This window comes from Cygnus atratus, chromosome 7 (genome assembly GCF_013377495.2).
Source record: "Cygnus atratus isolate AKBS03 ecotype Queensland, Australia chromosome 7, CAtr_DNAZoo_HiC_assembly, whole genome shotgun sequence".
Taxonomy (NCBI): Eukaryota; Metazoa; Chordata; class Aves; order Anseriformes; family Anatidae; genus Cygnus; species Cygnus atratus.
In genome coordinates, this window is record NC_066368.1 from 32832600 (window position 1) to 32904381 (window position 71782).

General features: G+C 38.9%; 4 protein-coding genes across 4 annotated transcripts in view; 1 reads left to right on the top strand and 3 right to left on the bottom strand.

Moving 5' to 3' along the window:
* Positions 1-220: 220 nt before the first annotated feature.
* MAT1A (methionine adenosyltransferase 1A) lies at positions 221-18162 on the top strand. Its single transcript, XM_035537026.1, has 9 exons — positions 221-794; positions 8390-8467; positions 9294-9416; positions 11104-11216; positions 12753-12896; positions 13609-13827; positions 16004-16186; positions 16703-16836; positions 17415-18162. The coding sequence occupies exons 1-9, from the start codon at positions 701-703 to the stop codon at positions 17515-17517; spliced, it is 1191 nt and encodes a 396-aa protein (XP_035392919.1). The 5' UTR covers positions 221-700; the 3' UTR covers positions 17518-18162.
* Positions 18163-40318: 22156 nt separating this feature from the next.
* Positions 40319-42204, bottom strand: LOC118246069 (pulmonary surfactant-associated protein A-like). The gene is made up of 3 exons (XM_035542878.1): positions 42057-42204; positions 41344-41421; positions 40319-40695 (listed from the first exon to the last, which is right to left on the bottom strand). Exons 1-3 carry the CDS (start codon positions 42202-42204, stop codon positions 40319-40321), a joined length of 603 nt encoding a protein of 200 aa, XP_035398771.1.
* Positions 42205-49683: 7479 nt separating this feature from the next.
* Positions 49684-62319, bottom strand: LOC118246062 (pulmonary surfactant-associated protein A2-like). The gene is made up of 8 exons (XM_050712054.1): positions 62254-62319; positions 61911-61977; positions 60601-60725; positions 55617-55692; positions 53304-53448; positions 52405-52479; positions 51406-51483; positions 49684-50243 (listed from the first exon to the last, which is right to left on the bottom strand). Exons 4-8 carry the CDS (start codon positions 55638-55640, stop codon positions 49867-49869), a joined length of 699 nt encoding a protein of 232 aa, XP_050568011.1. The 5' UTR covers positions 55641-55692; positions 60601-60725; positions 61911-61977; positions 62254-62319; the 3' UTR covers positions 49684-49866.
* Positions 62320-70192: 7873 nt separating this feature from the next.
* The window catches only part of SFTPD (surfactant protein D), a 5316-nt gene continuing 3726 nt past the window's right edge, over positions 70193-71782 (bottom strand). The window contains exon 4 of the mRNA XM_035542850.2: positions 70193-70831. Coding sequence (XP_035398743.1) covers positions 70452-70831 — 380 coding nt within the window. The 3' untranslated portion in view covers positions 70193-70451. The remainder of the gene's footprint in view (positions 70832-71782) is intronic.

A 71782-nucleotide genomic window follows, 5' to 3' on the forward strand; every position in this document is an offset into this window, starting at 1 on the left:
TGTGCAAGAGTAATGAATGAAAATGAAAAAAATATTTCAGGAGAGAATGCTACGTTTCAAGAGATGAAAAGGGAAAAGTAAAATCTAGTTGCATAATGCAGAACAAACTTCTCCCAGTCTTTTGCTACAAAAGACGTGCATTTGCAGATCTTTTATCTATCCCTGTAAAACCACAACACACGGTTGGAAACACAACACAGATCCCAGAATAAGGGGAGACACAAACTGAAGAAGCAGCTAAACTGAACTGTCAACAGTACTCCTGGATTACTTCATTCTCATTAGAGTTCCTATGGTATCCAATCTTGCATGGGTTGAATCTAGCATGTTGCCAAGAACAAAGTTAATTAGTGAAATATCCCCAAATTAACTAACTCCCCTACCAAGAAATGGGCTCTTCCATTTTCCTCACATGATTATCTGGGCACTTTCACTTTTCCATATATAGGAGCAGCCCAGGGACTGACAGATCAGGCTAGGTAGGGATACAGACTTCAGGCACATGCATACTCCTTGCATGCATGCACAGATACAAGCCCATGCTGAATTCACACGCTGAAATTTAAGTTAGTGTTACAGGTAGTAAGTGAAGACGGTGACAGTCCTGCTAATAAAGAACCTTCACCTTTAACAGAAGGCACTAAAAGTAGAACTCTTCAACCACATTTTAAAATAATCCACCTGGAAAAGCATCACAACCATGAATGGGCCAGTGGATGGTTTATGTGATTACACGCTGGATGATGAAGGGGCTTTCATGTTCACATCGGAGTCAGTAGGAGAAGGACATCCAGGTAAGAAGCCCACTGTGGCAAATACATAAAAAGTATTTACATTTTAAACATTTTAAAAGCCTGAAGAAGTCTTAAAAAGAAGTTTTAGAAGCCTGAGGAAGTTTTAAAAGCTTGTTGTTAATCTTATAGAAAGTCTTTGTAACAGTGATTTTTACATTATTTCCATTGGACCTTTTCTACATAGTGTATAGAACTGCTATAGCTAGCAGTAACTGCCATAACTAGAGAACTGCTACAACTAGGGTGCTTCCAACAGGACTTCATGTGCCTTTGCTGGGTGTGTGTTACAGTGGGGAGGGCAGTGGGTTTCATGGTTGCTACTCCTTCCTTATCACCTGATTTTTTTTTTCAGTAATACTGTGGAGACACTACTGTATCTGACAGTTCTGTATCTCTGATAGACTAGAATTTCACATATGGATAAGAGTGCATAGCTTGCTTCTCAAGTTCCATATCCTTAGGGGTCCTGTGAAACTGCCTTATATATATGCTATGGTCTAAAACTGTCACCTATGACAGGAATATCTATGAGCAGGCTATTTGAAAGCATTTAAAGATCAGTGGTCCTACCAGTTGCATGTGGCAAAGTCACTGATAGATTTTCCCCCATTTCATCATCTGTGTATAAATGCAACGTATGGAATTGCTTAAGCAAATAGCAGACAGTTATTTGCTAAAATTTATGTATGGTCAGCAGAGCTGAGTTTGATTTTATAGAAAACAAATATTCATCTACCCTAAGCATGTACCTTTTGTCAACAAGTGTTCCCCCAAATGAATCCAAGGGACAATAAACTCTTTGATGTCCTGAAAAGCGTATTTATTTTAGAACGCAATTTGGCATCCTGTACTTTGTGCAAGGTTTTTTTTCAGATATGTACTCATGCAATGTAAGTAAAGCATAAATGGTGGATGGCATAGAGAACAAAAAGATCAGAAGTGAGAATTTTATGTCGATAATTCTGGTACTCCTCTATAATATTAATTATTAGTGCAAGTCAAATCCATGGCTGATGCAATTGAGTCCATTGCTGTCAATTTCAAGGCAGCTACATCAGGTTAAGCCAGTCGGGGTTCTTTCTGATGTAACACCATCAGAAAATGACAACCATATTCAGTCCTTGGGACATAGGTTCCGTCTCAAATTTGTGTATAATTACATCCAGCAGCTGTAGAACAACTTAGTTTCATGGAAAAAATAACATTATCCCATAGGGTGATTTTAAATTGAACAATGATATTTCTGAAGATGACAGGTCACAACTGATACTACTTTCATCGTTTTCTAATCCCCTTGGGGCAACAATAGATAAGTCTCAGAACAGGAAGAGATGTAATCCAACTTAGTCCCCAGTTTTAGCTTTGTCCCTTAGTTTCCTTTTCTTAACCAGTTCTCTTTTTTGTTTCTGGTTTTAGAATTTGACCTACTTTTCAGTTGTTATTCACATTGCCTTCTTTATTTCCAAAAACCCTATTGGCTCTCGGTAAGCCTTCTTTTAAGTCCTGTTAGCATTATCCATCTCTGAAATGGATGTACATTTGAGAAAATGTTGTCACTTGTTAGATTTGTATGCAGTATCTCATCTGTCAGAGCATGCCAGATCTCCGGGTATTTTGAGATTTATAGACCCAAGAGATTTGTTGAAGGAGTGGAAAGTTGAAATTTATTGGACTTTTTCAATTCTGTGATGCTTGTATTTTTCTAAGCAACATAGGTCTTTATATAGAATACTGAAAACCCAAGCACCCATGACAAAAGAAAGAACCAAATGAAGTGAGAACAGGATGACAGTAAATAACTCTGGGTGGTCCTGCAAATTCTTTTTCCTGAACACAATCCGGCAATAGGTCTTAATGGTCTCAGAGACGTGTCTAGTTTCTGACAGCAAATTGTCCTTTACTTTCTGGCCAAACCACCTTTTTCCTGGCTATGGTTTTACTCTAGAGGTGTAGACATGCCATTAGCTTTTTATCACCCAGGAAAATCTTGGCTGTTTCTTAAAACTGGGGCCAGTGTCTGAGGCTTGGGCTAGTTGGGCTTTTGATGTTATCAGTAGCGCTAAACTTCTATTGTGAGTTTTGAGCTCCTCTGTTTCATATCAAATGGATAATTTGCGTGTTCTTGATTACTTCCCTTCTGTATGTGATAGTATAATTTTGCTAGAGGGCATTATATGAAGTAAAGATCCTGAACCAGATCCTTGTCTGGTGGAAATTTGAATTGTTCTGATTATATTAGTTGAGGATTGAATGCACTCGTGTAGTCTTCCTTCATAATAAACAAAGCAGGGGAAATTACTTACTTATTTATTTGAGTATATAGAAAGCTGCCTTATATCTGTGCAGTGCTTTAAAGCTTTGTGTAATTAAGAAGCTCAGATTCCATAGAAGCAAGTAATAGCTGGCAATAATTATCATATAGGCGTTACCTATGCTCTCCAAAGAAACCCAGAGAACCAGAGAACTCTGTTTATCCCATCTTCTCAGTCCCACTTCTTCAAAACAATGTGGGTGTAAAGTTTTGGACTCCCTTCCAGAAGGTCTTTAAACTTGGCATTTAGTAGGGTGAATTCCAAACTCTCGGAAGACTTACATATAACCTCCTTCTTTTTAATATAATAAAAACACATGAATAACACGTTTTTTTTCTTAGCTTTTTTTTTTTTTTTGTCATTGTTCCATTTTGCTTCATCCAGAAATGTCTGTCCATGCTGCACAGTGGTTTCATTGTGCTTTGAAAGACATTGTGTGTTACTCTGACCCACAATGTCTTACAGGTGCCAAACTGCTTAGAATTAATTCCTTCCCCTTTCTGGTGTGGCATCAGGTGGACTTCCCTGCAAACCGAATGTCATTCAGTTTTCCAGTAAGTATCAAGGAATCTCTGTTAAAATATGGGAAAAAAACATCTGCTAAAAGCACCTTCAGACTTTCAACTATGTTAAAAACATGCTTATCTTCTGGACGTCCACAGAAGAAAAATTACACCCACACACCCCCAAGAAAACAAACCAGAACAAAAACCAAAAACAGAATATGCAGATCTTTCCAGCCGGTTGATGCTTGCATGTCTGATGTCTAACATTATATACACTTAATATATGTAATTGTTCTGTAAACTGCACAAAGAGAACATGTAAGATAAGCTCTTTAAACAGTGCAGTGTTAACACTGAAGTACCACTGCCATTAGCACTCCTGAAGAGTGCTTTTAAATAGCACTCACTCCTTTTAAATAGGAAAAATGTAATACAGCACAATTCAGCTATATGAAGTCCTTCCAGTGAAACTTTTTTTGGTTGGAATGTTTGTTTTTTGATGAAGTGTTCAAGATAAGTATCTATGTTTATTAACGGTTCATTTTTCGTAAGAAAACTGAGAATTGCTCAGTTTCTCGTATTTTGAATGCATAATTTCACCTCCAAGTGCTGTTAACATAAATAAGGTATCCTTAAAAATAGTGCTACCCAAAGTGATTTTGATCACAAGTTTTTAAGAAAATAAACTTTACCTTTTGAAATGTTTAATGTTTATTATATTTACTGCATGATCAAAGCCAGAAGTGTGGTAGTACCTGTTTGCGGTTTCAAAGGGTGGAGCTTTTTGAATTAAATTTTTGGTTGCTACTGTTGTTCATAGATTTTATTTTTGATGAATGTGTGGGGAGATCCCAAGAACTTGCAGATATAACTGATTTTAGTTACAGAACATATAATTTTTAAGGATATAGCACTACTAACTGTTATGCTCTTAATGTAGTCTAGATTCACATAATAAACCTACAACCAACTACGCAGAAAGATGCTTGAAGATCCTCCTAATTTGTGGAGATCACCTTTGTTGTTGAATACCTCCTTTACTTCATAATTTGACAACTGGGCATTTTAGTAGGGTTTATCATCAGCTCTCCTAAACTCATTCATTCCTTTTATAGTTAGCAGGAGCAAGTTTTATGGCCAGTTGGCATCTCTGCCATAAGGCTAGCTCTGTGGCATGGTTGGATTTCTTAATAAGAATTGGTGGTTTTCTAATACTTCCCTGTTCGTTCAAGAAATCCTTAAACTAGACATTGCTTTTTCAATATTTATCTTACTGGATAGTAATTCACTTTGTAAGGGTATGCATGAACTGCATTCTTACCTATGATAATCAATGTTTTAGATGATAATGCCTCACCAGAAGTTATCCCTTATGCCTTCCCTGTGTTTGTTTGTTTGTTTTTTTTTTAAGATAATAATAGACAGACATATTCTGTCATATGTAGCAGCTATGAGAGAAATGGGACAGTTGAGATGAGGAATTTAAATAACAGAATGAAAGGCGCACAAAGCCTGCTAAGTATTGCTAAATATAGAAATGCCTGGTTTTATTTTCTATTAGAGACCTTTCGTAATAGAGAGACCTTCAATATGATGCATTAAGCAGCTGATCATCCTTCTAGATTTCTCTTTCTGGTTTTGATATTTGTGTCCGTATTTGTCAACAAAGGTGTCTAGTTGCACCAGGATTCAGATCTTGCACCAGCAATCAGATCATGCATGAATTATCAAACTCATTTGTCTGAGCCTATTTTAATCCAAATTGGTTATTTTCAGTGATTGAAATTGTCACATAGATTTTAAAGACCAGAAGGTCTTCTGATACATAATCCAGTCTGAACTTTATACGCAAGTAATGAAATTTCATGCAAGAATTCTTCAAACATGTTATTAAACTATGGCTGAGTTTCATTCTTACTTTTAAAAAGATTTCAAAAGTAAGTTTTGAAGGAATAAGGGATCCTGCAGAATTCTAGATGGATTTGACTTTTTGAATCTTCATCTTTCTCTCTTTATTTTCAAGCTATCAAGTGTAGTTACATTATTGCCCATCAGACAGAAACTTTTCCCTCAGTATACTATCTTTCAGGTTTTTAGAGACTGTGACCCAGTACTGTTATTTCCTCAAGTAGGTTACCTTTCCTTCAGCCTTTCAAAACTAGATTGATCTTGATTAATTTCATCCTTTAAAGCACACTTTTCTGATTTTGAGATGTTTTTCTCAGTCTGTCCTAAAAACCTCCCAATAGCTTCTTATAAGTCCCCTTCAAATAAGGGGGCTTATAAAAAAGGTGGGAAGCAACTCTTTGCTCAATCGAATAATGACAGGATGAAGGGGAAAGGTTTCAAACTAAAAGAGGGGGGATTTAGATTGGAGATTAGGAGGGAATTCTTCACTCACAGGGTGGTGAGGCACTGGAACAGGTTGCCCATAGAGGTTGTGGATGCCCCATCCCTGGAAGTGTTCAAGACCAGAGGTTAGGTGAGGCCCTGAGCAACATGATCTAGTGGGTGGCATCCCTGCCTATGGCAGGGGCGCTGGAACTAGATGATCATTGAGGTCCCTTCCAACCCAAGCCATTCTATGATTCCATGATCTTTAAATACCACCACCAAAATCGAGTATTCCTGGAGCAGTCTCGCTGATGCTATTATATGAAGATAATTCCATTTTTGTGGCTGATTCCTCATCTGGCTTACTATCATGAGCTTTTCAGAGTAACACTTCGCTGAGATAAGAGTCTCCAATTCTGTGAAAGTAGACTATATTCTTTGTTCTCAAATGTTTGATGTGCTATTTCGTTGTGAGGGAAACAGAAGAGCTGCTTTTTTTTTTTTTTAACCAATAACATGAAGTAGTGTAGATACTAATGATGTACTTCATGAAAAAAAAAAGCATGAAAACATCTTGCTACATGCACTTGCTGATTTTACTGCCTACTAATGCTCCCTTGAAACATTTTCAGGGAAGTTTTAGTTAAGAAATTAATTTCAACCTGCAAAATCTACGTAAGGTTCTTTGTACTGGATAGGCGCCATAAAGAAGAATGGGGACAAATTAGTAATGGGATTACTTGTGTTCCTCTTGAGTGTTTTGGAAAGTCTGCATATAATAAATGATATATTACATACAGGCAACTTTTACTAGTATGGGACATTGACATCTAATGCAGATGAGACATGCTTCATGTAGGACAAGAACAGGATAAATTTTTTTATGCCATAGAAACTTTGCATGATGAAAAAAGACTGTACAGCAGTCTTAATCACTTGGAGTTTACTGCAGGGCATTGGACATGCACTAAGAAGGTCATCCTGTCCCAGTTGCTCTGCTGTCCCACCCAGGTAATCAAAAATTATGTATTTTCATCTTTTTTTTTTTTTTGCTCTTCTGCTTGAAAATATGGCGTTATTGTCTAGTACAAAATTGAAAATGTGAAGAGAGCAAGCAGAGATACATTTTAATCAAAGTCCTGCTACCTTTGTCCCCAGTCTTGCTAAACAAGGTTCGTTTGGAATTCCAACTAAATTGCAAGAATGGTATCTGATTCCTGTTTGGTAATAATTGTCCCAAATTTAGTAATCCACATACAGTCCTTGTGAGGCTGAATGTTCCACTGCAGGCTACATTTGCTAAACATATTTTGTGTTCATTTTTTTCATATCAAAGTGGTTAATATAGGAGATGAGTGTCATAGTCAGATTAGTTATCTAGTTTCTGATTTTGTCCCTCTTATCTAAATGTACCCCTTCCTCATGAGATAAAAAAGAATTTATTTTGACTTGAGATTAAATGTAGAAAAACTCAAATGCCATAAACATGGCTTTCCGATAGATTGGGTTGCAAATGGCAAAGAAGAAGATGTTTATTTTGCCACACAGCATGTTATGGCAACACCTAAACATTGTATGCAATAATAGACTTTTTTTTTTTAAAAGAACAAAATCAAAATATATAAGAAATATTACAATTTTTAGGTGATATGCATTGTTATGGATGCTGCTCTTTTGTGTTCATTAGATTAGCTACATTATTTGATAAAGATTCATTATTCATTAAAAAGGTAAGAAGAAGAAAAAAAAAAAGAAACAGAAAAGATAAACCTGAGATGAAACCTTTGTAGTTGGAATGTCACTGAGGATATACTCAACATTTACCTCAGGCAGACATTAGTTGGTAGCCCCTTCTTGTTTCCATATTTGCTCCTCACTCACCCATCTCAAGTGGGATGCAGAGATTAAGAGCAGATGACGTTGCAGGATGGTGGGAAGCAGTGAGAAGAAGCAAACCTGAAATAGGTGCTTGACACTGAGCTGTGCATTATGTGTAGTGATTTAAACTATTAATCAGGCTTTATCAGCTGTGTAACTCAGGTACAGTCTAACTTTCTGCTGGGGAGATGGAAGTTAGTGGTGGAATATTACCTTCTTGTTAGCATACTGCTGTGGCAGACAAGGAGAAGGCAAGGAGTAGAACGTTACCTCAGCCTCTCAGGTAATTCTGTGCATAACATACTTGTTTCACACTGATGTGCAGAAAACTACAGGTGAGGTTGTAGTCAGTATTAGTTTACACCAATAAGTAAAAGTTTCATCTATCTATTAGTTTTGCTTGCAGGATGTTGCATGTGACTTTTTTATCTATTTTGTTTAAATGCTTCAGTAGTAAGCAATAAAAGAATTCCTTACTAAAGCACTTACCTACTCAAATGGATGCAAACAGTCTACATTTTGTATTAAGTACCCTGGTTTGAATAACAGCTTTGATGTCTTGCAGATAAAATCTGTGATCAAATCAGTGATGCTGTGCTAGATGCCCATCTCAAGCAGGACCCAAATGCCAAGGTTGCTTGTGGTAAGTTGTTTGCTCCTTTGCTTTAAGTCATTACCCAGTCACTGTTCTTTTATTTTTGATATATGTGCAAAGAGCATGAAGGTGTCACGTGCTAACTCATTTTACTCTCAAAAAATATGTAAAAATTAATAGTCTTCAAGAGAAGGAGAGACAAGAAGGAACAGAAGTTTTTACAAAGGCTGAAGCCTGAGCAGGTAGCAGAAGGATAGAATACTACAGAAGGACAGACAAGATTGTTAATTTTGTGTGTTGACTGAATATTCTGAGAAACAGATTGTATTTCATCATGGTGGATTTTTAAGGAGTATTTGTATGTTGTTAAAAAGTACATTCTGTATGTTGTTGAAAAGTACATTTACTATATTTATTAAAGTCCTCATTTTTCAGTGTTAGACCCTGTAACTGCTTGTTTTCTTGATACCTCTTCAGACAGAGTTGTACCATCAACCCTCAGCTCATTTTTCTAGTTCATTTAACTAAACCCCATCCTCAAATTCTTCCTCCTTGGACTGGAGGCACGTTTTCAAAATAGATAATCACTGGAGAATTATTTAGCCTCAGAATATATCTTAGAGTGATTAAAGATTAAGTGGATTTAAAAATCACAGTTTAATACTACATTTCCCTAAACGACTCTGTATATCACTGAATCATGAAAGGAATTGGTTGTGGAAGGAGCTAGTATTGCCAAAGATATGACTAAAAAGTACTAAGACTGTATATATCCAGTATATTTCTCTAAATCACCATCATCACAAACGTAGTTGTTTGTCTTAGCGGGCTGGTTATTCTGCTACTTTAATCCTATTTCCATCTCCCTTTTCAGAGACAGTATGTAAAACAGGGATGGTGTTGCTCTGTGGGGAGATCACATCTCTTGCTATTGTGGATTATCAACGAGTTGTCCGAGATGCAATTAGACACATTGGCTATGATGATTCAGCTAAAGGTTGGTGGAAAATCTTATGAACTCCTTGAAGAGCAAGCAATAGGCAACTGCAGACCAGGTCTGTCAGCACTTCCATAAGTGGGCTTTAGCAAGCCTGATAAAAACTGAATATCCTGTGTGAAAGCTGCTTACGTGGTGCTACGCGATACACTTTCTGGCTTTATCCCTGTAAGTAGAAAAAAAAACCACATCATATATTAGTTAAAACTGAAAAGGAGAAGGCAGAATCCACTTTTATCCATGAACCTGAGCCACAGAATCTACCACTAACCCGAACTTGGGAGAACGTGAATCTGTTATTTGGCAAGCTGATTAATGCATTTTGGTCAGAAAGAGAGGGACGAAGAAACTTAGTTCATTTTGTTTTATCATTACGTATTTGCACTGCTTTCAGGCGGAGAGCAGGTATTCACTGTACAAGGTGCTCTATTAGCTCTGAACAAACTCCTAGGCTGAGCAGTCCAGGTCAGGTTTGTGTGTTGTATAAATGACAGAAAAGACAAAATGATTTATATATCAGACACATTCCACCATCTGATTTGCCATGTATCTCTTTATACACTATGGGTGTTCCAAAGATGCTGTTAACAATAATTACATCTTTTAAGGGCTTTTATTTAAAAACAGTTTTTTCCTGCAATCCTTCAATAGCTATCAAATTTCCAGGGAGAATGTAGTGGAAGAATATTACAGCAACACATCTGCAAGTTACCTCTATTATGACATAGCAGCAGGGCTTTCAGAATATACTGTCAAATCCATTAGTTTGTAAATCTGATTTTTACCTTAACAGCCTAATGATAAGGGCAGATGCAGTGACCCAGTAAAAAACACCTGCTATGCAGAAGTACACAAAAGGGTAAACCAATTGCACACAGACATTGTTTACTTCTCTATTTAGCCTAGTTAAAAGAGGGTGATGAGGATTCTTCAAATGGATCATATGCATATGGATGTGTATGTATGTTTTATTGGATGAACATGAGTTTGGTTAGCAGTTAGCAGTAGCTACAGTTTTAGAAAATGCTGGATTTGGAGAGATACAAATTACTCTTAATATACCTAGTGAAAGGTGGAAAATTTTGCCACAATCATATGCAAGTCTTTGAATTTATTTTTTAAATCTTCCTTTTGGTCTTTGAAATTAATGTGAAGTCATTTCCTACTTCCAGATTTTCTGTGAGACTCAAATCTTTTTTTTTTTTCTCTGTCTATGGCTCTCACACAAATTCCCATAAGAGATTTAGGTGCTTACTCTACATGTATTACAAATAATGTACCAGGGAGCAGATCCTACAATTGCTGTAAACATCAGCTCATAAGAATTTATAAAAAAAAAAAAGGTTTTCAACATTGTTTATTTAGGACAGGCTCCCAAATAGTCAATTTTCTTAAAAACTAGTTTTCTCCAGTTAGCATTTCCTAACCTGAGTTGGTTTGGCAATAGGGTTCCAATGCAAGAGAAAACAAAACAGTAACAATCAATAAAGGCGACCCTGTATACCCTGTCACCTCCTCAAAAGAATGAAAGTGTTGTATTGACAACAATTTAACAAGAAATAGTAGTTAGGTTGTGAATTCTGGATGTGGTATCCTTCAGAATGAAAAATATGTTGTGTGGTTACATATTACTTTCCTTAATTGTAACAGAAGAAAATAATTTGCCACTGTTCTTTTTTCTAAATAGGCTTTGACTACAAGACTTGTAATGTTTTAGTGGCACTGGAACAGCAGTCACCTGATATTGCCCAGGGTGTTCATCTACACAGGGATGAAGAAGATGTTGGTGCTGGAGATCAGGTACACATGACATCACACCTGAAACATTAAAGCTGTTTGAATGGAAAGAGCTTACCCCATCTCATTGCCCAGTTTTCTAAAACAAAGTCCATCTGAAGATTTGCACACTTCCATCTTGGGCTAGCCCAGAATAAAAAACATATCTTTATTAAAACAGTTGGAAGTTGTTTGAGGGCAGGCTTTTAAGTGGTGTTTGTCATGGTACTCCACAGAAGTCAGGAGAGCTCTGTCAGTTTGTACTAGCTTGGAATGTGTCCTTCAGAAATTAACAATTTCTTTTTTTTGCTTATGTTTTTCATGTTTTTGTTAAGGAGTTTTAGATTCCTCAGACCATTCATCTTGCAGCCCGATTTGTTTTGTACAATGGAATAAACAAAAGATCTTACCACTTTCACAAAGCTCTTGAGATTTTACACAGCAAAAAATTAGGCGGTGCTTCAACTGTCTGCAGCATTAGTACAATGAAGGCAAATATGCCAGAGTACTTTTAATTCTCCTTTATTTCCCAGAGGCAGAGATCTGTTTTATTATAGTAGGTGTTCCACATAATTAAGGCTGTCCAAGCTGTGTTTCTGTGAGCTAAATAACACATGTAGATAATTACTGTGTTCCCAAGAGAAAGATGCTAACATAAAAACTCCATAATCTGACTGATGCCTGTATGAATGAGTTTAACATTTACAGTAGTTATCATTAGTAGTAATATCTAGTTTATAACAATGCTTTTGAGAACCATAAATGGAGATATCAGAGTCCAGGAGCCAAGCTAATATTGTTCAAATAAACATTGAGGACTAAATTAAAATGTTTTTATGCTGTCATGGAGACATAATACTACATAAGATGAAAAGATACCTGACTTTCTTTGGCACTTTCATGATCTCCCTTACTGTTGAATATCTGCCTCTCTTTATTATTTTTACATCACAACATATGCTGGGTGAGGAGAAAGAAAATCCTACTAACTGCTTAACAGATGATAATGTGATGCAGGGAATGTGACTGCATAATAGTAGAAGCTGTGACTAGAAGCATGCGGTATTGCAAATCTCAGGCAGGTACCTTAACTGTTGAATAGTACTTCTTTTATGCAACATTGAAATTCCATTCCACTGAGATGTCAGATGTGAGCTGTAGTAGAAGTTAGTGGCAGTATTCATACATAAAAGCCTCTACAACCTTTCCAGACCAGGAAGAACACCTTTTGTATGACAGAATAGCCCTGATATTGTTTTGCTCAGACAGATCTTTTCTTGATGAAACTTTTTTCAGAGAAACTTCTCAGTCTTTGTCCACATTTCTAGCCCAACATGGAAATTTTCAGGCCCTCAGTAAAAAATTCTTGGAATGCGGTTTGTTTCTCATTACACTGTAGCATGTTGGAGCCTGATCCCAGTTTAGGCTTCTTGGACTGTAATGTAAAAAGCAGAAAGTAAACCTGAGGGTACTGTTTACTTTTTGTTTCAGATGAAATCTCATAGCCTTTGGTTGTGGTGCTTTTTAACAGTAATTGAAGTATCTCTTCTCCTCCTATAGGGTTTGATGTTTGGTTATGCAACGGATGAGACAGAGGAATGTATGCCTCTAACAATTATTCTTGCTCATAAACTGAATGCCAGGTTAGCAGAGCTGAGGCGCAATGGAGAGCTTCCTTGGCTGAGGCCTGACTCTAAGACACAGGTAAATATTGCTGTCATGCTGGTTTCTCTCTTTTACCAACAGAGTAGAAATCCAGTCACTTGTGGATAGTCCAGGTCATTGAAAACTATCACTTTTTACTTTTGCAAAATGTTATATGTTTTTAAAGAAAAAATCAATGGTGTTTAGAGTATCAGGATTGCTACTGTATAAGCTACAAGTAGCAGATAAAGAACTTGCAGACTTATGATAGTCTCTTTGACTGTTGGAAAATGGTTAACCTGTATCAGAGTGCTAGATGCATTAACCATATATGGGTGATGGAACATTTAACCCTTTAGATCTAAATGCTCGGTGCTGGTTGAAAAAGTGACAGGAAATTTGAAGGATTTATTTGTATTTAGGGATTTAGACTGGCCTTTTTTGAAGATGCACTGAGAATGTAAATTTTTGAGGCTTGGGAGTTTAGCTAGAAATCCCAACCGAAAGGCGCATTGTGGACAGTTTCATAGAAAACCAAATTGTCAATATTGGGTCTTTTTTTCCTCACCACTGCATAAATGAAGAATGAAGAAGTAGGGTTCATCCCATGGCAACAAGGTGAGCAGTGATCATTATAATATCAACATTGACATTCTGCTGCAGTTTTTATCTTGGAATAGCGTAGCATGAGGTTTGATGTATATGTAGCTACAATTTATGGTAACTTTGGATTGCTTTTTTTTTTTTCCCCCCTTCTCCCTGCTCTATTCAGGTCACTGTTCAGTATATCCAGGAGAATGGAGCAGTCATCCCAGTGCGTGTTCATACCATTGTGATATCCGTACAACATGATGAAACCATTTCTCTGGAGAATATGCGCAAAACCCTGAAGGATCGTGTAATTCAAGCTGTTGTCCCTGCAAAATACTTGGATGAGAGAACTATTTATCACCTTCAGCCTAGTGGACGTTTTGTTATTGGAGGACCTCAGGTTTGTATCACATTATTTTGTTGTTTTTATCAGCTTGTCATTGTCAGTGGGTGCGTGCCTTAACAGAAATGCTCAGCTCGTCTGGCACATCAGTCCTAAGTTGTGAGAAGCAACCAGCTTATCACTATAATTTTGTGTGTCATTGGTATTCTAGACTATGGACAAATGGAAAGCCAAACTTGAGCTGTAACTTCTAGAAAATCAACCTGTGGCAATCATGGCTGCATGCCAAGCAGAAGGCTACACATACGAAATTCTTCAGCTGTGCACTGAATTGCACCCATTAAAAAATGCAAGGCTTTGAGGTGTGCACTAAACTGCACAAATTTTAAAATATAGTATAATTACCTGTAAGTCAACCAGCAATACCTTTCCTACTCTTGTGGTGGAACTGTATTGCTTATGTTTGCATGCACAAACATAGGCATGTTGCAGCATATGTTTGCAGCTTTTTAAGCCTGGGATAAGTTTCCTTAGTGTGGGTCAATCTGCTTGTGTGTCCATGGCCTTACAGCCGCTATCATCACCGGACTTGCACAATTTACGATGTGTTGCAGCAACCAGAAAATTACTGTTTCTTTCCTTGTCTGTTATGTCTTGAACTTTCTGAGTACCACTAAGTTTTATTTTCAATAAAGCAAGCTATGGAAGGCTGTCTTAAACTGCAGCTCCATTCATCTAAGGAAGACGTGTACCTCACTTGGGGATTTTCACCTTATGTTTCCAAGCATAGCAGCCCCTTGAATTGTGGCTGTGCCATAGTCAGTCATTTTGCGGCTATCACCGTTTTCCCAAAAGCAACACCTGCTGGTAGTATAAGGACGTCACAACTCATTGCAGAAGTGACTTCCACACAATTTATTTGTGCTCTTCAGCCCCTTTAAAAAGAAATGTGCTTTTTTTCTTTTCACCTGTCCATTTCTCTTCCTCTCACTCACTTCTGCTGTCAAGTCATAAGGGCCCACAAGGTGTTCCCACTGCACCTGTCTGTGTCATAGTCAGAAATTAAGGTTTGAGTCAAACAGAAGAAGCCCAGGAGGACAGGGTCTTTTAGGCAAGCTCAGCTATCTGCAATTCAGATTTTCATCTCGCTGTTTTCTTAACAGAATGGGACAAACAGTGCCAAAGGTTTTATTCCGTGTATATGCTCAGTCTTTCTAAGGAAAACTTTGGCTTTCCACTTGTGTTTGCCATGCAAACATTCTAGCAGTCAAATTTTACTGGCGTGATATTCTATAGAAAAAGAATTTTAAACCTGCCCACACAGGTGGGAACTGAATGTCAAATTTGACTAGGTTTCCATTCACACCAGAACACTTAAAAAATTATTAAATAAGGGGTCAGACAATTAGTCAGGTAGTGATCAGCTAACCAAGATCGAATTAAAATATCAAATACTTATAAGGAGCAATCAAGATAGCTGCGCAGGTGGCTAGAAGGTTGTCTGTGTTTCGTTATTTAATATCTTACAATTTTTGTATATAAGTATCTGTTCTAATGTTTCCTTCTCAGTTACGTTTAACGGCATTTACTCCATACGTGTTCTGTATCGTTTGCATAAGAGTGTAAATATTTTGAAGCTGGAAATGTGTTTTTAGCATATACTTGTATGACAGTCTCTGTAATGATACTGCACCAGAAGTGCTGAGTGCTAGCCTCCATGTAGTGGTGTATAAGGTAGCACTGGCATACCTTAAATTAAAGAAAAAGACTTAATATACACACAACTTCAGATTTTGGCCAAAAGATATGAAAGCCTCGTCTATTTTTTTTAACCCAACATAAAATCTCTCAGTGGTTCATATATGGCATGTATTTTGTTAGCAATATTCTGTATTCGGTTTGGTTGTGGTAGATAGATTGCATTTAAACCAAGGCTCCCATATTGTTCCCATATTTTTGAAGCAGGCATTGAATGCTCTAGCTATCTAGGTGTAAAGCTTTTTGGTTGGCTACCAAACACTAGTCATGAATGGCTTATTTTACGAATCTGACTTTAAAGAGCATTTATAGCCACTGTTGCAGCTCAGTGAGACGAGTTAATTCCTTCAGCTATCCCACAACAATCCGTAAGTGGAGAACTTATATATGCATTGTCTTCTGAGGGCTGCATAGTCTTGTTTGAGAGTTATAATAAAGTGGATTGTAAAATGGCCCAATTCTTTTACTGATTCAGGGTGACGCTGGTGTTACTGGTCGAAAGATCATTGTGGATACTTACGGTGGCTGGGGAGCCCATGGAGGCGGTGCCTTTTCTGGAAAAGACTATACAAAGGTGGACCGATCAGCAGCATATGCAGCCCGTTGGGTGGCCAAGTCCCTTGTGAAAGCTGGGCTCTGTCGCCGTGTTCTGGTTCAGGTATGTTTTGTTCTGAATGTTGCTTTTCTCCAAAAGATAGTTCATTTTCAGCTTTACCTTGAACAAATGTCATACAAGACACTGTACTAGAAGCTGTCTTGCTGTTGGATTTGGGGCTGAAGAAAGAAAGATGTTGATGTGCTTGGTTCAAGACCTCTGTAATGTGGCTAATAGCGCATCGGCTTCTTGAAGCTGGAACATTTTACTTAGCTTTCATTTTATCGGCTGTTTTTCCAGACATTTCCTGAGCCCTTAACCCTCTGACACTTACTGTCATGAACATGGGATGACTAGATAATGAAGAGGAAATTTGTCCAGAGACATCAGTATTTTCAAAGGTTTCTTTTTTCTTTTCTTTTTTTTTTTTTTCCTACAAATACAGATTATACAATTACAGGACATGAAGCAGAGGCCTTCAGTTTCCTTAGAAGGACCGGGAATGAGTGCTTTGGTCTCTTGCATTCTCTTGCCCAGCAAAATGCCATACTTGATAATTGCATTGTATTTTTGCTGTAGGTGTCTTATGCCATTGGAGTAGCTCAACCACTGTCCATTTCACTATTCACGTACGGAACTTCACAAAGAACAGAGAAAGAACTGCTGGACATTGTGCACAAAAACTTTGATCTTCGGCCTGGAGTCATTGTCAGGTATGGAAACACATATATATGTAAATATCTTGGCGATCACATCTTAGAACTGATTACTTGAAAAACCATTAGATGTTACAATTTAATAATTAGCCTCTTAAGCTAGCATGGAATTGTTCTATGCGCTACAAAAGAGACTTTTTGTCAGACTTCATAGTTGATAGTTTTTATGGATCCACCAGCGTGCCATATCTTTAAAGATGACAGCTGTTTTCCAGTTTCATACACTTTCAGCCTTTGGCCTTATATAGTCTACAGAATTGAAATGAATAATTTTTTTATTCCAAGAATTTTAACTTTGCTGTGAAAAAGAAATATGTTTTGTTTTATGAAAGGAAATAAAGATACTTCTTTTCCATTAAAATTCATAATTCTTGTAGCCCTAAAGTACTTCATGTTTAAGTTCTGTTGTCAGTTTTATAAATTCCTGTTTGAACATGTTCACCAGTGTGTTTGCATCTCCAGAAAATGCCTCCTAGATTAAGGGCGTGAAATGGGTATCAACATCAGGATTTTATTGATAAATACCATGATTATCATAATGTGAAGAATTTTCTCATCTTTTTTATTATTCACAGGGATTTAGACCTAAAAAAACCCATTTACCAGAAAACTGCATGTTATGGTCACTTTGGAAGAAATGAATTCCCATGGGAAGTGCCTAAAAAACTTGTGTTTTGACACTTGCTCTCTATGTTTAAAAACACCAAGGAAGAGAAGTCCACTAATGTGAGGATGCTTCCAAAAATCAAATCCGACAACTTTGTATTCAAGAAATGGAATTTTAGATTTTAAATGGAGAGAAAGAAAAGGATATTTTCTTGGAAATTGATTTTTTTAACCCTCAGTGTCTTTCATTATCTAAGATATAAAAGACAGAGTCTTTTTTAATCAGCATAAGACAACAAAATGCTGTTTACTTTTTATTGCTGCTCTGTTGGTTCTTTTGATAAAGTCAAAGTATAACTCAGGTACTCAAACCAATGGCTGAACCTCAAACCTTTCATGGGCAAAGGAAAGGATGACTTTCCCAACTCTGACTAATGGTCAGCAGATCTCTTGCTTCTAATTAGACAATGGGAAATTCTGGGGTCCAATTTCCTTACTGGAGTTAGCATTGCATGCAACTGGGGGTTGCTTTGATGGGAGAAGGCTGGATATCACATAACTGTATCTTGGCCTCGTCTGTAGAAGATGTTAACATATACATAATATTTAAATCTTCTTCACTGGGTATGTGCTGTTACTGTTGTGTTTCAATTACCTGTGTTTTTGAAACGTGTTCTCCTATAAAACAATCATACAATAAAATGCTCTTTCCTACCATGTATGCCTCTTTTTTTCTGTTTTTAATGTTACAGTATAATGGTTGGCTCCACTTAGCCTCTTTTACTCTTGTAGGATTGTAGTTTATTAACAAAATTGAATTTTAGTATATTTTGGAATTGTGATATAAAGTTATTTTTCACTACACGTGATAATTGGTTAGTCCTTCTGATTAATAGAAACTTGGTGAAAATGTATTAGATTTTTAACTCGTATGTTTGCGCTTGACAGTATTCTCTCCCTTACTTTTTACTCCCAAATATTAGGTTATGTTTACTGTATTGCTTACTAGGTTTTATGTGATTTTGAAATAAAATAAAGTGAATAGAAATAATTGCAAAAAAACATAAAAAAAAAATATATTGTGAGGTTAAAATTTGGACCACTGCCCTGTCCAGCAGTCTCTCACCGAAGAACTAGCCGCTAGATGGCTGTGTGTCCCTCTACAGCTGTGGGAGCAAGTCTGTGCAGAAGGTATGTCCCCATTTGTGCCCGTGCTCGGCTGCTCGGTCCTGGTACCAGTACACTTACTCCTGCTGGAGACGGTGATGCCTCACCTCTTACCAGCTTTAGATAACCAGTGTATATGGTGGGTTAGTTAGGTCACTTAACCTTAGCTTTATGGTTTAAGCAGAAGCCTGTTAGTTCTTCTACACTGAAGCCCTGCCACCCCACGTTTCTCTCCAAATTCACTGTCTTTGTATAGTGTCACCAAAACAGATGTTGAGGTGGAGAGTGCCTGACTGATGATCATTAAAGAAAAGCTGCCATTTTCTTCTTTCAGTCCATCACAAACATAACTTTGTCTGATCAAGCCAGAAGTTTTTCCACTTTATTAATTATACTAATGTACTATATGAACTGTGAGTTGAGCAGAACAAGTAATAGGTTTATGTGTAGCATCTGATCTCGTTGGGACTTAGAACATTAATCAGACCTGTGGACACATTTTGGCAGAAAAATATGTTAATGTACAGCTGCACCTTAAATAATGGTCAAAAATTTCCCAGGAACTATTTCCCAGCTGCGTATTGTTCATCATGCAAGGAAAAAGATTGTTGTGTGTGTCAGCCTCAAAAATATAAATTGTTTGGGTCCAGGTCCGATCAGTCTGCCTAGAAACATAAACTTTGGCCTTCAGTATTAAAAAGTTGTTTTGCTAATGAACTTTTACCTATCAGTAATGTATACAGGGACTTTTTACTAATTAATGAGGAAATCCCTATTCATGCTGCCACAGAACTATTTTGTGGAAGCGTGTTATGGTTCAACTTACAACCCTTTATCAAGACTTCCCTGAGATGAAAGGAAAACCTATCTTTGTCAGGGCAATGGAGGCCCTGCTGTTGGCTTCGCTGGGCCAGGATCTCCTGATCATAACAGGTTATACTACAACTAGCAGAAGCAAGCAAACAAACACAAAAAGACACCTGAAAGAGTGCTGTATAAATAAATGTGTTGTGTAACATGACATGAAAGCAGAACATCCCCGTCTCAACAAAAACAAACACCTGCAGACAAAATGAACAGTTCTACTCTGACAGCAACAAGAACAACCATTAATGAATTTGGTGCGTTTCTTAAATGTGCATGCATTCCTAGGATAGGTGATGTAAAGCATAAAACATATGAACCATAGGTTCAATATATGCTATAGGAGTCCCAAGAACAGACTCCTTGTCTGGGGGCTGGGATGTGTGGGCGGGCTGGCCTGGTGGCCCCGCAAGGCCAGACAGTGGGGTGATGGTGCATGTGACAGGTGGCCTTTCAGGCGTGACACCAGAACCTGCATTTTACAAATGGAGTCAGTCACATCTCCAGCATGTGAGCAGTGTCCAGATACTGAGTTATCCACTAGTAAAGGATAGAAATGGTCAAACTTGTGTGGCAATTTTGCTAGCTATTCAGCTTGTCCTATGACTAGATTGTGTGAAGTTCCTGGTCCCCTTAAAAAGTACAAACTACAAATGGATATACCATGCTACTGATGATAGGATATACACAGGGAGTAGGTTCATGTTCTCAGGACTTTTTTTCTTTTTTCTTTTTTTTTTTTTTCCTGCCACAGTTGCTGCTTTGTTTAATTTGTGTTTAATAACCTAGAAACTGGAAAACATAACTTGTCCTCTTTACTAAGTAGCTGAACTCTGGATGTTACAGGATAATAGTGTGCATCCCCTTGATCCAAATATATGTAGCCATTATCTATTGTTCTGAGCTTTCTCTTGGAGACTAAGATACAGGTTCGGGCCCTTTCAGCCTACCAACATTGTCTATATGAATGTGCACGTGTGTGTGACAGACAAACACGGATAGATAGCGTGAGAGAGAAGGAGAGTGAGAGCAAGAGCATGCAAGAGAGTGCATGCAGTAAATCTGTTTACAATACAACATTAATTAATCTGAACATTTCCCAATGGGGCTGGCAGCAGCCACAGGGAAGCCAGCCCAGCCCAGCAGTAAGGAGCACCTCCCCTTGCCCTCCCCAGCCTCCTCTGGCAGACTGTCCAGTGGCTTCCCAGCAAGTTAGACAATACCTGCGTCCCCCATCCCATCATAGTGTCCTATCACACCACTGCCTGGTGCCCGGCGTGGTGCAAACTGGCTGCCCAGCCAAACGCAGCCCCGTGCCTGGCACCAGCACTTCAGCTTCTAGGCTCCACAAGCAACGGGTAGCCAGGCCCTGATCTACCACAGCAAAAATGCGGTTCGGCTCCTGCCTGCTCTGGGGAACGCTGCTTTTTGTAAGTTTAGCAGAGTTTCTTACAGGTAAGATAATGCTGTTCTTAAATACGAATTGCAATTACCTAAAAAACGACTATCTCAATGAAATGAGGCATCCCACTTGGGAACCCAGGCCTGGGTAGCCACACATAGGCAATCAAATTGTAAACTGTTTAGGGTAAATCAATACTTGCAGGGTTTATTCACATTTGAGCCCTGATTGCTACAGACATACAAGGTAGCACTAGCACTGCGGCACAGTGGCACAATTCCCATAAACAAGTACTGGTTTTTGAGCTTTGGGGTTTGTGTGTGTGTGTGTGTCTGTGTGTGTGTGTGTGCGCGCACCAGAAGGGATCATTAACCATGTACATGCTTCTCTGTTTGTCTTTTAGATTTTTCTGGAATTGGAGTTTTTGCCAGTCCAAGTGACTGCAAAAGTGCAACCATCGATGACGTGAATAAGTGTCTTGAGGTAAGAGGCTGGCTGTACTGTCCAAACCTGGAGAGGTAGCACACACCTTTTGCTGGTAGTGGGAACAGCAGGGCCCTGCCGGGAATGCACGCACAGTGGGACACGAGCATGCTTGCTTTGGCACTCCTGTCCCGCTTTGTACATGGTGGGAGGGGAGGGAGAATACAGGCATTTGACCTGCTGTGTCTTTGATCCTGTTACTGCTAGTCAAAATCCTTATAGATGTATTTTGCAGTTTTGCTTTGCTTCACATATACAAAGGTGCTTGCACCATCTCTTTTACCTCACATGTATAAAGTTTTCAACTCCACCTTCAAATATAACATTAAATATTTTAAATATAAGTAAAGCTAGTTAACTGAAAGCCTCTGCTTTATGACTTTTTGCCCCTACCTTCTATGGACTAGGTATACCATAAGGGAGTGACCAGGCAGCAACCCTAGAATACGGTAGAAATGGTATTTCTTTGCCACATATGTGTGATTGATGTCCATCGCTTTCACCAATGTCTCTTAAAGTTTCAAGACTAAGAACCAGAGTTACCTATTGCTGATGAGTGCTTCAGCATCTGGTAGTGAGAATTGCACTGTCCCTTTTTCCTGTGTCTGAGTTCAAAGTAATTGGTATCTGTCATAGTGATGGCAGACACTTGTGTTTTGGTTGTGGAGTTTACCACAGTCTTTAACTATCCACATGTGCGCGTAGGCATATACATATGGAAAGGAAATATATATTCATATCCATGTAGAGCAACTGCTAGATAAAAATACAGAAACTTATTTGTTTACACACATTCACAAATATCTACATTTACACACATGCACACACACAGAAAGTCTGTGAGATGCCAGCATTCACAGACAAGAATGGCAAACCAACGTTTTATACAGAAAGAAGACACACACAGCTGTTTACAATTATGTATTTTCGCACATAGAAGAAAAACATCCATACCAGTCCTCTCTTTCAAGCCCAGTAAAATGGAAAAACCCTCTCCCTCTTTTCCTAAATCAATTCCCAGGCTTTTCCTCCTCAGCTTATCCTTTTTTCCTCCCTATCTCCATAGAAATATTCAGAATGCTTCCCTGAAATGGTCAAAAAAGGTGGACGTGATTCCCTCAATCGCCTCATCTGGGTGCTGCAAGAAAGTCTTGATATTCTGCGACCTAGTCAAGACAAATGTGAGACCCCTACAGCAGCCATGTTCCTCTTTGTTGGGTGTTGAACAAAGCAGCAGTGGAGAAGCCACAAGATTATTTTTTTAACCTGCAGTCAGAATGAGCTAAGTGCCCGCACTTCCTGAGGGACCAAAAAAAAAAAAAAGTTAAAAAAAAATAAATCTCAACAAGAAGCCAGCAAGTAAGGTTGCTCAGCCACTGCTCTGGCAGACAGCTGGGAGGCACGGCAGTGTCTGTGCACAGCCCAGCTGAGCTGCTGAGCTGCTGAGCTGCCTCGCAGAGGTGGTGGGGCCTTGGGGTGGGCTTTTCAGTCATATTTTCCCAGGAAATACTTGGATAGTTTTACCCACAACAGTACTGAATGTCGGTTCTGTGATGACTGCCACTTTGATTCACTTTTAAGGCATAACTGGGGCTGGCAGGGACTTTGATGTCACAGTGACAAGTGATGGAAAAATTGGGTGTTGCAAAAAGAAAAAAAATAGCGCTTTAAGCAAACAAAAATGCTTACTTTGCCGGAGTCAGGTAGAGGGGAAGTTGCTACCCAGCAAAGGTCAATGATCGTGCATATAGTTTGCTTGGGAAGAGACTGTTATACTCATTTTCACTTGAATGTGTGTTTCTTCTTTCTTTTTTCTTACTCCATCTGAAAGTTTGCAAGCATTCACCCCAATGCCCACAGCCTCTGGCCCCTAAGAACGGTGGGCTGGTGTGTGTCACCATCCACAGTGTTGAGTACTGCAAACCCATGTGCAACAAGGTAATAGTCACGGTTCACTGCTACTAGGTTGCTGGCTTTATTCATTAATTTACAAGTGTTTATTGTGTAATGCATGATTTTTCCTGGTACACTTTTTCTGCCCTTGGACAGGGAGAGGGTGTAGTGTTTGTATTGATCTTCACTGGCTGAATGTTTCTTCATTTACGGTTACTGTGATGTATCCTAAGACACACCTGTTTTTCCCATCCTTGTTTCCCAAGGGTTATGACTTCCAGTTCCTCAGAAGAAGCAGGCTGTATGAAACCTGTGGCAACATCACTGGGTTTTCCTGGACGACTCAGATGGTTGGGGGGCAAACACTGGCTGTTTGCAGGCGTGAGTAGTTCTCAAACATCTGGGCAGAGGGATGGAGGATCAGCCTGTTTTGTTTTAAAAAGGGTGGCAAGAAAAACAGCCTTGGCACACATGAGACTGTGAGGGCTGATGCTGGGCCAGCAAACTGCTGCACCAGAAAGCAAGTTAGTTTTAACACTACCACAAAGGCCTGTGCTGATGAGCACTGCTATTTCGGGTTGGCTTAGCAAATAGGACTTGCATGGCTTAGGTTTGTGGGATGGTGCACTTTTTTTAACTGAAAGCATTTATCGTCTCGATACAAAACCTACACTGCCCAGTGGCTGTGTGACCAGCTGGATTGGCAGTGGCAGCACACAGCTGCAGTTTATCTTGCAAGTGTACTCGAAGAGCCTCAGTAAAACTGGCCAGCACCTGCAGTATTCACTGTATGTGCACACAATAAAACCCAGCAGCTGTCCCTCAGCCAGCAACGCCACCATTTCATGTGGCAGCCCAAGGGTTTTAAGAATGCTCCCATTGCTTCCAGCAAGCAGTGTGTGACCATCTGAATCCGTCATTATTTCCTTAATTTAAAAATAAACGTGAATGCACATACACAAAAATATGAACCTCTCTCTCCCCTATGGTTAATGAAAAATACTTGACTGTTGACTGTGTCTTGTAGCTAGAGCAGTTGGGTTTCCCAAGGCTTAACAAAACAATCATACAGTCACTTTATGCCAGGTTGAAGACTTCAGTCTGGAAAATGGGAATGCTGGAGCTTGTTTAAAGATTGGGACAAATATGCCTGGGTTTAGCTATGTAATTCAGCTGCTTCTTTTGTTGTTGGCTTTGATCTTTCCAGCCTCGGAGACGGCCGTGAGTGGAGCTGATTCTGCCTATTTCCCTGCCAACAGCAGCTGCCTGCACACATTAGCCTTCTCTGAGCCCGAGCAGCTGAACATTTTCCTCAAAGAACTTGCTGAGCAAGGTGTAGACATCTCCAACCATGACAAGCAGGCGGACTGTCTAATGTGTGGTTACTAGCACCGAGGATGGCAGGCCCAAAACGCTTGTGCCACCAGCCAAGTGGCTGTCTATGGTCGGACATGGGTATTTTGATGACAGAAGCAGAGCAGTGAAATCCCTGCTAAGACCTGCAAACATACAGCTTGTATTTCATTAGAAGGTTAGCAATCATAGTCACCATTTGACCTCAGCTCTTGCGTAGAGGCTACATAGGCTAAAACTAATCACATAGCTCACAGTGGGGGCATTTCAAAGAAAGAAGATCACTTTTTTAAGCCTTAAATTTGTCTAAGCGGAATTATAAAAGAATTACAGTTGCTTAATGGATGTGGTCAGTAGTTAAACACAGTAATTGTTTTCAGAAATCACTTTCGGTCAAGGTCCATCTTTATGATGAAAGGGCCATACAGTGAATTACTTTCACCATTGCCAATCAATCACTGTTGTTGCTCTGGTGACCATTAAAGCAATGCAAGTCACAACAGCTGTGTCTGTAGGGTAACTCTTTATTCACACACCTGTGTACTTGGAGGTGAAATCAGACCTTGCATACAAGTGCTCAGGGTGCTGTGGTTCACATGAGCTACAAACCAAAGCTCTGCAGTTTGTTGGGGGACAGTTCAAATGTCTCTCACTTTGTACTTATGAGCTTATGGATGTCCCACAGAAGTACATACCCTTAGGTAGAGTTCAGTGCACGTCTAGCATTCCAAAAGTGCCCTGTGTGCTTGCTGTAACTAGATAAAACAGCAAAAAAATCGTAGCGTTTCAAGCCAGCACAAAATGTGAGAAATGGGATTGCCCTAAACTGATGAGCATTGATTGCCATAAACTATCTGATATTTTCATCATATCTTCTTAGGCAGAGGTTGTGGTTTCTGCAAGTTGTGGCTTAACTTCAGAGGAGGAATACAAAAGCAGATGAGGTCTGGCTGATAATATGGTTGGGACAGGCTGTATATAGGGTAGAGCTCTAGGGCTTTGGACTGAGTGCAGGGCTGACCGGCTAAGATGCTCTGGTGTCAGCACAGTAGTGCTGGGGCAGCTCCTGGCCCTAGCCCAAGATTTCCAGAGCTTCTGACTAGCCACCCTCCCCAGTATCCCCCCTCTTGATGAACAAAGAGCCAAATGATATTTTTTTGTCATTGATTCTTTCCAAGAAATATAAAACCTCTTGTTCTTTCTCCTATCCCTGTCCTTCTATGAGCGCTCCCTCTTTTACACCGCCTCATATACCCCCTGTGCTCGTGTGTACACTGGAAACCCAAAGCCAGAGAGTAAGAAGCATAAAGAGCAGCAAACTCTGGTTGTTGGCTGCCTGGCATGTAGTGTGAGTGAAGGCCAAGACAACACAGCACTGGCAATCCAGTTTATTTGTGGAGCTGTTGCTACAGAACAGACGTGTATGTGAATTATGATGAAATCTAAACAGAAAGCTTAGTTATTGCTTGCTTGGTTTGCAGTGGAATCCAAGCTTGGGGTTTTGTTTTAATTTTCTTCTGTTGAGCAAACACTGAAGCCATGGATCTGAAGACAGCCAGCTCATCTGTTTGTGTTTTCTTTCTCTTCTTTACCTTTTCCCTATTCTTGTGAATCTCTCAGATACAGTGGTTACACTGTACATGATGTGTAATTGACCTTTACCTCATTAATCAGTTAAATGACTCAGATATATAACATTATTTAAGAAAAATTACACACTACCTTTCAGGTTTAGAATCTAGTCATTACAAGCAAAGAAAAAAAAATCAGTTGCCTTTGGGCCTAGAACCAGCCAGTCATATGACTATTTGTTAACATAGCAATTACACCAATGAAGGGATGACTTGGCTGCTTTGCCTGCATATGAACTATAAGGCAGTAACTTAAGTAGTCACTGTGTTGGTGAGAAAAATGCTGTAGTCTTAAAGAAAAGCAAATGTTTTTCAATCATGGGTGAGTTTGTTTATTTTTGGCAAAGAAATCATGAACAAAAATGAAGTTATAATGTCCTTGAGTCTTTTATTTCCAGCCAATTCATTATCAGCTGATACTCAAATGCAATATCTATCTGAAGCACTGAGTGCCTTCCATTATCGTTTTTCTATTGGTACTAAAAATATTTTTCTCTGAGTTATATTGAGCTATTCTAGTGATTTTCCAAACCATCTGACAAAAGAAAAGAAACACAGCATCGGATTTTATGAGGAAATCAAGCCCATTGCTCTTGTAAAGTAACAGAAACTGTTAAACCTGTGCATCAGAAATCCTACTAATGGGCTTCACATAATGTGGAAGAAATAGGCTGGAAGGCTTTAATTTGATATTGCATGAATTTGATATTAAGCTGAAAATTATTTTTGTTATAAACTTGCAAAGAAGCTGTTTTGTTCTATTCCCACTGTCCAAGTTACTATTTATATATGAGAAAGGGCAGTTGAACCAATAAGCCTATATGACACAGTTAAAAACTAAAGTAAATTTAATCATGTTATTTCCCAGAGTAAATTTGCATAATGTAATTCAGGCAAATAGTTGCTTTTTGTTTGCATTAACTTCAAGTTGCCGTCTGGCCAGGCATGTCCGAGCATTGGGCTATGCCTCCTGCTCCTGCCCCAGCCCCTGGATGGGGAGGGCTTTGTGTTCTGACACAGGATTTAGGAAAGAGAAGAAAATTCATATAGAAGAAAAGAAACAAGCCAAAAAAAAAAAAAAGAAAAAAAAAAAGTAAGTTTTCAGATCAGACAAAAGAAGCACAAGATACTTATTTATTGCACCATTGTCTGTTTCTTAGGTTTCACAGTACAAACAAACTACAAAACCTGCTCCCCAGACTACACTGCTTGCTCTTGATATGTCCACAACTTGTCAGTCATCTCAGTCAAAGGCTTTGGCAATATTTACCATGTAACTATAGAGAGGCAGGCTTTACTGGTATTAGTTAAGGGAATACAGTTCTGAACTGTGCTTTCTTCTCTTTCAGTCCTGTTTTCGGTCCATTATAATGCAAGAGAAGTTAATCTAGGAACCGAGTGACCGATAGTGATTACAATGTAGACCAGAAAATGGAAGGCAAAGTGCTGAAAACTGTAGTAAGGAAGACAAATTTCTACACATCCTCTTTTTACAGGAACTTAGCAGCAACAGAGTGGGAAAAGCGTCACTTTGGGATAGATCCTAGGCAGTAACTGGTTCTGTGAAATCTCATAGTTTTGAAGCATCCTATAAAGTGATGCCTGGCTGGCTCACACAGAGCCTTGCAGCGAGATCAGAGGCACACGCTTCATTCTCCAGATCACCACTGCTGCGGGGGGCAGGACCATAAGGAAGCTCATGATCAGTACTGTAGCAAAAATGACCAGCAGTATTTCCCATGGTGCCAGGATTGTTTCCACCACCATTTCCTCCATGTCAAGAGTTGGAAGCTGTAAAGCAAAAAGCACACCACATTACTTTCTTGCAAATATGACTGTATAGATGTGTTTGTTTTACCTAGCAAAGGGATAGGAAACAGAGGTGTGAAGTCAGATTCATGATGTGTCAGGCGGTCAAACAATGCCTGTGCTGGATGGCATTATCGAAATGGCAGCTCTAGCACTTTTCAATCTAGTTCTTAATTTCATTTCTCAGAGTGGAGCACTGGCTTTGTTTTGTGTGTTTTCCCATCAGCATGTGATGGGAAAGTTAAAGTGTGTCACTGGGGGTCATCTTCCACACATGGGACCACAGTTAGCAGATTAAAGACGTTACTGCTTTAGAAATGAATATTGCTAGTCACTTTTTGATATTTATCTAACAAACACATTGCTCACCAAGTAGGCAAATCAACCTGATGTTAGTGAGTAGAGCTGATAAAGTGTCTGAGGAGAAGGAGAGGGAGAGGAGGTGGGAGACAAATTGTGTTTCTGTGTGTTAAAGACTGGCTCACACGAGGACTGGTTCCAACTGGCATCAACATGACACACCACCAGGAAGTACTTTTCTAGAAACCTTTTCTCAGGACCTGTCTGTTGCCAGCTGTCCAGCAAAGTGTTCTCTTGGGAAGGAATTTCAAATGGCTTTCCAGCATTTTAAGGTTTTGTTTTCCTGGTTTAGTTTAGTCCAACTTTAGATAAAACCCAACTGACTAGCTGGACCACGCTTTTTTGCACATCAGGTAGAGTAATATGTGAGTCAGCACAATTGACCTGCTAAACAAAATGGAGGCCCTCTCGGTCTTGGGGAGTTGGGGAGTTTCACCTCACAGAGACGTTCACCTCTGTCACTTGCTAAGCCTTGTCTTGAGGAATAAGCCCACTTTCCCTGGCTGCAGGCCCCAGAAGAGTGCTCGCTCTCTCTTACTCTTGTCACCCTTTGTTCCCTCAAGAGCCACTGTGGAGGATCAGCCTGCCCTTCCCTTGTGTCTCAGTGGCAGTGGCTGACTTTGGTGTAAGACACCATACCGACACACGCCCCCCACAAGGCCGCGCCTGACCCTAGTGCAAGCCTTTGCCAATGGCCTGTTCAAATGGTGTCAGTAAGGCCTCACCCCCCCACACCTGGAGCAACGCCACACAAAGTTATGCTGACATCTACCAAAGCTAAAGCTGAGGATAAGAGGATATGATGGAAGGAAGGGTGCTCTGTGAGTCATTTGCCATCAGGTATTTTATTTTATATAATTTTTTATAATTTATATAATTTTATATATTTTTTATTTTTATTTTATTATTATTTTTTCTTTTCCTACAAAGTAGGCTTTAGAAACTGTGTTTGTCAGAGAACTGCAATGGATGCTCAGTAAAGAATTATGTGTTTTATGAATGACTGCAGATATATTTTAATGAAACCGTTAAATCTGTATAAAATTAATTTCTGTTTGAAATGCTTTTTATTGAACACATGTGAAGAGGTTTAGCAGTCAGGCCGCGGCATGTACTTGCAGAGCAGAAGCAGAGCTAATGTCTCACAACTTTAGTACCATAAAGTAGAAGTAAAAGCAGAGCAGTTAGGAAGGGGTTAGATCACATTTGTTTTGAGGCAAGGAGAAAGGGCTGTTTACAGGTGTGCCCTAGTTCATCAAGGGCTGCCTGCAGCGCCTCAGCACAGGCCCACACACCTGAATGCCATGATGCATATAAAAGGGGTGGTTGGGGGTGGCAGGGCTTTCCCAGAGCCCCTTGCTAGTGTTGGCTGGGAGGAGGTTTCCTGAGGGATGGTGGTGCAGCCTGGGCTTCTCTGGAGGACGTCCAAGGTTTGTCTTTAGCTATTCAAAGTGGGGATATAGGGGGGTTCAGTCATTGAATCCTGATCCTTACAAGAAGAATAAGATGTAAGCAGGACTGAAGAAATATATTTATTTGGAAGAAGTAGAAAAAAATGTGTATTTGGAAATTAACAAGCTGCCAACAATTTTGTACCTGGCTTAAAAGCATTAAAATCATGCACAGTTAGGAGCATTGTACTGAGGTCTGTAAGGAGAAGCATCAGATATCTAATACCAAACCCTGCAGGGTTTGTTTGCGTGATGATGTTCCTTAACAAAGGCTAGCAGCCTGTTAGGCAGACTCTAGCTGGAGCTTTGCTGGGCTGCTAAACGTGCAGGACTCTGTTACTTTGAGTCAAGCCTTTGCTCTCTGGTGTCAATGTTTTTGTACCTATGCTCTCTCCATTTGAGGTACCAGCTCAATCTTTTTTTGAGGGAAAGAGAGAGGCTTAGCAGAAAACCTGTTCTCCTTCCAGACTCAGCTGTGTCTGTGCCTGCCCTGCAGCAGTGCTGAGACCTTTCCAGAAACTTGAACCCTTTGAAAGCTCATGTTAGGTTTTACACTTCAGATTAATGCCCACTCCTACAAACTAGAGAATGAGATGGAGGGTATGAGTGAAGCTCCCCTAGCTCAGTGCCTGAGGCATGTGTGAGGCCTCCCCACCAGCCAAGCACATACCTGTGGCAGGATGGCTCTGGAATGCCACTTGCCAGGCCTGTTCCCCGTGACACTCTCACCTTTCTTAAGGCATGAGATTTTTTCTTCTACCCTCTGTGGGTGTGTGAAGGTAAGTGTGTTTGAGACCACTTACTCCAGGGGAGGCAGCTGTGGGAGAAGGGCTGCTTGGGGAGCTGCCCTGTACTGCTTTGTTGCTGACACACAGCTGCATGGGTAGTATCAGAGGTGGGCCTTCTGTCCTCTGTCCAGTTGTCCTTGTCCATTGATGAATTCTTTAAATACCTTAATTTCTGACCTTATGCTCTCTCTTTTTCTCCCTCAGACATTTTCTGTCAATGTCTTGCTGCTTCTGTCTCTAGGTTTCGTTTTGATTCCTGCTGTTTATTTCACTCTCTTCCTCATTCCCCTCTTTCAGTTCTTCTGTTTAGACAGGCTATTATTCAGTTGTTGTCTGCATAGGAAACCCCTGTCCCCGTTTTCTGTGATGCTGATCCCTCATCAGCAGATGGTGAAGGGAGAACATCCACTTAGAGTACCCAGCAGCCCTCACACAACAGGCTTGAGGTGATGAGAGTGGAGAGACCACCCCTTTCTATAAATGCTGGCTGTTTGAGGAGGTCACACCAGTTAAACTGGCAAAAAAACAACTTTCAGTAATCTTCAGTTGGATTATATCACATTGTGTGGGAAAGAGATGGCATCCTGGATGCTGGGAATGAAGGTAGGCTCTGCTCTCTTCCTCTACTGAGAAAATAAGATGAGGTGTACTTCGGCACATGGGCAGTAGAAGCACCAGAGGAAGGCACCCTCTGCTTAGTCCCTTGCTGAAGATGACCTTGTTATGCTTGGATAAGTTGCTTGAATATGGTTGCTGTGTTGCAGTATTGCCCCGGCAGTAATGCAAAGGTCAGACAAAACCCTATGCAAGTCTGTGGGAGAAAACACTCACTGGGAGGAGTCAGCTTTAGTTGGCCCTTCTGAGGAATGGAAATGCTCTACAGGCAGAAAACTGTGGTGAGGATGATATAGCAGAGGCAACTGCACATGCACCCCTTTGGTCTTTTGGGGACTGAATAGGTCAGGAACTGTTCCTGACTCCCACTATATGATGAGTGGGACATGCCATACATCAGTATTACTCTTTTACATACCTTTCAGTAAGAAGCCTTATAAATAAGTTAATTTTATGACTGGAACATGTCCCAAATGCAAATAGTCTGAAAAATAAGTCTGTTAGACTGCATTGCTGAGCAATTAGCAGGCACTGAGGCTGGAGGCCATGACCTTCCTAAATGTTGCCTATCAGTGTCAGCTGGCCTGTTTCATTCAGTGCAGCTGCATAAGATCTGGAGCTGCTGCTGAGATAATGAGGTGTTTGTCACATTGTCAGTACTTGATGCACACAAGCTGTGTGGTTAAATCTTCCCAAACAGCCAGTAACCCTACTAACTTTCTAAACCTCTCAGGTTTGATTATAGGAGGGTATGAATGAAGAAAAATCAAAATAATGGTCAACCAAGACATTGCTCTAGAAATGTATAAACACTGCTGAGTTTCTTTCAGAATAAATACACAGCCACTGGAGCTCTGCAAGCTCTTTATCAACTAAAATCCTCATCAGTAAACATATCAAATCTGGTGTCTAAACCACAAAATATTTTGCAGTGAAGGATGCTCTAGATTATCCCCTAAATTTAACAGCTCTCCAGAAGAGCAAAGGCCTTTGTGAGGGCTGGAGATAAATGCAATAAATGGAATGTAATAAATGACTTCTTTGGAGAAGCATACAATGATGAGGACATTTGAGAAAGAAAAATAATTAATATTAATAAAAAGTGGGGGTTTCTGGTTGCACCCTCCATTGCCAGCATTTCACTTAAGATTTATCTGAAGCTATGTACTAAAGATTTTTCTTCTGAGCTACAAATGATGGAAGACCTCTCTGGACACTAAAGAAGGGGTTTTCTTAGTGCAGTTGACAGACTTCTTTCTTAAAAAAATCACAATTCTATTCTTACACCCTTACACCCAAAACAGAATTATAACCTTGTGACACAAGTCTGGAAATGAAGCTGGTATGCTTCATTAATTGTTTAATGCAATCTAAAGTAGGTCTTGTAAAACACATCTTAATTAGCGGATTGCTTTGCTGCTGCCCTTATCTTAACACAGATCTGTTTATGAATGGTAATGTCTTTAAGATGATGGCACACAACTCTTGCAGAGGACTACAGAAGCAGGAAACAAAGACTTGCATTATGGTACGTTTAGGTGATGCACTTGTCTGCCAGTCTACAGCCTGCTACAACACAAAAGCCAGAAACTATTTTGTCTGCTTGATTTGAAGCTTTTACTTATGATTCTTGGGGGGGGGGGGGGGGGGGGGGGTGGGCGGGGAATCCATGTAATCTATTCTTTGACAAAGGCTGCTCTCTTCCAGTGAGGTGGATGGGCAGAGTCTGCCGAGACAGCTGTCTGGTGGCTTCTGCCCTGCAACTAATCTGCAGTCTTTCCCCACCAGCTGAAACTATTCAAGAGTGCTTGTCCTGCCTGCTGCAGGCATTGCTGTAATGAGTGTTATCTTTGATTTCAGCTGCAATGAACCTGTGTTTAAATACAGCTATTTTTCCTCTGCTGATCTTGCATTTTCTCCAAGTTACTCATGAATATCTTTCCTAGTCTTAGTTCTCAAAAAAATGAAAAACCTGATGAAAATCCAAATGTACTTATCTGCCTATCACAACTGGGGTGGTGTGGGGAGTTACTCTTCCTCAGTGTGATGAGGCCAAATGGTGAAGATTTCAACACAGTTATACAAAAAAGGCTGATTTACTAACTACAGAACTAGTGTTAAAGCTTTCACATAGCCTTCATAAGCTCATGGGGTCACTGTAACATAAGAATGTCCCTGAGCGAGATGCTTGTGGGAGGTGGTGGCCTCCCAGTCTGTTACTTGCTCTCAGTTGTGGGTCCTCTGAAGATGCTTTGCATGGGGTGGAAAGATGATCTGGTATCTGAATTGGCATCAGAAATATCTATTTATATAACTCATCCTCCTCCAAACTTCAGAATACTTGACTATCTTGTAATTTTTCTCTCTACTTGGAAAGGTCACAAATCTAGTACTGCTGACCAACCTCTATGTACAGAGAAAGCAAGTTTTAAACTCTTAGTGGCTGCACTTACAACTTTACAAGGCTCCCAAAAAGGCAGAATGGATCAAAGCCTACAGGGCCTGTTTTGTATTATCAAATTGAGTTATATTCTCTTGTTTCTATCGGGCTATTCTCTTCAGTAACTACAGCTTTCAGTGTCAACCAAAAAGCATCTGAGTAAAAGACAGTTGGAGATGAAGAAGAATGTGGACAAAGGCTGTTTGCCTTTCCTCATCTTGAATTCTAACAGAAAAGCTGCAGTTTCTCATCTTCCCTAACACAGTATTTCAGGTTTAAGCACATATTTACAGGGTTTTAGAAAGAACCAATTCTCTGTAAATCCTGTGACTTGCCATGATTGCTGGAGGTAAATAACCTCAGGCAGGGGGGAACCTCAGTGCTTGCAACAACAGAAATTCCCGACTGGTGAGCTACTCAGTGCTCCTTTTACAGAGTAAAACCCTTGTTGCTAAATATTTGTAAAGCAAGCATAAACATGCCTCAAGCTGACACTTGCTTAGAGGCTTATGTGACCGAGTATTTATGGAAGCACATCAAGGAAATTAGACCCTTGACTAATGTCCAAACAGGTGAATTCAGTGTTTAATTTTGTGCTGGGTGGCCTGCTCTAAGATTCCTCTTTCTAATGTTACTGGAAACTCTTGGCAGCAGCACTGGGGTTCTACCCCAATGTCATTTGTGAAGACCTGGCTGCATCAAAGAATGTGGCCTTCAGAAAGACCTATCAGCCAGAAGTTTTCTATAAAGACTCTAGGCCACTATTGCACTGTTCACTAATACCTGAGGATCAGTCATTCCCTTTTTCTTCCCCATCCCAATGGGCATAGTCCTATGGTGTATAAGCTTGGATTTTCATTGTTATGGAAACACACTAAAACTAGAGCAGACAGTAAAAAAAAAACTATGAAGTGTAGTTGTATGACAGCTTTTGTGAATACCTTGGTCACGCTCCACTTTGTGTAAGTAAACAGGGCAAGCCCTACTTCTGCAGTGCTTGATTTCTAGTCTGCCTTCCTGGCAGAGATAAATACTATCAAACTGAATGAAAAAACAGGACTGACAGTACTTAGCAAAAAGACAGATGAAATGTTAAAGACCGAATATTAGTTATTTCCTTACACCTACATTTGTTATTTTAGCATGTTGGAAGTCCTGCTAAAATACACCAGTTCAGAATATCAGATAAAACCAGATATGTGGTATTGTGTTTCCGGTTTCATGTGTAACAGGGCCTGCAGCTCTTTGTGGGAGGGGTTTTACAACTTAGATGTGAGAGCTACCTAGATAGATGCATGGACTAACTGTTGCTTTAGCACAGCTGGAGCTGCAGAAGGCTTCCTGTTTTGCAGATGTGAACACCTCTTCTAAGCAAGTACTTGTTTTAATGGAAAAACAAGTCAAAAGGGCTAAACCTGCAACAATGAACTTGTTCTGCTTGCTGCTCTTCCTCACTCACTGATCAAAATCTTTAGACTTCAAGTGGAGCAAATGAGTATTACCGTGTGCTGATTCTTGAACATAGCTGCCAGCTCCCTAACAGCATTTAAAGATTAGACATGTCTACACAATTTTTTGGAGAGGCCATCACTGCTGCAGTGTCCCTAGTCTGCCTTGTAACAGTGTGTGGCAGCAGAAAGGTGAATCTCTGTGCTACTTTTCTGACCTGAAGTCAGAGGTAGCAAAGAGTAGGAATGTGAAAAGTTCTGAAACCTGGGGTTCTTGCACACTGATAAACTAGAAATGAGGGTGATGGTCAAGAAAACTATCACTGCAAAAGTGTCGCTTAAAGCTCCTGTAAAACCCAGAAATCAAATCCATCGATTTAGTAGCTTAGAGAAAAGGCCGTATTTCAACTGTATAAAACCTCAAAGATCAAACTGCACTCATCCCTAAAGGTCCTACGCTTTCAAACGAAGAGTGTTCTGAAAATGTACTGAATCATAAAATTAAAAGAAATCTCCCTGAATTGGCTTGTATTACAGATTTGCCTCTACAAGTAACAACTGAATGAAGTGCTAATTATAACAAATACTTAGGCATTCATTTTAAAAAGGATTTCAACCTTTCCACAGCATGCTGTAATTTAGTCTGATTAAAGTAAAACCAATCTAGCATTGTGAGTAAAGTCACTAAATACAAATTTAGTTGAAAAAAATCTTAAAATGAGATTTGGCTACCAAAATCTAATCTAACTTCTAAAATCTTAGACATGATGAAGACAGAGCTTATTTAATAACACAAAAGCAGCTCAGAACACTGGGATTTGGCTGATGGTGCCTTTAGTTGCAGTACATTTCACCTTATTTTTCTAGAAAGCAGGTAACTAAAATGAAAGTTAAAATAAAACAGAAGACTGTCTTTTAAAATATGCATGAATTGCTTTGGACATGCAAGTTCTATTTTTTTCTATATTTCACCTAGCAAGGTGTTTTTTATCTTAGTTCCTGGCATGTTTGTTAGTTTTTTCACTCTTAAAAGTACAGTGGAGGGCTATATACACCTGTATGCCAAACAGACATTGCCTATCCTCAAATGTTTAAATGCTTTTGGAGGGACTCATACAAGCTCAAGGTCTGCTAACTTTAAAAGGAAAATAAAGCATTGCCTTATGCAGTGCACTTGCTGACATCATAAACTATTTAGCAAACTGACTCTTTTGATATTAGCGAGCTTAATATTAAATACATGAATAGAAACTTTACATTTTGACTACGTGAAATAAGTTCTAACTTTGCCTGAGGTGTGATGCAGATGAAGCAACAAATTTGAGTGATCCTGTAGGAATTTAGCTCTTTTCCATCCACTCTTACCTTGTTAGTGTCCCCAAGGTGTGTTGCAAGTCTTGCTGATGAAACTGAGTAGGTTTGTCTGGGCATCCATCCTCCGTCCAGCAGCCTGAGCGTGCACTGGAGCTGTGCTAAACCTGCTGGGGATCGTGAGGGCAGCGGGCCCCTGAGCTGAGGTGCGCAGCGGTGCACAGGTACTTGTTTGTACAGTGGTGCCTGCACCACCTCCCACTTGCTGGTTCTTAAAGTGGCACAATCCTTTTCAAAGCGAGGGTGAAGCAGTTCTGCCTTGACCACGGTTTGCTCGGGACCAGTAAAACAACACCCTGCTTGTTCACTTGTGCTCGAGCTGCTTTAGGAGACAGTCGCTTGCAATAAGTGATGGCTCTTTTTCTGCCTGGAAACCACTTGAGCTTTCTCTGTAAAAATCGTATTTACTCATAGTCAATATTCTGATAATAACCAGTCAGAAGCTGAGTTATTAAGTGAGAGCACAGGAAACCTTCAGAGTATGAAGGCTGACAGCCCCTAAGGTTGTTGCAGATTCAGGGGGTTCAGCCACCCAACTCCCAACAATGTAGTTTGGTTCAACACTTGCTACTTGTGAGCTTAACTTTAAGTATTTGAAAAATCATGGCTGTGTTATCTATTACGGGGAGTAAGAAGCACATAGAAACCCCTTCAGGGGTTTCGCTGTGCAATTCAGGCTCTACTCCACACTGGTGTGGAGGTGGCCTTGCATAGCCCCTAAGAACTGACCCTCTTACCTGTACGCAGTGCCCCAGAGTCATGACCATCACCTTTGGAAGTGGTGCTCTCCACTGGCTGAGATATTTGAAGCACATCGGTTTGGCTTGTCAGCATGCTGGGCGGTGTTGTTGTACGCCCACAAGCGCTGGTACATTCACATAAGGCACAGCTGGTGTTCAAGGTTAGAATTGAGCAGATTAGGTTTTTAAAATATTTTCACAAAGGTTTCAGAAAATAACATTGAAGTAATCATTAATGATTGTTCTAGCCTTGGGCATTTTCTGTCCTTCTACAAATCAAAGGATTCTGTGCTGCCCTCTCAGTCAGATTTTGGAAATGAATGAAATAGGTGTCCAAATGCTGTACGGATTGGGCGTTCAGGTCGGGACCGCCGGTTCCAGACTTGTCTGCTGTTGGCAGGGTTGCTGGAGGGACTGAAATGAAGCAGAGTAAGAAGTATTTGCTTTGGCTGAGGTTTTACGTCCTCATCTGGTACCACAAGTAGAGTGACTGGACAGGGTTAGCATCTGTAGCTGCAGGGTAACACTAAGTACCTTACCCTCTCCCTGGTGAGTCCATGGGGGAAAATGCCCAAATATCGGGCAAACATTTCTGCAATGGCACATGTTTGCTAGACACCCATTTTCTTTTACGTACTTGCAATTTTTTCTGATTTTGAAATGGTTCTGTAACCCCTGTAGATAAGCAAGGAGATGTTCTGATACTGAAGCTTAAGTTTCCAAGATAGGAGACATAAAATAAAAACTTACCATGTCTTTAAATGTTGGTGGGGTCAAACTTCATTCTTAGGCTGATGTTAATTGTTGTAAGCTTCCTAAACCGTATTGAAATACGATGAGTGGAAAACTACCGCACGAGGTGATGCCTGTGCTCCTGTTTCCTTGTGCTTGTGGCAGAGGTAGTTTCACAACAGGAGTCACGCAAGGCTGAAGGCTGTGGGCGGGTGAGCTGGTGGGTGCAGACATTTACTGGTAAACTGTAAAACATTTCTGAGTAAGAATATAGTTTGAAAGTGAAACAGTGCCTGCGAACTCTTTATTCCCCATTTTCCCTCGGCATACCTGTTTCAAACTGGGTTAGCATAGCAACATAATAGTCTACCTAGACCTAATATGAAAGGATTCAATGTTTTACGTTGTGATTGTGATGTCCAGAAACAGTGCTCTAGTTAACAGCTTGTGGATCTTATCGCATGCTAAACAGATGTGTTGGATAAATGGAGGACTTTGCTCTAAAAACATTTCTTTTTATAGGTTTGGATAACTTTACCATTCCAGGAACAGGGAAGCAGTCCTATTTCATATGCATTGTTGTGATGAAGAATCTGAATATTACCAGAGTGAATAATTAGGTACCTTGTGGAAGCAAACCACCTGCAGACACCAAATCGTTCAAGCAGAAAGGTGTCTTGGTCTTATGTTGGTCCTGTAGCGTTAATCTACTGAAGTAAATACCTGTAAGATAAATTGCTTGGTTTGCAGAGAATAACAGCAAGAGTGATTCGCAGGCCATGACAACAAGCAAAGAGCTGAACAGAGGCCAGGAAGATTGGTATCTTTCCATAGAGCAGGTGGTGAGAATGTGTACCCAAATATTCCAGTAATTGAATTTAAGCCAGCTCAGCAATGCCATGCACAGCCAGTTGCTGCTCTGGAATTGCAGGGATGTGCATGGCTATGGGGCTGCAAGCAGACCCCTCTCTGACCCCAGCATTTGCACCAGTTGTGGGCTTGCCTTCCTCCCCCCACTTACCTTTATACGTTGATGGTTTGGCCTCCCCGTCACCCAGGGGGAATGAGGAGCTGGTCTGGCTCTAGGCCTGCATGTTTCCTTGGTCGGCTCCCTGTGACCAAGCTGGGACTAAGAAAGCTCATGTGAGTGGGTGCAGCTGATAGTGAGTCGTTTGGCCTGGTGTGTATGGAGGTGTGCCTAAATGGTCAGCCAGCCTTTGCTCAATGTATCTGTGGAGCTTATGCAGAGCCTATGGTGTCTAAGCTATGCTGGAGTCAACTGCCCAAGAGGAAGGAAAAAAATTCACAGACATCTCTGGGTGCATCTGTTGTACTGCCCAGCTCTACCTTTGATCTTGGGAATGACCAGCTTTGGTTGGTGATTGGACCCCAGCAGCAACGCTATTAAAAAAGCTTTGTTTTAAACAATAAATTAACTTGAACAGGAGGGGACAAGCTCTGAATGGTTTCTACAATGAGCACGGAATACAGGTGGCTTCCAAAACCCACATTTCCACCAGACTTAGCCCCAGGGAAATCCTGCTCAAGATTTGTACAGCTCTGAAAATGCCAGTGGTGCCTAGAAATCAGCACTGGGTATCTAACCCATCTACCTTTTGGCTGAAATAAATTGACATTCCCATGGCTCTGCTGATCTCACCAAACTCCATGGGCACTGTATCATCTTGTCTCCTGTGCATTTTCTTCCACACCATGTCCCACATGGCATGAGATGTTGGTCTTCTCATCCTGCTAATGTTGTGTCAAGAAAGCCATTAGGAGTTGCTAGAGGTGCTCAAGCCAGGTGGCTTCTGGCCACTGCTTTTCAGGTATATGAGGATTAAAGACCTGCTGGTTCTAAAGCTTTCCCATGGGAAACGTTAAGATGGGTGAGACCCTCTTGTGGTAAGGTAGGTTTGGTGAGGGAAATCTGGGAACTAAGGGGATCAAAATACAACTTTAAGGCTCGTGGTTACAGAGGGATTGGAAGCTTTTGTAGCTGCAAGTCACTTTAGGTATGTGCTCAAGAGATCTACTTTTTTCTCTTGTAAAAAGTCAGCAGTTGAAGAGAGCATAGGAACACATGGGCAGTCTTACTGAGAGAGTCAGTGGCATTGGACAATCAGTAAGAAAGCAGACAAAATGGTCACTGCTCTCATTATAATGAGTCTCTTTATGGATGGTATTAGTTCAGAAGCCAGATCAGGCTGGGAAAGTAACTTTTATTTTTTCATGCTGTTATCTTAGTTCACTAGCTACAAATGAAGAAACAAGGGATGGGAAAAACAATTCCAGGGACCCTGCCAGACAGCAGCAGGAGGGAGCACTAGAACTGGCAGACAATAAGGCGATTCTGGTTGCACTTTTTGTTATTCCAAGTACCATCAGTGTACATCTCCACGCACTCCTCTTCCCCTTTGCCAGAAGGCTCGTTTGGATGCCAGTTGGTATAGCTCAGTTCAGCACCATCCAGGAACTGGAATTTGCCTGGAATTAGAGATTCCTTTATCCCTAGGTAGGTGTACTTATTGAACTGTTTCACAAAGTACAGAATGGCATCATTCTCGCCTGCATTCCTTGGAGTGGCAATAGAACCCCCAGCCTCTCCACATTTTTTCACTGTAGCGTGGAAATCGGCTGTTTTCCCATTGGTAGCAAATATTTTTCCTTCAGATGCTGTTATTATTCCTTCCAAGTGGAGGACTGCAAGAACAGGTGGAAGCTGTTAATCTTTTGTGCATTGCTTTGTAGTTATTTTGCTGCTAATTGTAATTCCCACTGCCTATTTTCCTCCATAACTTTAAGTTAAACCCAGAAATAATTAAAGGAGAGGAAAGCTTAAAATCAAAGATTAAAAATAGAGAAAAAAGACAACCCCTAAAAGCTGTATCTTTACATTTAGATAAAGTACGCTATTATTCCCTCTGAGTCTAGCTCTACTGCACAAGCCGTCTGTGATGGCTTGCAGAATATAGAGATAGTTGTCAGCCCTTGAGCGAGTAGGATCTTAGATATGATCTGGTTGTGGATGTTTTGGTATTTTTTTTAGTATTCAGTTTCTATTAGGGACATGACAGATGCCCATGGAGCACTTTTGCATAGGCAGAGATTTTAGTCCAAGTTGGATTTGTTTGCAGCCATACTTCAGGGCTGTTAGCTAGGCATCTCCCCCAGTTACAGAAAACTAATGCCCCCTGCCCCCCTGTCAGTTATCACTATCTGCCACCAAACAAAACATAAATGTAATGAAAATTCTGAAAATTCTGCTTTTTCCTGAGAAGCCATTTTGTTGCTCATCTTCTTTATGCCCCCTAATCAAGCTACAGCAGAAAATAAAGGTAGATAAATTACCTCTTTCAAGTTTGGAAATCCGATCTTCTAATTGAAGGATAACATCTCCCATTTCTTTGCCAGGAAGTGATTTGAAGCCTAAAAACAAAATCAGATTATGCACTTTGGTTCGCAGTTTAAATCTTGGCTTTTAAGATAAAGCAGAGGTAATTGTGTGAAATTAAGATCAATCCTTGCAACTTGACCTGTTAGTTCATTGTTGCTTTTTAAATAAGGGATTATTTCATACATAATATTTTTGAGTATAAGGAACAAATTCATGGCAACTACTTGCAGAGATGCTTATGGAAAACGTGATTTAACGGGCTGGGTTAGTCTTTAATCTACAAATGTTTGAGACGGTCCAGACAAAAGACTGGCAATTGCGCAGTGGGTTTGTTTGATTTTTTTTTAATGGTATTTTGGGACTGTTGACAGAATTCTTCAGGCTCTTCAAGCGCTTATTCACAGTTCCAGCCTAACACCTGGCAACAAGTTTTTTGTGCCCTGTTACGGAAAATGATAACCTTTTCTTGATGTGAACTGAGCCACTGAGTCATTAAGTAGGAGAGTTTTAAACATCTTGCTTCATACAGGAAATTAATAAAGATCTGCTAATTTTTCATCAAGTAGAACCCACATCAATTCACATAACATAGCACTGGGTTTATGAAGCATAAAGATGGAACACAACAGTGTATGTAAATACAAAAGGAGCTGGTAACTACAGGTACCTGATATAAAGCCTTCAGCTATCCCATTTTCAGGTAAGATCCTGAAACCGGGCACTGGAAACTTGTGTGCTGGGTTACCTCGAGCACAGTAGGGGAGCAGGAAAAGAGCCACTGCTAAGATTCTGTGGAACATCTGTGGTGACAGCATTATTCAAAGCCAAATATAAAAAAGTCTTGGTTTACTCTCCTGTGTAGAGTCCTGTTTAAAAAAAAAAAAAAAGTTTCAGAACTTTGTCTGGATTTGAAATTTCTACTAAGATACCCTCAGTGAAATGAATGTGATTGACAGTTGTAAAGCTATGTTACTTAAGAGGTATAGAACGACAACAACAAAAAAACCTTGTCCCTCAAAACCCATTTTTATATGGCAGATACTATCATATGCCATTTTTCCCATGGAACAAGCTATAGTTCCAGTGTTAATCTTACAGAAGAGCAACAGACATATGCTTTGGTAAGAAAGAAACAGGTTAAGGCAAACTGGGACACTCTCTATCAATTTAAGAGGGAAACAATTATTAATATTCACCTGTTAAAGTATCTTCACTGCAGGATATATCCTCTGTCACAGTATGCTAAAGTTTAAATAAAAATGTTGAGATGCAGATATCTAAACCAGAGAGGTTTGTGAACAGCTTGAGAGAATTAAACACATTTTAAAGAGAAACCTTTTTAAGGATGTTTAACTTACCTGACAGCTCCTATAAGAAATAGGAAAGGCACATTAAATAGTCTAATTTATAGGGTGTGTAACTTGAGATTCATCTTATCTATGGGAAATACGAAGAGTGTGTAATATGATATGAATTTGCACATGAATAGAAATTTCATGACCTTTAATTTGAATGATAGGGGTTTTTCTTCAAGAGGTGAACACTTGAAACGTGAGTACAAAATTTGAGGGTACTTTGACTTGTAGAAACACTTCCGCATGTTAGAAAAAATGGAGTACAACAAGCAATTTCTCAATACTTATTTGAAATACTTGATATTTCCACAGAATTGCTGTGTAAATGTTAAATTGCAAATGTCAGTTAAGATAAGCCAAAATAAGGAGTTTACCTGAAGCATAATATTCATCAGGAACACCCCTACAATGTTGTCACTTTCAATATCACGATAAGTCCTCTGTCTGTAATTATTGAAGACTTGTAACTAAACAGAATCAAACAGTAGCAACAAAGCCAGAAGACAATAGTACATCACAGACTTAAATAACCTACAGATTACTCTAGGGGAAGTTTATATATTACAAATAACAATTCTACTGTACAATGTAAGTCATGGTTTTATCCAACAGCAAAATCACCTTTGAGTGAGGAAAAAGCTGCTCTGTATCATTCCTGTAATTACAGAAGCCTTAAGGCATGGAGTCTCACTGAAATGGAAAATGTTGCTATGCATTTCTAAGTTAGTCTCAGCTAAGAGTTGTTTCCATCTAACTGGGACTTGTAGGAATGGAGTTTCAGGCTGTGTTCCAGTTCAAATAAGTAGGTGGGATCACAGCATCCTTGTGTCAGGACAGCATCCTGATGTTGCATGAAGGCTAACAGCTAAGTTGGCTGAGGAATGGGTGCTTTGAGGTTAGACAAGGAACGCGAGCAATATCCATACTGGCCTAAGATGCTACTGCATTGAAGCAAGCCTAGCTCACCTCTGTAGGTATCCTGTACCCTGCACCCTCACAGGGCGTTACCTCAGCAGCTAAGGTGGGGTCCTTTGCCATTGGTGTCATACCCACAGAGGCCTGATTAATTCCCTGCATTGTTTATCGAGTGCCCTGGAAAAGGCACCAGTCCTGTGAAAAATAAATAAGCAATACCAGTTGTATGTGGGCCAATTTAAATTTGCATAAGTAACCTTCGCTTAAATTTTCATGCTAAAATTTGAAGTTCCTAACTTTTGAGTGTTTGACTTGGTCCTCTTAACATTTTTTGGCTGAGGTTTTCTAATTGTTTCATGAAACAGATTGTGAGGCAGTTACGTGGGGTCCAGATAAGCCCTAGCAAAAGACACTGGCAGAACCTGGGTGTTTGCATCTATGGTGGGAATGACTTCAGCACTTCAGCTGCATCTGGCAGAAACTGTGGATTAGGCAGGTGTGAGAAGGGCTTGGCCTCTGTTAGTGAGTTTCATGTGCTGACTGATGGCCTGGGAAACCGAAGTTGCTTTGTACACTTCCTTCCAAGAAGAACTGATGTGGATTTGATAAATTGTAAACTTTTCTCCTCTCAATTTTCATCAGCATATTGATAAGATGGAACAAGCTAAAATACTTTAAAATATTTGCATTTCTACTGCACTTGTTAATGCTTAATAGAATAATGTAATATTCTTTATAATTATTTTAGCTTGTAAACTATTATTTATAAGCTTTTTTATTTTTAATCACAAACTCAACCAGGTTCAAGGATATGGGCCTCACTGAGTACAAATAATTTTTGAATATTGAGAACTTTTCTTCAGTGTTTCTGCATCTATTGTTGAGAGGCTTTATAATTCCAGTGCTAGCGAAGCAAATTAAGGAGAATGACAGCTTAGTGTTATAAAATGTAGGTAGGTAAATAAAACATGCTGAGGACAGAAGTCTGTCAACACATCTTCCTTAGCTGCTTCAAGAAATACAGACACTGAAAATTAATTTTAGGTTATGAAAGTGGGTACATGTTCCTTCCATGAGCCTGTTTGTTAGCATTTCTTCTATATATTTAACCTCCTGAAAGGTGTGCGTATATATATATATTTCCTTCATGGTGCTAGTCATACCATAGATAACTTTAAATTCTCTCCTTATTCTCTCAGCTTGTATTTAAATGATTCCAACCCTGTTTATATATATATTTCCTGTTTACCCTGCTTTTGTGCTGTTCTGCTGCTGTTCCCATCCTATCTCACCACCACCTGGTCCTGTACTTTCTGCATGTCCTTTTCTATGTGTCCTTGTCAGACTGTCCCCTTATGCCTGGGAGTAACAGGAAGAGTGCAGCACATGTGGGATGTAGCATCTCCCCTCCCAGTGCTGGTGTCTGGCAGTGCTTCTCAGAGGAGAACTGAGGCTATTCTTGCTGAGCTTTAAAACCATGGAGCAAAGAATTCAGCAACATATGAATGCCTGAGAGGACAACCTTCAACCTGGCATTTTGTTGAAGTTACAAGCAGCATTTTAGAGCAGAAAGTCTTAATTTTACCCGTAGACAGCATGATCAGTGTTTGTAAATGCAACTGCCATCTTGCTCTGCTGACCCAAGTCACATGTGGAGGATCCAAGTGGAGGTCACTTGGTGTCTCCATTTTGTCACTTTGTGCAGCTCAGCTGAGAAACAGAGGAAGAAGTAGTTCTGTGTTTATAACAGGTAGAAAGCAAAACAATATCTCTTCAATGGTTCTTACTAGCAAAATAGCTCTCTAATGAGAGCGAGAAGAAGACCAAGTTTATGAACTAGTTGAAACTATTTTTTCCATATATTCTGCAGTTTTCCACCATTATCTGCACAAGAATGTTCAGTTGTTCACTACTGTCCTTATGACCATAACTGCAAACACTGAAACTTCAAGGATTAAGGTGCTCTTGGCTCCTGGGCCACAAGGGAAGACGTGGGTGAAGGTTTCATTCCAGGCTTCACCTGGCTTATCACCCTTGAGCCAAATGCCACCAAACCCTAGTTTCCTAACAAGTACTTCAACTCAAATCCAAGTTCCCTTATTTTTGAAAGGTGCTACTCTTATTTCCAAACATCCTGTATTGATCATGCTTTAAACCCAGGTCTGTTTGTGCAACTGTAAGTTAATGCAATTTTAAATAGTAGACTTCAACTTCAGATAATGAAATTTATTTGCAATCTGACTCTCTTCAAGGTCTAAATAAACGTGTGTTACACCATTACACAATGCACTCAAGAACATTGTTTTCCTCTAGTTCAGAAGAGTTGTAGAAGGGCCATTAGCCTTTCCACCTCTTTTCAGTGTGGTTGCAAAACCAGCTAACAAATATCCTGGCAGCAAATATTTCTTCTCCTGCTTACACTTATTGTTCTAAGGAAAAGCTGTAAATAAATGTAAAATGTATGATTAACCTTTACCTTGTATTCGTAGCAGTGGTAGGATATTGCAGCATTAGGTACTGGTGTTTTTCCACCATGTGTGGTCTCCTAGAAAAGAACAGAGGAATAATAGAATTAAACTTAAAAATAAAAAGTATAAGGGAGGTACTGGTCACAGTTTCTACAAGATAAGGTAGCCCTACCACCCTATGTCATGTCCTGTCAGTTACTGTACTCACAAAGTCAAATTTGAGCTCAAGTTTCTGATGAACAAAGGGACTTGTTTTCATCAGCTTTTCCATAAAAATCAGGAAGCCACTAAAAGATGCTTATTTGTTGTAATCTGAGGTCAATTTCTTTACCTGTGGCAGGGATTTGTGGGGGAGTGGGGGGAGGTAATAATATTTCTAAGATAAAGCATCTATTAAATTACACAGTTATTAGAGGATATCACTCTAGATCAGAGATCCCCTCTGAAATCAATATCCATCATTTTTATGGCCAGACAACCCCCCCAATGTTAATTACATACTGTAATTAATAACAATTGTATTAAACCTGTTATGTGATACACAACCCTCCTGCTTCAGAAGATACTGAATTTTTGTGACCTTTTAACTTTCACTAAGATCTCAATTTTCAAAATCTTCTTTTATAACATTTGGAAAGTGAAAATATTTTCTGAATTGCAAGATCCTACTGTTAGATTGCTTATCTGTTATTACAAATAATAAAGACAAAAAAAAACACTAAAAGACTTAAAAATGAAAAAGACTAACCTGGATTTTTCCGGGTCTCCTCACTATGTACCACTGATACAATAATGAACAGGGACAATTTATTGCATTCCTCCTTTTGCCTGGCCTCCTCTCTCTTCATTACAAACAAACAAAAGTTTCCATTAATACACGTAAACGCAAAAGTTGGATCTCTCACTAAAAAATAGACCAATTAAAAAAAAAAAAAAGAAATTGACTGAAAGCATTTTAAACGTTATTTGAGAGTTTAAATTGATACGGTTACACACACATGCACAAAATGCTAGCTAAAAGAACAAAATAGTCTGGGGATGCTTTTCTGCAGAATAGAAAATACCAATCATGTAACCTTCTGCTACTACACCAGTAGTTAAAAATTGTTATACCTTCACCAGGCTTTTAATTACTACACATGAATCCCATGAGATACAAATGAATTACAAATATATATGTAGAATATGGCTTTTACTGGGGAATTATTTCTTCTAGGCATGGTGGGTGACACTGGATTGCATATTTTCTGAAGTTGATAGGAGATAAATGTCCATGCAAAAGAACATGGACTCCATTGTTTAACAAGAAGACAGGAAACTAGCAGATGTTTCCTTGATATCTTCAGATTTACGCATGAGCAATAAGTTGAGACTTTGGGCACAGAAAAAGGAGGGCCACCTCAGAATGGCATAAGAGGAAGGGTAGAGTATAGAAAGAGAAGAGCTGAGTATGACTGACATTATAGGGAGAGAGATTTTATGAAAATGAAAATTGTTGTTTGCTTACCTGAATTGTTTCTGTTCTTGGAGTGAACCATAGACATTAAAATGCTGTCTAGCAGTTCTTTGACTTGATGAGTTTTCATTTTTAAACAACATGCGTGTGTTTGGTTGGGTTTTTCTAATACTAATGGCTTAAGCAGAAAAATTGTACTCAGCGACCTAGCTTAGATGCTTTGCTTTTTGATGTAGTAAAAATTAGCTTTTGACACAAAAAAATGTTGTGTTTTTTGACTGGATAAAAAGCACTTAAGTGTCTTGAAGTATAAATCTATTTACAGATAGATGATATATTATGATAAGTCATTTGGAAGATTTTACATATTAATGATTTTAGTAAGAACCTTTTATAGTCATATTGTAAACATAGATGTGATGGGAATAAATCATTGATTAACCAAAGGAATAGGATACTCTAAAGATAGTTGGAGATCTATGTAAATTAATTTGTGAATTTGTTTCAGGTAATAAATTAGCTTGTTGGTAGAGTGATTTTTATTTTGGGGTTTCTCCAACATGATGTTGTTTTATGCCATTTAATCATCTCACTTTAACAAAACACCTGTATGTTTGAAATACAAAAATTGTTAACAAGGTTTACTTGTTAAAATATTAATTATTACCATTCAAGAAGTAGAGGTAGTTTTAAGTAAACCTTAAAAATTTCTCTGGCAGATGCAGTGCAACATGTCAGAGTCAAACCTAAGAAAAGTAAAAGGTATTACTTTAGTCTTACCTTTTTTCAAGGTAACCTGAAAGTGAGATTTTTTGTCGCGGCATGATCTATTCCCTTCCCATTTGAAAATTTTGGTGAAAATGGCATTATCGTCATAGGTTTCCACGGAAGCTATTGTGTAAAGCAGTTTCAGACTTTGAAATCTATCCAGCTTGCTACTGGGCATACTTTTCCCATTTCCACAACCCTGTCCGTTCTCAGATCAGTTGAAGTGTTGTGTGTGATGCTGAATGTGAACCGTCTGCTGCCAAAAGTATCCCCTCATCTTCTGTCTGAACATCCTAAAGCTTTTCTACTCGACAGGGCTTAAAATGACCACATGGACAGATCCCATTTCTTCCCCAGGCAGGCTAAGGACAAGAGATGACAATGCCCAGAGTCAAGTCTAGGTTCAGACAGTCTCCCTGCACAGAGCCAGTTGTGGGGGAGGAGGAGAAGGAAAAGGGTAGTATAAAGTAAAAGTTTTTATGCATGCATTTTAATTTCAGTACTTCCGTTTCTCCCTCAGGTTGAGAGAAAATGAGCCCACAATGAGAATGAGCCCAGGACTTCCCCACTGCAAGGTGAGTGACAATTTGCTACTCATGGTCTTTTACTGAGATTCTACTGCCCAAATCAGCTACTCAAACTGAGTGGCAGTGGAAGTACTTTCTGAAAAGACTGTTCTGGATCTTAGGGGTTTTGAGTCATAGTCTGACTTTGTGGTTTCAGCAGAAAAATAGTTTTTCTTTGACTTGATTGAACTTCCAATCTTACCTCTGCCCCCAAGATGGTGTGTGCTTTGTCAGTGGTTTGGGAGATGGACAGGCGGCCTTCTGCAGTGGTCATAGTTTCATGAGAGAATGTGATATTTTAGCAAAAAATGCAATATTTAATATTTTATATACATTTTATATGTTTATGAAGATCAAAGACAATGTTTATCAGTGTTTTATAGCTTCTGATTTAACTAAGAAAATTAATTGCAACTGGCACTGTAAATTTTTTTTTGTAAAGAAAGTTAAATGCGGATGCTAAACATATCAATGCATGCTTCAATATGACACAGTGTAAGCCCTATAATTCTAGGAGATAGGCAAATCCCAACACCTTAATTGCTCCAGTAAAATCAGCCTTTGTTCATCTCTTTTAACACAGAAATTACTAAATACTTAGAAATGCTTCCACTATGAAGCCAAAGGCAATTTTTAACCAATATCTGAAGCCAAACCTTGGAATTTTTCTCTAGTCTTCACAAAGACCCAGTGCACAGAGACAGTCTGTTGTGACCATTGAATTCTGAGCTATTCCCAACCCTCCAAAATAGAGAGAAACATATCAACTTAAGCACATTTTAATTAAGTTAATCACCTTCTACATTTGGAATTTTCTTAAGGATAAAAATATACCATAATATGATTCGTTTTAGATTTTCTGAGATAGAACAATATCAGAAATTGCATAAACGTGAAGCGTAGGTTGTTTCATTGTCTCCATACTCTCAGGTGCCTGAAACATCATTCTTTAAAATTCACAGATTGTGAGGCGATACAGGTTGCATTTTTTGTCATTCCAGTTCCCATTGGTGTGCATCTCTACACATTTTTCTGTCCCTTTGCCATTAGGCTCATATTGGTGCCAATTGGTGTAATTCAGAGGTGTGCCATTCATATACTCAAATTGTCCTGAAGTCTCACTCTCTTTAATGCCCAAATAAGCATAACTGTTATACTGTTCCACAATCCCCAAAATAGCTTTGTTCTCCTCCTTATTCATGGGAGTTGCAAGAGTTCCTCCAGTCTTTTCACAGGATTCTAGAGCAGATGAAAATATCACTTTCTTCCCATTGCTGGCAAGTATTTTCTCTCCTGCTTTTGTTATTTTCCCATTCAAAGTAAGCGCTAAAACACAAAAAGAAAAGAGCTAGTTAGCTTTCTTATTTCTTGTGGCATATTAATGAGAAAGCAAAGACAGAAATCAAGATGATGAAGAGGAAATTAAAAGTTGTAAGAGGAACAGAGGAGGGAATGTATGAGGGCAAGAATGAAAGTGAAGGGAGGAATAAAGATCTTCAGAGTTTTACGAGTTCAATAGGTGTCCAATAAGTATATTGCTATGCTGCTTCTGACCACAGATGGTCTCCTCCAAGACAAGGATGTCGTACTAACAGTTGCTATGTACAGTATCATCTCTAATAGCTGTGTGTACTCCCTAAAGAGGATCAATTTTGTTTCAAATTTGAGCAAAGGAAACAGAGAAACGATCATTATTTTTGTGAACTCAGTACACAAAACTTTTTCTACCATCTTTAATAACTTCATTGCTGGTAGATAGAAATGCTAGCAATAGGGTACAAGGCTGAGAAGTTCCAATGAATCCATGTACAAAGTGCAGCAGCATTTACAATATATATATATGTGTGTGTGTGTATATATATATAAACCAAATCCAAAAAAAAAAAACCACCATTAAGTGTTCCTGAGAACTCTGCATTTTATATTCCTACTAAGAAAGTACCTTTCTTTACTTTGGTTCTTATCTCATGTTCACTAATGGAGTATACTTTAGTATATCTTGTCTTACAGTTGAAACATGAATGACTTTGTAAAATCCAAAGTATTATTCCAGGTTGTCTCATGAACAACCTTTATGTTACTTACTGGACATCTATTTGTATTGAGCGTTATTATAGCATCTAAGTAAATTCAACTAATTCTGAACGATCTTAATAGATAACTAACTGCACAATTATTGTTTTAAAGATAACACAGACAAACCTGATCTTATTCTATGCTGTCAATAGTGGGAGTAACGATTTTAAGATTTAGGTCTAGTCAACCTCTCTGAAGCCAAAAATTAGTATGTGGCAATACAGAAAATGAACACAGGCCCTACAGTATTCCTAGAACAGCTCATTGGTGTCTCACATCAAGTTCTAGTTTTGGAATATAGGACCATTTTTCAAGTGTGATTTCTTTTCTACAAGTCTCAGTTCTATAATTAATTTTGCCCATTACATTTGAAAATGATTGATAGCTGAAAAAGTAGAAATGGAAAAATTACCTCCTTCAAGTCTGGAAAGTCGTTGTCTGAAATTCACTAAAACGTTGCTGAATTCAGTGTCAAGCGAAATAGGTAGACCTAAACAGATAAACATAGAAGTTATACAAGCAAGAAAAACTAGGTTCTGCTGATAGGTACTATTAATTGGATAAAACGTAGCTATTTTCCAAAACTAGCTAGTGCATGATGTATTTTAACATTGCATGGGGTAAAACAAATATTTCCCAATACTTTGTCACTTATTTGCTAATCTGTATTAAACAAAAAAAAATAAATCCCTCTGAAATGCTCATAAATTCACTTCTGCATAGAGAAGGCCTAATAAAACTACAAAAGAAATACTTTTTTTTTTTTTTTAATGTAGCTTGAGGTTGTATGTGTGTCATGCCTATGAAAGTGTAAAGATCATAAGATAAAGTATTTGCCTATGGCTTTGCCAGGGATAATTTTTCATTCTCATAATTGTTACTGAACAGGCACAAGAGATATTTTTGAGAGGGAACAATTCCTGTGGCATTAAACAAAATTCAACCTATATAATTTTCTTTTTATTCTGCTGAATGGATGCTTTGTGTATTTACAGTGAGATCTTATTTTAATTGGAACTGTAAATGCTGATATAGGTGGGTTTCCACATAGGTGGAGTGAAATACAGAGTCCATCCAGCACTGGATGTTTAAGATGGGAACTGTCTGTACAGGTAGAAACTTATTTCATACAAATTTCCACTGGTAACAAAGGTCCTACATGTAGTACAAAATTACTGATATGCTTCTCTGATGGTGTTCCCATTATTCACAACTGAAACTAACGGGAACGTAGAAGCATAAAAGATGTTGCACCCGAGTTGCAGTGTTCCAACACTTACATACTGTGCTTCACAGCCAGTGAAAAATAACATTACACCCAATAGAGAGAGTTATTTGTCTGATAAAACATTATATAGAGATCAGCCTTTTTCACTTGGTATTGCAATATCCCCTTTTTGTCATTTTTTACCTTGCAGCCCCGTGGGCACTTGAGGTTCAGGAAGCCTTTCTCTTCCAAAAGGCCACATTGGGCCTAGAACAGGTTCTAGAAAAGAGAAGCGTAATTATATATATATAATTTATATAATGGGTGCATATTTGGGAAATTTCAGTATACGATAGAACTTACATGTAACAAATTGCAGTTTGAGATTATGAATAACTTTGTTAGCACTTTAGCCCTGATAATGGACCTGGAGAAAATATTTCCATATAGAAATAAAATTACCCAGTGTGAATTATATGCCTTACCAGACTCCTTTTGCACATACCATCTTTGAATACTATAGAAACATACTAGGCACCTTTTAATTACACTTTAAAATGCATATTGGGATAACATTTTATTTATAAAAAAAAGAAAAAGAAAGCTTCTATGCTTTTGTTATGTAATATATAGCACTGGAAAGGCAATACGAACTAGAAAGGTTTATTTATTTGTTTATACGTATTTCTATGTTTAAGTATTGATAAACTGCATTTCCCCTCTTCTCCCAGAAGAGAGAGGAGCTCTAGCTTTTAGAAAAAAATTAAACTGACCATTTACTCCATTCGTTCTTTCCCTCTTCTGCCTACCACTTCCTTGAGGACACATGTCCTTCTGTGTTAGCTGCTTTTATTCATTCCGCCTTCATGACAAGGATTTTTTCCCCTGAAATTATGTTTGTTGCAGGCTGAAAGTATGGGCCAAAAGGTCAGGTAGAAAATCTCTCTCTGTATTTATTGGAACTGGAAATACGTAGACATTTAAATAAACCTACTATTGCCTTATTTTGTCTGAATGAAAAGACAACATAAAGAGTTTTTTTCCTTACTGAAGACTTACAGTTAGTACATATGTATTACAATGAAGACGATCACTATTCTTACTTAGCAGTTGAAGTAGTCTACCAACTCCAGGGATATCGGATAGCTCAGGAAGTCCTGGACAGTTGAATGCATGGCAAGGCACTAGCAAAGCAGCTGCTGCTGTGAGCATGCAGAATGAGTAAGACATCATGGTTGTCCAGGGCAGCTGTAAGAAAATGCACATATTTGTCAGGCAGTGATTCTGTAAGAAATGTAGGCATTGGCTTATATAATTGATTTTTTTTTTTGTCTCGAAATTTGCATTCTTGCCTTCTTCAAATAAGGTGTAGTTTGAGGTATAAGACTCGTTTTGCTACCATTGCATAGCTTATACACAAAATTGTTTCTAGACTGATACAGATTGCTATACTTATTACAGAATGACAGTTACACCTTTGGGAATAGTGGAGACATATCTTCTTTTTTGATATCACTGACTATTTGTAGGATTAGTCCTTGAGAAATGAGCTCAGATATAAAACTGATCAAGCTTAAGACATTACTTGTCTGTTAGGCCTATAATCATTCAATGAAACATAGACGTATATGCCACCAACCTGAAAGGTGCAATCTGTTACAGTGGTTCTTGTGATATTTTGGAGCTAGTTAGCAATCTCTTTAAGCACAATATTGTTTAGGGACATTTATTTGAAATAAGTTTTACACAAGGGAAAAGTTTCATAGCTCTATTGACATTCCTATCTTGTTTTGAACAAAATTCCACAAGCTTAAAAATGGCAGTTAGTCTTGCAGAAAATGCATGTTTGCTGGTTGGCAACAGGCCCATTCATCATATCTCAGCTTATTTCATCTTTCAGGTGTAACATTAAGTAGGGTTATAATCTCGGTGCTGAGATATGAGTAAAAAGCACTCTGAAACTACAGATAATGGCTTTACAATGCAGCTGCTGGGTATGCAGCATTGTCTAATGCTGTGTGGTTATAAAACCTGAAATGATGAAATATAAGACACCATGGCATGGAGATATCCAGTTATTATATGAAAAGCAGAATCAGAATCTCAGTTTATTATTAGCGCCATTTATTAAATGGATACTCTAAAGCTGGATTTGAGCTTTAAAAATAAGAAATATGGCTTCATCTGCAGGACTGACTTTATTGTAAAAGGCTTTTGACATTATCCTAGATCTGCATCAATAGTGATTATATTTAAGGGCAAAGCCCACTTGTTCATCTAGAGGCATGTCTAATTAAACTCAGCTCAATGGGACATGCCCCCAAACAATATTTATGTCATAAATTTCAGCCTTAAGATGCATATAGAACTGTTTGAGCAATACTGTCTGTCTCTCGTTGCCAGGAATGTCCACCCTAATGAGTACATTTCAAATTCACCTGAGACCATACATGCAACATTAAAAGCACTGTTAAGTTGCATGTATTGAATCTGAGGTGGGATTCCTCCTGGTAACACCAGCTGCTTTAGGCTTTTTTTTTTGTGGTTGGAACTAAATGATCTTTAAGGTTCCTTCTAACCTGAGCCCTTCTATGACTCCACAGAGCAGATTATTAAAGTCCCTATCAGAAGCCTACCTTAGGTGGCTAGGCATACTTATGTCCCTGAGATAAGGAAATGCAATTACAACAGGTACATTTCCTCTGGTGCTGATCATCCAGGGAATTACATTTAAATGGACTGTTGCACCCAGCTCATAATTGGATCATGATGCAGAGTCAGAGTTCTGATTAGTTAAATAACAAAATGGAAAAACAGTTCTTTGGTTTTAATCCAGTTTGAATGACCTTCATCTGTAACTACAATCTGGTGTCCTACAGGCATCTCTGCATCTAGTAAAATTACTAACATAAGAAAAGTGAAAAACTAAACAAAACCAAACAAAAACCCACCACCTATTAAATTTAATTTTAAAATAAATATGACCACAGAAATGAAAAGGAACAGGTTTGCCTTCTACCTGAAGTTCCTTGTGATTTATGAGAAGCAAATTCAACTTACCTTTCTGCTTCAAAGTGAAATGAAAGAGCAGCTTTCACAAGTCCCCTTTATATAGTGTGGTGCTTGTTAAATGACACTGCTGAAGTGGAGACTGGATAATCAGGGCACAAATGAGACCTTTTAGTTTTGCTGAAACACTTTTTATGCAAATACTGAGAACAATTTTAAGGGCTGATAAATTTAACTTTCTATTCTTATAAGAAAAAAAGTTCAATTTTATATTTTTAAAGGAGAAAAAGCAATTAATCTAACAGATAACTCCAGATTTGTACACCCATGCAAAAGGTATAAAAATATAAAGAAACCTTCAATTAATCTAATTACTGCAAAGATATTGTTACAATTGTTTTTCTTACCTGAAATAAGAGCAGAAATGACATGTGGCCATGTTTTAACAAACAAGTTGAAGAGTTTTTAGTGTCCTTTTCTTTCCTTAAAAAAAAAAAAAAAAAAGCTTATAAAAGATCTATGTTTAAGTCTTTCATGATATGCAGCAAAGGTTTGAATGCGGATTAGTCATTTTATAAAACCTCTAATCCCACTGGTTGAAAGTATGGTAGATGAAAAAAACTGCTGTTAAGTGTATAAAATGTAGGTTAGATAGTACCCAGTAGGTAAAATGACTTGCTTGTGAATGCTGCTGTAGTTTGTGAATGGCAGATATAGGGCAATTCAGCACAAGACATTGGCAGTTCTGTTTCTGAATGGCTGCAGACCTCTGGGGTACCTACAGCTCTGAGAAATTTGTGTAGCTGCAAGATAAGATTAAACTCAATGAATCTAGATTTTGTGAAGCAATATTTTAAATGATAAAGTGCCCAAGTTCTTGGGAATCTAGCTTACCAGAACATGATCTCGTATAGATCCAGTTTCCAGGCAACTACAACAGTTGTAATGGTTAATACTGATCTGTGGTGCTACCCACATACATCTCCATGCATATGCATGCAATTTCAATATATGAACAACTTTATAAATCTTTGCAGGTTAGTGCTACTTTTCCCACCGAACAGTTTGTACTTTGCAAAATTAAATACAGAATTTCAAAATTAAGCAGGGAAGTCAATGAAACCCCACCAGGTACACACTATCTCTGTTCATTCAGGAAAGTGTGGCATAAGCAAAACAAGGTCTGTAATGGCATAAGATGTATAAAAAAAATGACAAATTATCTTGTACCCCCCCCCCCAATTAATATGAATTTCAGAACAATTCTTCTACAATGAGCCAGTTTGTGCTTGCACAAATAAGCTGATAAGACATTGAAACATCATCCACCATGAATGATTACTTAGTCATTAGATTTACTTTCCTTTGCGAAGTAACAGAGAATTAGGCAAAATAAATACACTGAAGAATAAGGCGGAAAGAAAGTAAATATTTTTTTTTCAGCAACCTGGCAACCTGTAGAATAGCTAAAAGGCTCAGTATTCTGAAATCTACAGGTAAGCTTATGTGGCAATGGCTGAAGATTTTTAACAGGGTAACACCCAAAAAAATTAAGCCAGCATACCTGAGTGATTTCAGTGGAACCCAGATACTAAATCCTTCTTTCTGTCTTAAATAGAACAATAAGATTCCTTCTGAGGTCCCCTAACACAAGAATTATGCTGCATTTTTAATGCCAGAAAATAAACCTAAGCCCCACAAAGGCCTGTTCAACTGTTAGCAAAGGAGAATTTTGAAAAAAGATGGAATCTGATTTTTAAAGATGCTGTGTATCCAGAAAGACTGCTGCTTCTTATAGCAGCAGTTCATTCAACCCTCAAAAAAAGCAGTTTAACAACTAATAACTTCTAAGGTGCTTTCAAAACCAAAACAAATTTCTTTTAGATAGCCTTCAAACCTCTAATTTTCTGAAAACAAGGTGAACTCTCCATTTTGCTCAGCCGACTGTTTTGAAAGGAGCTGATTACTAATGATGTTATCATAGCCTGATCTACATAAAGCTATACAGCACTCTTTCACATAAAACAATGTTGTGTAGCCATGCTAGTTTATTTTAGCAACCTGTGAGACATTAATCTTAAATGTGTTACTGTGCTGCAAGCTCCTGATATCAGCTGTCTTAGCTTGTCCTTGGCACAGCATCTGCATGGCAAGCAGGTATGGTCAATTCTCCATCTTTACCCTGTTCAAAGCAACATTCACGCTTGATATTTGTCTAGTATTTTCTCTGCAACCTATCTGCTCTGCTGCTACTGATCTTAAAATAGGCCAGACTTGGGTGCCCAAACCCAGTTTAAGACTCGTTAGTTATCAACTTAGGCCCATATCAGAAATACAGGAACTAAACCTACACCACCTACTAAGTAATGAAACAGTCCAATGGGTAAGTGCTCCCTGCTCCCCAGCTGCGGCAAGTCCAAACAATAAACAGGGGAAGGTCAACCGTATCCTTGTCTTTGGAAAATAAGTAACACTGATAAAATCATATTTATACTAGTTTACAGTGCACTGATATAGAAACAGGATGAAAAAAGTAGAGATTACGGTACCTTACTATACCTCTAGTAAGGAAATAATCCAAATTCTGCTGCTGGTAGGGCTTAAAACGTATCATTGCTGTGTACTCTAGCCTCATGCCACTTTAATTGGAAGATAAGCATCTCAGATGTAGAATGTAATTGCTGATGAGACGTATTTATATTTATAAACACAGTATCACTGACATGCTGTCATCTTAATAATACACTGTCATCTGGGGGGATGGATCCCAGGGCAGAGATTTCTAGGTCCAAGTGTGTAAGCAGGTTGATGAAGGAGGAGAATGAACTGCTGAATACAGATAATGAGGTTCCTAAAGATAGGACAGTAGCCATAGGGAGCAGAGCTTGGGTGAGTGGGTTTTAAAAGCTGGTTTCATCAGAGTATACCAAACAGGCCTTGCCTAGCACTGTGCTTGTAAATTAGAAAAAACTTTAGCTTAAGACAAAAAAGAATGCCTTCAAGCAATTTGATGAAGAAAAAAAAAAGCCATCCCTTTCAATCTATTTTCTGTTCTAGGAAAAGTAAATTGAACCTGTATTATCAAGGAAAGGGGTTTCTGGGTTTTCCACAGCTTTTGTGGAAAAAAAGTAGGCACAGTTCTTTCCAGTAAAAAAGTATATAACCTTAAAACTATGTTAACAGAAGAAACACTTGACCTTTGTTGTCAGATTATACCTGGTTGCTTCTTTCTCATACACCTGAAGCCACTGATTTAAACTACAGATTCAAAGCCAGCATACTAGAGAACATCAGTATTTCCTCAGTAAGTTGCAATAATTGACTTTAATCCCTGGAAAAAAATAATTAAGTAGTCTGGGGGAAAGGCACACTAACGATGTATTAAAGCTTATTTCTTTGTCCATGACGTGGGAGGTGATAGCCTTTAAGGCCTCCTCTGCCTCCAGAAGGAACATGTTTTAAGAGGCTCTACTCAATGTAAAAGTTGGAACACGTAGAAATACACTTGCAATAGATACTATGGGTCAAAATTTGGAGCTTTTTAGAGCTACAGGAAATTGAGAGAATGGCTAAAGAATATTTAAGAACAGTTAGGAAATGGCAAATCATCCTTTTATTTTGATCCTCAGTAGCAGATAAAACTCTGACATAGTCATTTCATGGTAGAGACTGAGGTGCCAAGAAACTAGGCACAAGAATAAAGTGATGAGTCAAAAAGCTAAGTTATGAAGAACCAAGGGAAACGAGGCTGCCTTCTGCTCTGACTATTGGGTCCCTATCATGATGGCATGAGCTAAGTCTGAGGAGTCCTGTTCCTGAAATAACAGTCCTGAGCCTGAAGACTTTTAATGGACAAATTCCTACAGGTATCAAAAGGAATTTCTCTCAGGAACAAGCAGAGAAGGACTCTCGGGCCTAGCCCATGCTGGGTACAGATTTATGTTTTGGAATATGATGTCTGAACCTTCAACACTTACTGAGACCTTACACGTAACCTTTTGGCCATTTTCCACAAGCCAGACCAGGGAGTACACAAATCAGGAAGAACAGGGATGTAAGAAAACGCCTATTGCAAAGGCAACCTGAAAAGTATTTAAACATCAAGTTGATTTTCTCCTGATCTTCTGAAAAAGTGTTTATAGGAACTTATCAGTATCTACAGAAATAAAGCCTCCAGAACTAGCACTTAAATAACTAAATTTTATGAAGAGCACATATGTAAACAGCAGGGACTATATATATATATGTATATTTTAAAGTGTAGATTTCATGTTAATTTGTGTGGGAATACTAATTCCCAGAGAATAGTGAAGCTACAGCTCCTTGTAGTTGAAACAAACAGAAGTCCTGTACAAAGAATAGACAAAATGCCTGAAAAAAACTATTGCTCATCATTTCTGCAGCCTCACCTTCCTCAGCTGTGATCACTTTGATCAGGTTTTGCAGTTAGTATGACAAAATATCATTAATGATTAGGCAGGACACATACTCTCCCCTTCTCCCTTACTATATTCTTTCTCCAAGTTTAGTAAAAAATTAACTGTCCAATCTATAAGTCAGCTTCTGTCTTGTACCTTCACAAGCAAATAAGCAAAACCCCAGAAATGATCTCACTCAGATGTCACAACCTAACAATGATTTCTTGAAAGTCTGTACCTTTAGAGTTTCTGTAGCTGTGAAACAGCTTAGAGAGGTGCAATCCCTAAAATCATTGTGGAAGCCAGCTTTTCTTTTTTAATCTCAAAGTATCAGTTTTCTGTCCCGCAGGCCATATTACTAGCTTTGTAATTCCTCCTTACATCTTCCTTGCTAAGCATATCACCCTGCTTTGGGAATACTGCACAACGCTATGGGAGACGATTCCTAATACTTGTTCAACAACATGACAGAAATACCCACTGCAATGACAATCTGTAGTGTCATGATGGAATAAATATTGTCTGTCTTTACTGGAAATAATACAAGGAATAATCACAGGGCTGTTCTGTCATGTTGTGTTCCCATGGAGATGAACTATACCTCCTCTGAAAAGAGGTAATAAGAAGCATTTTTTGCTTGAACAGCCACTGGCCAAGATTGCCTTGGAAACATATGCTCGTAATTCATATCTTGTTCTTATAAGCAGCCACCTGGCCCTTGTTGTCAATTTAAAATAAAGATAATCTAGTCTGCAGATAGCAAGAAAAAAACAAACCTTTTTAAGCTGTTGTTATGCTATTATTGCTGGGAAATGGCCCATCTAATGTCTCGCTGATAAGTGTTACAACATATATATCCAAAAGCACTGCCAAAATTTTATTTGTGATTGAAAGTCAAAGTCCTTGGGAGAAACTTGTTGTTGAAAACACATGGCAGAAAATACAAAGTTATAAGTGAAAATAATAAACTCACCAAGCTGCTGTTCAGGTCTGACGGTCACAGTAAAATGAAGCTGCTTTGCACCTTACTGAGGGGATCCCAACCGATAATGAATTTCCAGGAAATGCCACATTTCATGGTTGTTATCTTGCTATAAGCTGAAAACAAAGACAAAATAAGTATTACAGATGCTCATTTTTGCACCGAGCTTTTTAGGAGAGTGAACACAAAACTGTAAGTTTTAGCTAATTGTGTTGTTTGATGCATATAGCATTTAATATATTGAATCTGTTTCATTTGTAACAGTACATTTTAGACTCTCATTAGTGCACAAGTACAGAGGGACACTTGTTATCTTTGTGATAGGTGATAGATATTAAGGCACGTCATCATCTCATTTTCCAAGAAACACAGAGCTATGGAGCACCTTACCAGGCTGGTGACACACAGCTGTGAGTCCATCCAGTGCCTGCAAGTCAGTGTGGTGGCTTTGTGCTTCACCTCTGGAGGACCAGATCTCACTCCCCAGAGGCAGGAGGGATGTGACAGTGGCAGCAAGTGATGCTTTGGGGCCCCATCACTTCCTGCCTTGGAGCAGTACTGTAACAGTGCAGGCACATGGCCCTACTTATAATAACTGTATCTTCCACTGAAAAATCCCTGGCAGCTCCAAACCAGCTATGCTGGGCGCTGCTGGCAGCACAGCCAGAGCTGTGTGATGCCAAGGAAAGGCCGTGGACTTAAGTGCCCAAGGAAGCATGTTAATTTCCTCATCTTTTACTAGTACTTGAGCTGACCTGAAACTATGTAAGGAAAAGTTATTAGAGAGACTTCAGTGTAGAAATATTCTTGGAAGATTCCTCTAAAGGATGAAGAGAAAATAAAGGCTTAGCTACAGACATATATTTATTAAAACCCATTTTCTTTCACCCTGAGCATTCCCTGACTGTAGCTGGTTATCCAGGACACAATAATCTGGAGCCAAAGTACTATAGAGAGTTATTTTGTATTTTTTGCAGTAATTTTGTTTATTACTAAGTTTTAAAAAATCTTAGACTAAAAAGATTATTGATAGAAAGGTGCTTATAGTTTTATTCTTTAATTACAAGCCAATTTCTTTGCTGAGTTCTCTGAAAGCTTTTGCAAGCCAAACTCTTAATGAAAATAAACATAGTTTGTTGAAATCCTATTTTGCTATATAGTGAGATTTGACCAAAACTATTCATATACAAACAGAGATAATAAAGATGGATGCAATTGTAAAAGTAAATAGGTTAAAAGTGAGCAGATTCTCTCAAGAAAAGTATAGCTATTTAAGACCAAAGTATCTTTGTTTGCAATACCTGTTACATTACTTCAGCATATGTTTTGAGATGCTCCCTGAAGAGTGAGGAATCACGTTTTCACCACCTAGACATAAAAACAGCAAAAATTGAGCACAGAACTCTTCACATCCTAAATAGAAGCTTAAAACCTTATGCCTGATGCCCTAATAAGAAATGTGACCTCTCCAAGCAAACATTTGCCACGCTTACATCCTTAGATCATCATTGCTAAAGCTATACTCTTGCTATACCATTCTGATTATTATTCTGTTATTATAATCTTGGCTATACTGAGGTCTTTTGTTCTGATTGTAAAATGTTAACACCGATCCCCAAAATCAGAAAGATTAACGCAATGAACCATATATATCCATTCATTCATGAGGATTAGAAGACTGCTGCAATGTAACTGAAATTGAAGCAGATGAAACTACAGCATTCTAAACAGCATTGCATCATCCAGTAGTATTTTTTCTTTGTTTGCTTCTATGAATATTTCAGTAAAATATCTACAAGGAACAGAGCAAAACAGTGACAAGTTCTTGAATTTTTAGATTTTAACCACAAAAATGTATTTTTTATACTGAACAGAATGATTCAGGTCATACTATATAAGGTAGGAATATGCAAATTACTTTGAGTCTAAAATGAAACAGCACACTTCTAAAAATGTTATTTTCAGTGACCTTCAAAGGCAATTGGATACTTAACTGCCCTTTAGAAACTTCCTTAGGCATATAAGTTGAGAAGAAAGGAAAAACTCAGAGGATGAAGCTTTGAGAAATCAGTGGGAGGAAATTCTTTCCTCTAATCAGATATTGAGCGGGAAAAAAGGTGGGCTATTCAATCGCTGGTCGGGATAACAGACACTACTGTTAGTGTTTTCCTTACGCTGAGGCACAAGCCATTGCAACCTTTAGCACAAATAGCATTAGGAAATACATACCCATCTGTTTTATTTCGGCTCTGCAGTATATTTTCTTTTTTAGCTAGCTAATTAAAACCCCCTGGAGTTCATCTAAGTAGACAAAAAACAAGGAACAGATGAAGACCAGTGAAATAGAAAGAAAACAAAAGGGAACGAACAGAGTCCTAAAACCTCAGATTCTCTCTGGAGAGAAATGGGAGATCTGAATACTGCTTGAGGCCAGTACAATTCAAACTGAAACTGTTTAGTAGGTTCTTAAAACACAGCAGATTTAGCTTGCGTGACAAATCAGAGAGAACGTTTAATAACCTTGAGAACCGTAATAACCATGAGTGCCAACTACTTAACTAATAAAATATAATTTTTTTATTCCATGAGGGTCACTTCTTACAGTCTTTATAGCAGCCTTATATGAGATTTTGAAGATTAAATATTGTTTTTCTTAGTAAAACAAGGGAAACTTTATGAAATTATTAATAACCATCTGAGCTACCTGTTGATTTTTTTAAATTTGTTTTGGCATTCACTGCTTTGAGGACTCATTCTGTGAGTTTGGCATGGAGAAGTCCAGCCCCCATGTGTTTAAGCAGCTCACCACCTGGCTAAGGAGCAGTTGTCCTGTTCTTACTGGCCAACCTGAACTACAGCCCGGCCTAGAGATTTCAGATCTATTCTGCTAAGCGTGACAAATGTATACATACCTGTACAATAGACTGCATATATCTCCATACCTTTTCCATCTGAAAGGCAAAACACAAAGAGCAAGTTCTGCTCATTGTCTCTCAGCTCCCGAAGTGCCATACCATGCAGCCACATAACCATTATCTTGTTCAAATATTATCTCTGCAGCAGTGACTATAAAAGATGTTACAGATTGCTGGCCTATCCATGCTATTCAGGAAATATAAACAGCAGCACAGCTATGGGTACCTTTGTTCATTGGCTGTTTTATTGCCATTCGTTTTAGCAGAGATGTGAACTTTCTAACACGTGCTGAATTCAATCAAGCCTTTTCACACGTCACAAGTACAGTGAGGTTTACCTGAAGTCTAGACCAATATTGTCAGATACATACACAAAATCACTGAGGCAGCTGTTGTCCTGTTAATAATATTTTCAATTCTTTTGCCTTTTTCCACATCTCTCCCATCTCCTGAAGCCCTCAGTGGTTTCTCACATCTATCAGCAGCCAAAAATTTGCTTGTTTTCTGAATATTCTTCTGTGTGCTCATGAGAGGGAAGCAGGTTGTAGTATTGCCTCTGTAAAAGCAAGCTATGATATCTTATAACCTCTGGTTTGTGAGGGAATGCACTCCAACAGAGATATCTGGAACATCAGCAGCTGGCAGGCAGGAAAATAGTTATCAGGAGTGGGTACCTACAAAAGAGTGCTTCAGATATGCTTGTTAGTAGTCTCATTGCTTGTCTGTCTTACCAGACTGTCTCAGGGGATCAAGCTAGAAAAATAGGTATAGCATAGGGTTTTCATAACGGTGCCTTTTCAGAGTGTGTTCACATGTCCTCGGGGCTAGACTGTGCAATTGCAGCTGTGTGCACTTTGCACAAAGGAAGAAATACCTTGGGACTGAAGAGAGGGTGCAGCCCCTAGGCATGAGGGCTTAATGGCACTCCGCAGGGGCTTAGCCTCCTCCCTATGACTCAGTCCTGCGCAGAGCCCAGCCTACTGAGTACACCAAGTGCCGCTTTCAAACGGCCAGTCCATTTCCACTGTTACCTTGGGCAATCATCTAAAGCTGAAGTGGATTTTTAACTATTAACTTCTAAAAATTAGTATTCAAAACCTGCAGAGAACAATCGTACTTCTTGCAGTACCAGTGTTATCATGCAAGCGGTACACTGCATTTCTTTCCACCTTTTATGTTCTTTTATCTTTCCAAAATAACATACTGTGCCACTGTAACAGAGATAAATGATTCAAACTATTACACTTTCCAACAACTCACACAATTTCCTAGAATAAATGCTAAATTCAGAATTATTCTGAGAGCATTAGACAAATATAAACTTCAGGCTGCAGCATACAAAACCAGTGGAGAGCTCCCAATAACTTAAGACAGAGGGTAGTATACAATATTCAGTGAACTAACACATAATACACTTAAGCACTATAGACACATCAGAAACATTTCTTTAATAGCTTTTACAACTGCTGTTGTGCAAACAGCTGGCAGCTTTTCTCGCCTCGCTATTCCTGACACTTAATCCCTATTTGTTAAAAATACAGATTCTGCCGTAATTACAGACTTTAAAACATGATATTAAAAGGCAATAAACATTTTCACCTCATTTGTAGAACTTTTCAATTGAAAGGCTGTTAAGTTTTGTTAGCTTTTTTTCTCTCCTTCCCCCCCCCCCCCGGTTAAGTATGCAAGCTAGAGATGGTCTTTACTTTTGAAAAGGAAAGGTGCAATTCTCCAGATGCTGGCAATTGCAACTCTAAACTAAATAACAGGTACTAGAAGCAGTACTAGAATAACAGCACACAGAGGGCAATCTGGGGCTTCAAAATAATATTTGCTTTACTAGTTTTTGATGCACAAATACATGATTTACTTAGCAGGCTTAGGAAGTAGTATTAATACCCCTTGTTTTCATCGTAGCTGGTAACAAAAGGTAAAATGGTAAAGAGGTTTAAAAAAGCATCCCTTTTTCCTCCTCCCTTTCTCTTTTCCTATCTTTGCCTTGCTTTCGTAGATACATATAGCTGTTTAGCAAGGGTAGAGACTGCATAAGGGGGATAGAGGGGTTAAAATGTTTTGGTCTGTAAGCAAAGCAGCATTGTGCAAACTGCTTCTGAGTGGGATACCCTTGCACAGGTGCCATTGGATCCATAAAGTGCAAGGTAGGAGATAATGAAGTACTCATTATTATGCTACTCAAGAGGTTTCAAGATTTCCAAGTAAATTTCAACTGCTGTGGCCAACTCAGTTTGTAGTAGTTGAACATCCCTTGTTTACATCAAAAACATGGTTGGGAATAATTTTTGGGGTGGGTGGAAGCACGCAGAGCCTTTTCTTGTGTACATCTCAAGCACAAGGTTAAGGTGGCCAAGAGCAGTAGTCCACCAAGTGCAGATGGGAGAGGGGGGAAAGGTGCAGAGCTCTGACCCCAAGAAAGCACAGAAAACCTGATGGGAAAAGCTGCAAGGTGACAGCAGGACCCTGGTTTACTCCCTCCTTACCCTTCTCATTTCCTTGATGGGAACATCTCTGAACGTTTTTCAAGTACAGGCTCTCTGTAATTAGACACCTAAATGTGGGTTGACTACTACTGTCATGTTTTGTAAACAGTCCAGGGTAAATTCCAGCTGCCTGAAGTTTTGTCTGTACTCAAACTCTCCAGGGCTGGAGGAGGATGCCAGCCAGTTACACACGGTGGAGTTTTCCTCCCGCTGCAAAGCCGCCTTGTGCAGGATTAATGCACAAACTCAGCTCTGTGGGACAAACTGTGCTGCTAGCTTTAGACATAAACCAGAAAAAAAACAGAGGGCCAGGAAACAGGTTTCGCACCAGTCTGCCCTGCAGCACTGATATAAACAGCTCAAGCTACCAATGCCTGAAACATCACTAGGGTCACAGACCATAAAAAGGGGATGTTAACTGCAGGTGCCTGAGGATAAGATCATTCACTAGAGTGAATACAAAGGATCCAGTGCTGCTGCAACTGCTGAGAGGTTTGGCAGAGAGTTTAAAAGAGATTTGAAACTGCACTTAGGTTTCCAGACTCTCCTGCATTACTTCTTTTCCTGGATATTATTGGCCAAACTACAATCCAAGAATTATTTTTCTTACCTTATGTTGGCAAGCCCTAGGCTAAAGAGCCATATTGATAGTACTAAAGCCACAGGCTTCCCGGCATAACTCTTCTCTGCACATTTCACACAAGAGGGTGATGCCTTCTTCCATAGCAGGAAACAAGCCAAAGGAAAAGGCATGTTTCTCCTCTGCTCTGAGCATAAATTATCCACTCCTCCCTCACATTTATAGTTTATGATTAAAAAGGAAAGCATAAGTACAAGTTGCTATTGATTGAAATAGTTTCCTGTTTCCATCTTGTAGTTCCCACAGAAAATTGCCACTTGAAAAATGAAAAGAAGGAAAAGAGCTTTTCAGAAATCATGTTTTTTCACAGGTGACAGGATAGCTTTTCCTAAGCCTATACTTAGCCTAAAATTGTGCTATGTTTTAGAAAGATAAGCCCAGCAGCTGATTAACAAATGCTGCTCTCATCTTGAATTACTTAGAAGCTCTGTGGAGGTCATATTAGCACCAAATGAGATGGTTCTAATCAGGGGCATAACAGCAAATACAGATTGGTTTCTAATTAATGCAAAATTAAGTGGTCATCAGGGATGCTGATTTAAGCCTCTAGAAAAACAATTTCAAACTCACTTTTTGCTGTTCAGCATCTACTAAAGAACAGTGTTCCTAAAGAAAGAATGGTGTCCCTAACATGGGTGGTGAGAAAGGTCGGAACTGAGGGCACTTCTGAGAGCATCTCACTGAGTTTAAAAGCTTCAAATAATATAACTTAAGCCAAAGAACTCAATGACTCAAAAATGGTCTGACTAGATGTTTACTTCAAGCAACAAATTCAAAAACTACATCTCAGACTTCCTATATACATTCTCCTTTCTGAAGGCTATATACACCTCTCACATACACAACCTAGTAATAAGGATAGTTATCTAATAACTTTGGACCGTATGAAACTGAGCCTACCTACAACATGAATATTCACCCTCTCCACTTCCATGAACTTCTTCAGTATTTTTAGCATAAAAATATTTTTGCACTTACCTGAAAACAGTTTTTCAGTCTGTAGAGATCCCATCTGAATAACATGTAGTGCTGTCCAAATGCAAATAATCAATATAAGGTTAGAAGAAGCTTCATAAAATTCAAACAAGTGTATTAGAAATTCAATGGGCAAAATCATGTAAAAATTAGTCTAAATTACATTTCAGAGCTGGACTAGAGACATTTAATGACATGGAAATTAGGAATAGTATATCTAAAAAATTTCTGTTGAAAGACAGCTTTCATTCATTTAGAACATATTTGTTTTAAAATCACTGTGTGCAATGAAATATCAAATACGTATCTACAAGCACTATCTACAGTTCTACAAGCAAGTGTATCTAACAAGCACTACTATATGTATTCCTGTCATTACTCTCCTAACTGTTACAGATCCCAAAAGCTTATATTGACATCCTATAATAGTTCGACTCAGTTAGTATGATTGAAGCTGTAGATGCAGTCTAAAAGAGGAATGCTGATGTCGCATTACTATTTTGCCACTTCATTTATAGCATTGTGAAGCAAGATCAATTTTTTGAAATGACAAAATGAATGAAGTACAAGTGTCATAATAGATATATCTGGTAGCATGTAATTTGCAGGTTTTAATCTTTCCTCGCTGTGATTACCTTTGGGCATCTGTTATTAGGTGCTACATAGCTGATCTTCATGGAGGACAATTTGATGGTTTAGGTGACTGACAGTGGGAAAACAGAGCCATTCACATCTGCAAAATACTACATTAAATCCTTTTAAAATTCACAGATAAGACATTGTAATTCATTGGCTGGCCTACTGGAGGCATTGCTCTTAGTTCAGCTTTAAATGAAATGGTCACAAAACATAGCACAGTGCTTGTGGAGATAATCTCAAAGCAGACTTGCTTATTCTTTACAAGTAAACGCACTGGAGGCTGAATTACCACTGATCCTTACACCTAGAAGCACAACAGGACCATATTTAACTCTCTAGAATGTCTCTTTTTTGTCCTAAATTAACCCAAATCTGTCTTTGAAATACTGCACCTTATCCTGCATTTTCATGTAATAAATATTGATTAAAATCTCCAGGCACAATTTTAAAAGTTCCTGTTTTCATAGCTGCAGGATGCCAATTAATGAAGGAAAGGAATGCAGTTCACTTGAGAAACTGCAGAGATACATTGCCAGTAATGACAAGGAAAATATACAGATCAGCAGATATATCATACTCTAGAAAATACATAACCTTCAACAATTGCAGTAATTGTTTTTCCTTTGTACTTACATATCCTGGTACAGATAAAGAACTGTCATTACTTACAAAGGTTGACACAAAATTAGGCAATGAAAATAATAGCTGTAAAACAGATGAGTTGAGCAGATGAAGTAGATGGATACTGCCTAAAATGTCTCTCTTGGGACACAGCATTAGACTGTTTTAACTTTGGAGGTGTCTTAAACTAAGCTCAGTTAAGACTGTATTTTACATTTGACAACTCCTGGAGAATATATTAGAGCCTCAGTTTCTTCATGCTCCGTACAGAGCATCTGTCTAGAGCAGGGTGAGAGCTTAGTCTCTGACTAAATAAAAAAGCTCTACTCCTTATTGCTGGCAAACACAACAACAGTTAAATATATTACCATAACGACAGACTCTACAGCAATACTTTCCATTTCAGTTGTGAAGGCTGACCGAGTAATCTAGGTGCTGTCTATTGCAGCATTTGAATTTGCCTCAACAAAACTGCAAACAAACACACACACACATGTAAAGAGGACCTGTCTCCTGTGTGCAGGGAGCACAGCCAGGGCCTTCTAGACACACTTCAGGGGAAGGTTGTTGGTCACCTAGTAGGTCACAGTACTTCTCATAGAAGCACAAGGTGGAAAAGGTGGAAACAGTGGTGGAAGGTGGAAAAGTTATAAAGACAGGAATTAAAAACAGACTTGTGGAACAGAGACAGAGAGGAATAAGATGGGTCTTCTGTGAAGGCACAGTTCCAAATCATCTGCCTCATTAGCTGTAGACAGACGTTTTTGTTTTATCAGCAGGAGAACACACCAATTATTTCCAACACTGGGCTGCTGTCAGCTTTGTAGACTCCGAAGAGAAACACAGAGAAAAAAATAGATGTGCACTTTTCTTCTCAGACTCTGAGGAAACCACATTCCCGTGTGTGATGATAATATGGCCCAGATCAAGACATGGTCTTTGAACCACAATTCCACATACGAATGCCTGCTTGATTGATGCATTTTGCTTGGAATGTATGTTTGCAATGGAGCAGAAATACCATTTATTAGCTTAATCACTTAATAATAATCATTAGTTTAAAAATCGCCCATTATATTCCATAAACTAGTTTTAAATGCTCTATCTTAACTAAATTTCCATGTTTTTAAAAATGAGTTCCATGGTTCACATGTGTAAAATTTATTTTGGCTCACATTTTAAGTTCAACAACTCATGAAGTACAGGTTAAGCTAACAGGTCAGACTGTGCTAGGCCACGAACTGGAAAACACATTTCAAATGTTAGTAGGCACCCTGTCCAGGGGATCATATTAGAGCTGATGTGGAGTTCAGCCCTCCAGAAGCCTATATGAACGTAAGATCCCCAACAGCCTATGTGGTAAGCACAAATTAATTCATAGTGATTGAACAAACAGGTCTATTTCATTAGTAGATTCAAAACTGAATGTCAAAAAGAAAATGATTATAAATACATGCAGGTTTTGATTTTTCCAGGCCATAAATGGTAACAAACTTCTATATCAACCAAGTTCTATATCAACTGAGAACAAAAATGTTGATTTTCTTAGATTTGTCAGCTCAAGAATTCACAGATAATTAAGGCCTGTGTATTTGAACAGTCCACATCATTCCATTTTCCAGATTCTTGTATTACCACACAATCTTCATTTCTTAGATTATTTGGTTCTCCAGTATTCCATTTTGAGTAAGTTACAGCCCCTCCGCTCAGGTACACAAACCTGCCCTCAGTCTGTGCATCAGATATCCCTATATGAGCTTGCCTTGCAGGTCTCAGTAAGTCTTTTAAAGCTGTATTTTCAGCATCATTCCTAGGAGAAGCAAGTGTACTTCCAGCTCTCGCACAAAGGGATTTTCCATTTTCAAAAGTATCTTGGTTTCCAGTTGAGACAAACATTTTTTTACCAATGCTTCTGATGTTCTTTAAAATCAAAGCTAGAAACAAAAATGAACACCAAACTGACTTATACTATAAATTGAGGATGGTATAATTATATAACTATAATTATATAACTATAGTTATTTTCCATAATATCACAGTTGTACTTTGTAAATAGTTAACACCAGTTATAAACAGACTACTCATTGCAGTAGTAGGCAGAATCCAACAGAAGTCAAACAAAATAAATATCTGGAAATAGCAAATTCGTGCTTTAACAAAACCGGATTTTCACAAGACCTGGATCACGAGTCCTGTTTTAATATTTTTTGTTCCCAGTTCATACATTATTACGGTTCTTGAATCAGGAACTTAAGGAACTCGTGCTCTAATGTAAATCACAAGCATGACAAAATAGCTCGCCAGGTTTCAATGCAAAAACCAGAGATCAATTAAAATTCATGAAGAGGAACCGAGCTGCAATTAGGAGATCTTCTGTACTCATCAGCTTTATCACAGAAATTCCTGGTATCACACAAAATAAAGCTGAGAGACTGTAATGAAATTCAGGGTTTAAAGCAACAGAGCAGAAAGAGGAGACACAGGGACAGCTTTAGCAAGTCTGTACAACCGAATATTTGTCCTGAAAATTTAAATAATCTCAGGAGAGATAGGAATCTGTAGCTCACACACCTGCCAGGTTTTCATGAAAAACCAATGGAAAGTGAGGCTTTTGATCATTTAGTAGATAAAACAGGGCTTGCAATAACTCTTTTGAAATGCAGTTGCTGTCTGTAACAGGCAAGTTATTTTAACTTATTGTCTCAAAATTGTTTCCAGGAGTAGTGTGAAGTCCGTCCACCACCTTATAACAACTATACAAAAACTGTGACATATGCATAGTTAAATTTTCCCTGATATTGTGAGAATGGTAACAGTGCAATGCTCCTGTGGGCAAGGGAACCTCTGCTCACCTCCTGTTTTAGACACCCTTTCCTAGGGCATTG

Coding starts and splice junctions, on each gene's coding strand:
- MAT1A (XM_035537026.1), top strand. CDS start 701: ATGAATGGGCCAGTGGATGGTTTATGTGATTACACGCTGGATGATGAA. Junction 795..8,389: donor AGTAGGAGAAGGACATCCAG/GTAAGAAGCCCA, acceptor GATGTCTTGCAG/ATAAAATCTGTGATCAAATC. Junction 9,417..11,103: donor CTATGATGATTCAGCTAAAG/GTTGGTGGAAAA, acceptor TTTTCTAAATAG/GCTTTGACTACAAGACTTGT.
- LOC118246069 (XM_035542878.1), bottom strand. CDS start 42,204: ATGCTGTCACCACAGATGTTCCACAGAATCTTAGCAGTGGCTCTTTTC. Junction 41,422..42,056: donor AGCTGAAGGCTTTATATCAG/GTACCTGTAGTT, acceptor TTTTGTTTTTAG/GCTTCAAATCACTTCCTGGC. Junction 40,696..41,343: donor GATTTCCAAACTTGAAAGAG/GTAATTTATCTA, acceptor CTGTTCTTGCAG/TCCTCCACTTGGAAGGAATA.
- LOC118246062 (XM_050712054.1), bottom strand. CDS start 55,640: ATGTCATTTCTGCTCTTATTTCAG. Junction 53,449..55,616: donor CATTTCTGCTCTTATTTCAG/GTAAGAAAAACA, acceptor ATTTTCTTACAG/CTGCCCTGGACAACCATGAT. Junction 52,480..53,303: donor TAGACTACTTCAACTGCTAA/GTAAGAATAGTG, acceptor TCTCTTTTCTAG/AACCTGTTCTAGGCCCAATG.